The 65,157-nt window shown below is 33.9% G+C and overlaps 3 protein-coding genes and 1 pseudogene across 3 annotated transcripts; 3 read left to right on the top strand and 1 right to left on the bottom strand.

Annotated features, from left to right (window-relative positions):
- The first annotated feature begins 4,967 nt into the window (after positions 1 to 4,967).
- LOC117905905 (laccase-15-like) lies at positions 4,968 to 7,954 on the top strand. Its single transcript, XM_034818774.1, has 6 exons — positions 4,968 to 5,129; positions 5,395 to 5,546; positions 5,806 to 6,050; positions 6,143 to 6,271; positions 6,530 to 7,483; positions 7,622 to 7,954. The coding sequence occupies exons 1-6, from the start codon at positions 5,028 to 5,030 to the stop codon at positions 7,750 to 7,752; spliced, it is 1,713 nt and encodes a 570-aa protein (XP_034674665.1). The 5' UTR covers positions 4,968 to 5,027; the 3' UTR covers positions 7,753 to 7,954.
- A 16,535-nt stretch (positions 7,955 to 24,489) lies between these two features.
- LOC117905907 (disease resistance protein RUN1-like) lies at positions 24,490 to 25,441 on the top strand. Its single transcript, XM_034818776.1, has one exon. The coding sequence runs from the start codon at positions 24,609 to 24,611 to the stop codon at positions 25,101 to 25,103; it is 495 nt and encodes a 164-aa protein (XP_034674667.1). The 5' UTR covers positions 24,490 to 24,608; the 3' UTR covers positions 25,104 to 25,441.
- A 7,907-nt stretch (positions 25,442 to 33,348) lies between these two features.
- LOC117905602 lies at positions 33,349 to 34,274 on the bottom strand (annotated as a pseudogene).
- A 6,457-nt stretch (positions 34,275 to 40,731) lies between these two features.
- LOC117905906 (laccase-14-like) lies at positions 40,732 to 43,723 on the top strand. Its single transcript, XM_034818775.1, has 6 exons — positions 40,732 to 40,883; positions 41,117 to 41,268; positions 41,528 to 41,772; positions 41,865 to 41,993; positions 42,295 to 43,245; positions 43,380 to 43,723. The coding sequence occupies exons 1-6, from the start codon at positions 40,782 to 40,784 to the stop codon at positions 43,508 to 43,510; spliced, it is 1,710 nt and encodes a 569-aa protein (XP_034674666.1). The 5' UTR covers positions 40,732 to 40,781; the 3' UTR covers positions 43,511 to 43,723.
- Positions 43,724 to 65,157: the final 21,434 nt, after the last annotated feature.

Raw genomic sequence — 65,157 nt, 5'->3', positions numbered from 1 at the left:
TCATAATTAATTATTTAGGAGTTTTAAATTAAAATTGAATTTAGTATTGATTTCTAAAACTCTTTAAAGTATTTGGGATGATAATTGAAATTTATTATTGTTTAGATATTTTAAATTAGTTTTGGATTAGAAATTTATATTTTTTTTCATTTATGCTCTAATCATTGTTATGAATCAATTTGAGGGAATTGTCAACTAATTACTTATTGCATTTGTTAGTTAAGGTCATTGATGTGTTGGGCTCTTAGGTTTGACAAGTGAAACAATCATAGTGTCTTTGATTTTTGAGCCTCACAATTAATATATTTGAAAAACTATGTTCTAAAATAAGGCGAAAATAATTATCATTTTCAAGAAAAGTTTTTTGTTAAGGTAAAAATATAAGCTTAAAATAATTCAACCAAATATTTCATAAATATGTATCATATAGAGAAAAAAATTATATTAAAGCTCCACAAATAGTAGGGAATTTATTCCAAAAGTTTAAAAGGAAATATGAGAAAAAAATGAAAAAATAAAAAATTTTAAATTAACTTCATCAAATTTTTAGGCTATTATGGACCCCGCATTTTGCTCAATGCATTCTCACTCGATAGCGAGCTCGATTTTTATTTTGTTTGATGAAAATTTGATTTTTAGAAAAAGACTTGGAATCGTCACTTATTTTTGTTTTATTTTTAAAAGGAAAAAACAAAATAAGAAAGAAAAACCCTAAGTGTGACTCATGAAGAAAAAAAACGGGTCTGTGAAAAACCGAGTCTGAGTCCGAGGGTCAGGTAACTCATTGGGAAGGTACGTTGATGAGTCGTAGCACCCCTCTAAGCCCGTATACGTACGACCTCTACTAAACGAATTGAAGAAATTGTGAATAATCAATATATAAGTCATGGTGAAAATTAATATGTACAAAAACAATAATGAAATCTAATTACAAAAATACATTAAATAAATAATAAGAGGATTATGTAAAATGATTTATTGAATTAAATAAATAAAAGATATTAAAAAAAAGTTTTAAAGAAATTTCAAAGGATTTTATTAAAAATGATTTTGAATTAATGATTTCCAATTATTTACTTATAAAAAAGAATCAATTTATTTTCTCAATTTCAGTTGTATTCAATTTCAAAAAAACTATTTACACTTATTGTATAAAAAATTTATTACAAAATTTCAATTTGAAGACAGAAATTATTTTTACTTGCTTTTACTAAAAATTAATTAATTTTACAATTTTATTTACAAAAGCATTTAGATTCATTTTCATTTAAAATACTAATTTTTATAAATTATTTAAAATGACATAAATTTATTTGAAAAAGAAATTTTAATTAAAAAGAAAAACAAAGATTTAAATTGTCTATTTCTGAAAAATACTTTTAATCCCATTTTAATTAAGAAAAAAAAAATTCATTTAAAAAAATATTTTTAGATAATTTTACTAAAAATTAATTTTTGGAACAACTTTATTTACAAAACAATTTTTGGACAATTTTTATTAAACAAAGAAATTTTTTAACAATGTCATTAAAAACAATTTTAGAATTCTATTAAAAACATTTTTTTTAATTTTTCTAAATGCATTTTTCTGAATTTTTATAAATAATAAAAAACTTTATTTTATTAAAAATAATATTTTAAAATTGTTGTTTTATTAAAATACATTTACTGACTTCGTCCTCTCATTTAAAAAAAAAAATTCTAGTTTGTTCGATGTTCAATTTTGTGCACACTCAATAAATATATACGAACAAATATTTACAAGAACTAATAAAAATAAAACAAAATAAAAATAGGAAATAAAATATGTACCCAAATAAACTTACAATAAGTTTCACGTGTCATCAATTCATACTCAGCCAACAAGATTGCAGAGTGAGTCCATGCAAAAACAAGAATAGCACAGATGTAAATATCTAGAGATGTATAAAATCCCAAACAAATATTCAAACTCAAATTCCAATTTCAAATTAGTCCCATAAATTTCGTCAATTAAAATGAGCCCAAATTATTATAGGTCTTAACCCAGAACATCCAAATTAATAACAAAAAATACAAACAAAATCAACCAAACCTAAAATTAGATAAATTAAAATAAATTCTACTATACCTAAATTTAATATTTCATAATCTAAGCCTAGTTTAATATACACCACAATTGTCCTATGTCCAAATTAAACAATTCAAATTGGTCAAGCCCATATCAAATATTTAAATAACCCAACAAATCTCACCCACATTATGGGCCCCAAAATTCACATCAATTAACAAGCCCACATAAAAAAAAAATACATGGTCAAGAGAAATAATATTTCAAGTCCAATCCAATAAGCCCAAACAAATAACAACTTAACAATAGACCAAGTCTAAATAAACAATATGCAATTGATATAATCAAAATATCCTAAATTAATCCCACAAACCCAAATTAACAAATTTCAAATTTATTCACCAACAATAAATTAATCCAAATTTCATATTAATTAACAATAAAAAATTAACCCAAATTTTAACAATAATTACTATTAAAATCAAATACAAAATTACATATAATAATAATAATAATAATAATAATAATAATAATAATAATAATAATAATAATCGACTGTCCCAAAAATGGATGGAAGGGGAGGGGATCCCCGACTACCGGAAATGATGCTGACTGCGGCAGCTCGCCAACGACGACTAACCGAATGTGGATATGGAGATGGGTTTCACGGGGAATAAAAAGAAACCAAAAAGAAAAAAAAGAAAAAGAAATGGAGGGACGGAAAAATGAGGGGGCATGTGGTAGTGGGGTGTTCTGGAGGAGAAAATAAACCAAAAAAGAAAAAAAAAATGAGGAAAGAAAATTCTAGGGAGTTCCCCGGCCGGTCTATGTGGGAGTTGGGGAAGGAAAAAAGGAGAAAGAAAAGAAAGAAAAAAAATGGAGATGAAATGAAAGGGAAGAGAGAAGATGGTGGGTGTGTGACCGGTGTGCCGTTCGTAGAGAGAATGATGGTCTTGGGCGGAAGCTCAAAAAATTGGGTGGGTGAGGCCGGGAAAGAATGAGTGGAGGGGGGAAAAAACTAAAAAAAAATATTGGGGGGCGCCTGTTGAGAATGGGAGTGGAGTTGCAGAGAGCTGAGTGGAGGGGGAAAGTCTTGGGGCAAAAGATGGGGGGAAAAGAAAAAAAAAAAAAAAAAAAGGGAGGGGGGGCAAAGGGAGTTTTGGGGGAAAAAACCAAAAAAATAAAATTGGGGGCGCCTGTTGAGAATGGGAGTGGAGTTGTAGAGAGAGCTGAGTGGAGGGGGAAAGTCTTGGGAGAAAAGAAAAAAAAAAAAGGAGGGGGGGGAGGGGAAACGAGTTTTGGGGAAGAGAGAGAAGAGTGGGAAGGAATAAAAATGAGGGAAAAATGAAAAGTGGCCGGGGGTATGGGAGGAGAGAGAAGAAGTGGGTGGGTGAGGGTAGGTGGAGGAGAGAAATAAATAAATAAATAAAATAAAAATATAAAAATATAATATAATAGTATAATAATAATAATAATAACAAATAAAATTAATAAGTAAAAAAAAAATTTACAAAATAATGAAAACTAAAATTAAATGGTGAGTGGACCTAAAATAACGCATGTAATTGAGATTTAAAATTGGACTCAAAATTAATGTAAAAATAAAATTGGGACAAATTTCGGTGTTTGGTTTTTGGAAAATTTGAGGGAAAATGTAAAGGAAAAAAATAGAGAGGAAAAGTAAAAGGAAAGAAAAAGTGAAGAAAAATAAAAAATAGAATTAAAGATGATAAATTATTTTTATTTGCTACTTCAAACTCATTTTATTTATTTTAACTCATCAATATAAAAATTAAATATTTTTAAAATGCATAAGTTTCTAACTAATTTTAATTATATTTAATTTTTTTTGGAATATTTTATAGGACAACCAAACATGAGAAAATCATTTTTCTTAACATTTTTTTATTTCTTTTATACTTTTTGGTAACCAAACGTAACATTAGGGTCTTAAAATTTATTCATCATTTTTTTCTGTTTATAAATAATTTAAAAATATATATATGGTACAATAAACCAAACATGGAAGTTAGGATTATTTCTTATTATTATTTTTTTTAGATAATAGTTTTTGTAAGCCAACTAAAACCATTTTAATCAAGATATACATATCATCCGAACAAATAAATTATAGATTGCATTTGTTTTAAAAAATGTTTTTTTAAATCTATAATTATTTATTATTATTAAATTGCTTTTTGTTGAGAAAAAAGATACTATGAATCCCAATAGATGTTTTAAGTGATTCGCAACATACATGGGGTTGTTGGTATCCTATTTTCAACTTTTTATAAAATATATTTTTGTATTTTTTATAAAAAATTCTGAAACACCAAATTAGTTTATCACCTTGTCTTTTATAATATCAATTCTCAAGTTTCAAAAAAATTGGGAAACAACTTTGTCCCATTTAGACGAAAACAATGATCATGACTAATTGTATTAAATAACAAGACGAAAACAACTTTGCCCTCAACCACCAAAATCATCGGTTCTCCAGTATTAATCTTCTTAAGTAATACGAAAACAAGTACGACTAATAATAAGGGTTTGATAAATAATATTCTTAAAAAATAATTCTTAAAACTAGTTGTATAAGAAAAACAGTTTTCATGTATAACTATATGCTGAGGTCAAAACTTTCATATCTTACCTAACATTTCTTGAAATAATCAATAAAAGACTTGTGAAAGAATTAATATTTTAAATTTAGACTAAAATAACGTGTAAGTAACTTGTAAGAAATTTTCACAATTGTTAGCTCTCTTCAGGCATTTGCATTATTTTAATTTGGTGAGTGATCAAATATCATTATTATATTGACACGTGGAGAGGAAATATTGTATCCCGCGAGAATTATCATGACTATATAATGAATCATATATGAAAGAAGTACAGCAAAAGTCGTGCCATTAGAAATAGCAAGAAAATTGGAGTTGTGTTTAGGACAAGGGAAGAGGCTTTTATTCCAAAGAAGATGCGGCTGATCATGAAGGTTTTCCTCTTGCAAATTTTAGCGTTTCTAGTTTTTGGTGGTGGCATTCATTGCCAAGCTTCAACCCGTGGGCTTACTTTTGTGGTAAATACTATATATGATTTTGGCCTTAATATCACCTTCTAATCATGATATTTAGGGAGTAGTATGACTCTCAATTTCAATCGTGTGACCCTTACCCTGTTGTTGTTGAGTCATTCATGCATGCTATGGGTGTTGTTGAGTTGTTCATGCATGCTATCAATTTCTAATTGGTTATACACTTGTGTGAATGGATTGATGCAACTATTCATGCATGTAATATTTCTTTTGGGATGAGGTTGCATGGTTAACTTTTAATTGGTTGCAGGTGAGGGAAGCTTCATATACAAGGCTTTGTAGCACCAAGAACATCTTAACAGTAAATGGACAATTTCCAGGACCAACTATATATGCTATGAAAGGAGAGACGATCATTGTCGATGTTTATAACAGGGGAAAAGAAAACATCACCATTCACTGGTAGGTCCTGTGTGTGTCTCAGAGAAAGAGCGGCGGAAGCATGCTTGCATGGCATACATTCTTTTATTTCTAAGACGGGGCTACAATATATTGCTTTGCAAATAGAGCCAAATTTAAAACAATACTTTAGGGTTTTTTGTTTTAGTTCCATTGAAATACAGTTGATGCCACTTGTTACTACGCTAATATGTTGTTGTATGCCATCTTTTGTTAGTCTGAAAATTAGTACTAGTCTTAACGTACAATTATGGTTTTGCAGGCATGGGGTGACCATGCCTAAATATCCATGGACAGATGGTCCTGAGTATATCACACAATGCCCAATTCAGCCAGGGTCAAAGTTTAGACAGAAGATCATCCTTTCCTTTGAGGAAGGCACTCTATGGTGGCATGCTCATAGTGATTGGACTCGAGCCACCGTTCATGGAGCTATAATTGTCTATCCCAAGAATGGAACAAAGTATCCTTTTTACAAACCTAACGCAGAAGTTCTCATCATATTAGGTATAAATGTTATTACTTTTAAATGTTAATTTACATATCATGAATTAACCAGCAATGCAAAATCTAAAATTATTGAAGTTGTTGAAATGCAGGAGAATGGTGGAAGAGAGATGTGAATGAGGTTCGAGATGAAGGGCTTGCAACTGGAGCTGACGCCAATGCCTCTGATTCTTTATTGATAAATGGACAACCCGGTGATCTACTTCCATGCTCAAAATTAGGTACAAATTAAGTTTAACTTGCCATTTTAAAATTGTACACGATTTCATTTTCTTCTATGTTGACCATATTACTTTTTTCTTATTAACATCAACATATTTAAAGCTTAGTGCTAAGAAAGAGGAATATATCTATGAGGATGGTAGAGCCATGATTTAACACATAGAAAAGGCTAGTCCAAATATAATTTTGAACTATGGAAACTTTTTATTTTTCTTTTAGCTAGTCATAAGTATACAACTTTCCCTTTCTAATTGCAGACACATTCAAGCTAACAGTGGATCATGGAAAGACCTATCTACTTCGCATAATCAATGCTGCCTTGCACGAGGCTCTCTTTTTCTCCATTGCCAAGCATAAAATGACAGTGGTTGGAACAGATGGTAGCTACACGAAACCATTGACACGAGATTATATCACAATATTTCCTGGTCAAACCTTCGATGTCTTACTAGAAGCTAACCGACGCCCGGATCACTATTACATGGCGGCTAAAACTTATTCCGAAGTCCCGATAGCTGGTAATAGATATTATGATAACATAACCACGACAGCTATTGTACGGTACAGGGGATACTACACTCCATCTTCACCTCCCTCCTTGCCTTATCTTCCTGCATACAATGACACAAATGCATCGGTTCAGGTCATGGCTGACCTTCGAAGCTTAGCAAATCCCAAACATCCTTGCAATGTCCCATTGAGCACGAGTACTAAACTGATTTACACTATTTCTGTAAACTCGTACCCATGCGTCAATAATTCATGTGAAGGGGCCAATGGGACGCGGCCCGCCGCAAGTATAAACAACATAACCTTCCATACCCCAACAGTTGACATACTGGAAGCTTACTATTATAACATCAGTGGTGTATATGGAGATAAATTTCCTAGCGTTCCACCACTGGTGTTCGATTTTACAGCTGATTATCTTCCATTACTTTATCAGTTGCCGAGCACCGGAACAGAAGTAAGGGTGCTCGAGTATAACTCCACAGTGGAGATTGTTTTTCAAGGGACAAACTTGGTTTCAGGGACATTTCACCCCATACATCTCCATGGACATAGTTTCTATGTTGTTGGATGGGGATTTGGGAATTTTGATGAAAATAGGGACCCTTTGAGCTATAATTTGGTGGATCCTCCCCTTCAGAATACCGTCTCTGTTCCTACGAATGGTTGGGCTGCAATTAGATTCGAGGCATCCAACCCTGGTATGTTACAAGCACTCATGTCCTTTATTAAAAAAAAAAAAAAAACCCTTAAAACTACCAACCTGTATACCAAGGAAATAATTTTTCTTAATATTACAATTAAGTTAGGTGTAATGTTGTATATTTTCTCTGTTGTAGGAGTGTGGTTCCTGCACTGCCATGTAGAACGCCATCTGACTTGGGGCATGGAAACAGCGTTCATAGTGAAAAATGGTAAACACCCAGAAGCTCGAATGCTGCCTCCTCCATCTGACATGCCACCATGTTGAAGTTGCAAATAAATAACATGCCAAAGATTTCATTGAATATTCGTATTATTCAGCTTTCATGATTTATTTTCTGCTCAATTAAGATAAAAAGAATAATGTAAAGTTGCAGAATATTGTGTCTGGGATTATTAATGTCAATTTCTTGGATTGAATAATCTTTGAGATATGCTATGGTGGAATTTGCCATGGCAGTCTTTGATTATGGAAAGAGAATTTGATGTTGTGTTCCTATTTCAACCTTAATAATTTCAATATGAACAACTCATTAAACAGACGAGTGCAATGCTAAGCCTCCCAATGCCATGTCCACAATAGATATATCTTGATTTGATAACTTTTGGCCATTCTAATTTCTTTGGACATGATAAAATGTCATGTTCTATTAGAAAAGTTTGAAATGGGATAGTTTAAAATTATCTTGATTTGACATTTTTTGACTGATCCATATTTTATTCCAATTCTGTAGAAGGTTAGGTATCATATAAATAATTAAAAAAATTATAAATGATATAAGTTAGAGTAATTGACTTATTCTAATATTTTAAAATTAGACCATGATCTAAATGGATACTTGTGAAAAAGATCATGAAATGGTTTGTTTTAATTTTTACTTTTACATCTGAAAATATTTAATTGCAAATAAGATATTTTTTATGAAGTCTTATACCATTAAGATAAAATACATTATTTTTTGATTTATTTATTTTAAATTAAAATAAGTGCATTTTCCTAAAATTAAGATAATTGGTATATAATTTATATTTTTACCTTCTATTTTAATAACAATATCACAAGATTTACACCAAGATAAAGGAAAAGGAAAAAATAAAATAATTTTTTTTACACATTTCCATTGCATGGGCACAAATTGAGTTTAACCCCAAACCGAAAAAACTCCAAATCAGTGATTTGATTACTTTTCAACTCCCATTTTTTATTTTTTATTTTATTTTTTAATTTTTAATTTTACATTAAAGTAAACCCTTTTCTACTTCCTTAAATTAAAATAACTAGTAAAACAAATCACTGGTTTTTGTAAATTAAAACGTAGGGCTTGATCATTTGACTTTATGGTTTAGAGAAAAGATACTTAACAATTAACTAAGCTGTTGCAATTGACCAATGCTATGTATTAAGTTGTAGAGTCATGAGTGGTGTGCTAAAAAAGATTAAATAATTAAACTTTCGTTTTATGGACTTGAAATATTCCAGCTGACATTCCAATGCTATTGAATTAAGAAATAAACTAAATTAATAAATTATTCATTGACCATTGTCTCTTTTTCTTCTATCATCAATCATCAGTAGTTGTGGCTGGAGTTGACGAAGCAGTGCATGACAATGTTAGAAGCGAAAAAAGGTGGAGAGAGGCCAAAATTTCACGCTACCTATACTTAATAGATAGAGTCAAAGGAATAAATTTGGGCATGACCTAATTATACTCTATAAACACTAAAAAATAATTGTAAAGAATTAAATCCCAAAAAACAAATAACAATAAATGAAATTTCATGAATTAAAAAATAAATTAATTGTGATTAAAATGTTTTTTATTTGTAATGTTTTTATCCATAAAAAAAATATTATTTAAACGTAAAATTTTAAAAATGTTCAGAAATTATTTTTAAGTGATTTTTTTTGGATTTTTAAAAGTGATTTTCAAATATATTTAAATTTTATTTAGATTGACTCTCAAGAGTTAAAAAAAAAAAAAGATCAAGTTGAATAAAAGTTGTTATATTTATTTAATTATTATTATTATTTTTTAAACTTATAACTTTTAAAAAAGGTTTCATATATAAGTCATAAAAATGTTATTTCTTATGAGAATTTTATAATTTGATTTTTGTTTAGATAAGAAGTTCTTTCATGTTTAATAAAAATTTTATAACATCAACATTACCCCTTAAAAATTATTACTTTAATTTTGATTTTAATTTTCGGTTATAGCAAAAAATATGAAGCTATTTCAAATTTGACTTTACCATCCACTTAATTAATTTTTATAAGAAAGTATTTTTTTTTTAATATTTAGAAGGGCTTTTATTTATTTATTTTTAAATCACTCCCAAATGAAATTTATAAGAAAGAAAGAAAAAGTTTGCTCCCATATTAGAAAGAAATACAATTTTTAAACGTGGATTGAAGTGATTATAGAACTTTGTTACATGTTTAAAATTAGGATCTCCTAATTTCTCTCTTAATTTCTTACAACTCTAATCTTCAATATTTGTTCATTATCTAAAATCTAACATAAGGAATGGTTGTCCACTTATAATAGAGGACATGAAATATAATTTTATTGTAGGTAACATTCAAATTCAATGCATTAGAATCAAAGAGCAAGTGAGGATCTAGATTTCTCCCTGTGCATGGTATTTGACAGTGGTCCACATGAAATTTGTTTCTAGTCAAAACATTTCTATTATCCAAAATTTTAGATGGTGTTTATTTTTTGGTTGAATAAAAAAAAGGTAAAATATTTGATTTTTTTCTATTTAGTTAAAAATAACTTGTTGATATTAACTAACGTTATTAAACTGAATTTATTGATAACAAGTTCACTTTAGTTAATATCAACAACATAGATAGAATTAAAAAAATAAAGAACTTATATATATATATATAATATGTTGATATTAACCAACATTATTAAACCGAATTTATTGATAACAAGTTCACTTTAGTTAATATCAACAACATAGATAGAATTAAAAAAAGAAAAACTTATATATATAAACTCCTCTAGCAAACCCAATGATTAAACCTAAATAATAATATTTTTAATATTTAAACTATATTCATATTTACTATTTGGTTTTAATTTTACCTTTTTACTTTATTTTATTATTAAGTCCCTATTTTTAAGTTTAATATGTTTTTTTTAAAAAAAAAAAATATTTTTCTCTTAATTTTTACATATTTATATCAAATGTTGGAAGATGTCTTTCTATATAATAGGATACGATTTTTATTTTTTTGTATAATTACCATATATTCCCCACCCTATGATGATTGCCCTATGGTTGACACATCATCTAATAAGAGAGCTTAACATGTTCTAGTCATTTTCATGCTAAAGAGGGGTCCACACGTTGCTGCCCACGCCTAAAAAGTCAAGCAAAAGTTGACTTCTAGCCTTGATTAGCTACCACCAGGTGTCCAACCTTGCCCCAAGGTTCATTCATCTTTCTTATCTTATGAATTGGTGTGAAAATAACCCTATATAAAGGGAGGAATGTTGATTGAAGAAGAGAGTAAAAATATGATGTAAAATAGAGTAGTGGATTTAGAAATGTAGGAATAAGGAGGAAGAATATACCGTCTTACTGTAATTCTTAATTTTTATTTATAAAGGACGTGTTTAGTTTTTAGAAAATGCAAGGGAAAGGGAAAAAAAATATTGTAGAAAGTTATTTTCCTTAGTTTGGGTGACATGAAAAATATGATGGAAAAAAGTATAAAGGAAAATACTAAAGAAAATATCGTAGTATTTTCCATACTACTTTCCTTAAAAATTAGTGAGGAAAACAAGATAGAGAAAAGGAAAAGTTGGAGGAAATTTTATCAAGCTCGCATTATCTTCTTCATCAAGTCTCCAATTCACCTAACTTCCTCTTTTATGGCTTCCCACCACCATCGACCCTTTCAATAGCCACCACCATTACTCCAACCACCTTCCAGTGCCTCCAAAAACCAACCCTCTTCTGATACACAAGTTCCTATGGATGAATTGCATTCTTCAAATATAGTCAATGTGTTCGAATCCATGTCTCTGTATTAGGTATGGATTGAATTCCTCTATCTTAACCTTACACCTTGATGTTTTGTAGATGTAGGCCTTCTCTTAATGAACCTTTTTTTCTTTTTCATTTTTGGAAATATAAGCACTTGACTTTTGTGGATATGGAAAATTTGATGCTACTATTTGTAATTGGATTTAAGTGTTTCTCTTGTGTTTGCATTTTTTAATTCTTGTGCTTCCATTTGATTTTAAATACAAGAATTTTAATTTTTCGTTTCATACTGCAAGACTTAAAAGCAACAATGAGGACAACATGTTTGAGGAATTACCTATAAGAGAATTAACAGACCAATGAAGCTATAGCTATAACCAAAGAAAAATTAACCTAGAAAGCCAAAAAAAAAAAAAAAAAAAAAAAAAGCCATGTAGAACAACTATAATAATAGTGTTGTGGATTGGGTATGAGAAAATTACAAAAAATGGAGCATTCTTGATGTGGTAGATTTGCAATTGAATGTGATTTTCAACCAAGAGCAAGATGTCCATTTTGTGTAGCCTTTTTTCTTATTTTAATGGGATTTGTCTTGTTATATCTTTTGATGTTAGCTTGGGCAGTGAAAAATTCACAAACTAAAACTATCAACTTGTCCTCTACCACTAGATAGTTTCTTTCTTAATAGAAATGTAGTAAGTATTATTAGAAAATACAATTTGGTTTTGGTGGTACAGTTTTTCCTCAATACTTTATTATCATGATAGAACTTGGTAAACGTCTCTTAGATCAATTCTGTGATGTTTACAAATTCCCTCTTAAAAATTCTAAACAACTTATCCAACTTTAGAAGTCTTCTTACTGAATTAATGCACAATCGATTACATATGTTTAGAGACTATTCTATTTTGTAGTAGCTCTCTATATTATTCTTACGAAATTTCCTTTCTTTTGGATGTCTTTTGTGCATGCATGTAGTTAATCCACTTGAAGCATTGTACTGAGAAAGTGCTTGAGATAAGCCTCTATATTGAGCTAATAAGTAATTCCATCAACTTCAAACTTGGTTACTTTCATTTGGCCCCCAAATCTTCAATTTGCATTGTTTAACAACCTAACTAGCCTGGGATAATAGTTCATAGGCAACCCCACTAGCAATTGTCTCAAATTATACTAGAAAAGGGTCTCCACAAACTATTTGTAAAGCTTCTCGACAACAAAACTTGTCATGCATGCGCCATTGGTTCTTTCTACTTGAATTACTCTATTTTTGTAGTGCAGTGAAACTAGAGATCAAACTAGTTTAAGTATTTGGCTTATGGAAGCTTCAACCTAGATCACTTACCAAAAGTGGACTGGCAAACAATCCCAAATAGTAGAGGAGTAGGACAAATATAATTGCTTGTGTAAGACCTCAGGCGCTACCAACTCTCCTAAAAGCAATTGCTTTTAGGAAAGACGCATACCCTAACCTTATAGTGCATTCACCCAAGCGCCCACAGCGAACACAAGGGGAATTGATGGACGCGGCCAACCCTTTGATCTGCCAACAATCTCCTCCCTCCCTCCCTTCCTCCCCCCCCCCCCCCCCCCAACTACACCCCTGGGGTTCGAACCCGTGACCTCGGCTCTGATACCACTTGTAGGTACTCAGGCGCTACCAACTCTCCTAAAAGAAATTGCTTTTAGGAAAGGCGCATACCCTAGCCTTATAGTGCATTCACCCAAGCACCCACGATGAACACAAGGGGAGTTGATGGACGCGGGCAACCCCCCGATCTGCCAACAGCTTGGATTTTGGAGTGTTGTGGAGAATCTTGGGACTTTGTGAGTCAAACAATGCTCATCCAAAGACAATTTAGCTAGGCTACAATTTGGTGTTGGAGGCTTAGAGCCTAACTCCTATGGCTTCATTACAAATTAAAAGTTGCTTATAGCATAAGCATAATCTAAAATTTAAAATCCTTGTACTTTGGGACTTAATAATAATGATAATATAATTTCAAGTCACAAGCACTTAATATGTTAATAATACTACTCATTGACTTACTCCTAACAAGCAAATAACTCATAGGTCTGCTCCTACACATTATTTTTTTTTCTTTTGAAAACTATTTGTTCCATTGTACTTTGAATCTTTTATGATCAAAGATTTAAAAACTTACAACATTCGTTAATTTAGCGATCGTATTATATTTTAAGTCTAAGAAATACAATTGTGAACCCGCATTTTTCATGTACATCCCTACTTGGCGATGAGATTTGTTTTTATTGTAAAAAAATGATTTTTTTTTTATTTTTAAGTTGGAGTCATCACTTATTTTTGTTTATTTTTAAAAGAAAAGAAAATAAGAAATAAAACCCTTGTGTAACTCCATTTTTAAAGGAAAGACATGTCGGCAAAAATCGAGTTTGAATCTAGAAGTTAGTTATCTATTGGGAGGTACCATAGTAGCACATTTTTAAGCCTTAAAAAGGTTTTTACTAAGCACATAAAAGGGAATTATGACAATTAATTAATTAATCATGGATACTGAAAAAAAGAATAATACAAGTACATGGAATAATGCAAAAACAAATTAATGAGTGAGGATCCTCTCTTGCTCTTCTTCAGGAACGCACTTCCTTATTATCTGATCTGCACAATACTTGAATAGAAACGACTCTTCCCAATAGTAGGAGTGAATTTTTGTAAAGAAGTGCTTCTTATCTTGTGCTTTCCACTCACTTGGAACTTTTCCTGTGACTAAGTAGTTCGCAATGTGAGCATACCAAGGAGCAACTTCCACCTACATGAGGAACTCCTCTGGAAAATCATCATTAATGGGCAAACCATGGGAATTATGTGCGATAGCTAGCCTTGAAAGGTGGTCTGCTACCATATTCTCCACTCATTTCTTGTCTTTGATCTGAAGATTGAACTCTTGAAGTAAGAGAATCCATCTAATCATCTTTGCTTTAGCATCTTGCTTAGTGAACAAATACTTCAAAGCAGAGTGATCAGTGAAAACCACAATGAAAGACCCCACCAAGTAAGCATGAAACTTATCCAAGGCAAAAACTATAGCTAACAATTCTTTCTCGGTAGTTGTGTAGTTTCTTTGAGCCTCATTCAATGTCTTGCTCGCATAGTAGATCACATAGGGTTTTCCATCTTCTCTTTGCCCAAGAATAGCTCCTATAGGAAAGTCACTGGCATCACACATTACCTCAAAGGGCAGTTGCCAGTTGGAAGCTCTCACTATTGGTGCGGCTGTTAGAAATAGCTTCAATTCTTCAAAACTCCTTTGGCATCTATCATCCTATATGAATTTAGCATCCTTCACCAATAGTTCACAAAGAGGCATTGCAAGCTTAGAGAAATCCTTGATAAACCTCCTATAGAACCCGACATGGCCAAGGAATTGTCTTACTTCTTTGACATTTGTTGGGGATGGCAACTTAACAATGAGTTCGACCTTTGCTTTGTCAACTTCAATGCCTTGCTTGGAGATGATGTGCCCAAGGACAATCCCTTGGTGTACCATGAAATGGCACTTTTCCCAGTTAAGCACTAAGTCTTTCTCAATGCATCGGTTCAGAACAACTTCTAGGTTGACCAAGCATTCATCAAATGCACTTCCATATATGGTGATATCATCCATAAAGACTTCCATAATATGCACCAGCATATCACTGAAAATGCTTAACATGCATCTTTGGAAAGTTATGGGTGCATTGCATAAGCAGAAAGGCATTCTCCTGTATGCATAGGTTCCAAATGGGCACGTGAAAGTGGTCTTCTCCTGGTCTTCAACATCAATTTCTATCTGAAAGTACCCAGAGTAGTCATCCAAGAAACAATAAAAATGATGCCCAGAAACCCTCTCAAGCACTTGATCAATAAAGGGTAATGGGAAATGGTCCTTCCTTGTCACCGCATTCAACCTCCTATAATCGATACACACCCTCCAACCTGTAGTGAGACGTGTAGAGACATTTTCTCTCTTATCATTTTGCACCATCGTGATCCTAGACTTCTTTGGCACAACTTGAGTAGGGCTCACCCATGGGCTATCTGATATGGGGTAAATAATACCGGCCTGAAGTAGCTTCAGAACTTCAACTCACACCACCTCTTGCATGTGAGGGTTGAACCTTCTCTAAGGTTGACGAACTAGCTTAGCTTCATCCTCCATGTAAATATGATGGGTGCAGACTAAAGAGCTGATCCATTTCAAATCAGAAATTTTCCACCCTATTGTCTTCTTACATCTTCTAAGGACTTCAAGTAAACAATCCTCCTGATGAATGGTAAGAGCTGAAGATATAACAATAGGGCACTTCTTGTCTTCTTCCAAGTATGCATACTTCAACTTTGTGGGTAGTGGCTTAAGAATAAGCTTTGGGGGCTCCTCCCTAGCAGCTCTTTGTGTCTCCTCCTCATTAAATAAGGGTAGAATTTCTTCTCTCCTCCTCCATGGGGGTAGGATAGCAAGCAAATATGAGGGTTTAGGTAACCCTTCATCAAGATCCCCAAAACTCTCAATCAAATCCTCTTGCATTCTCTAATCACAATGCTCCTCCACTAAAGTGTCAATCATGCACACTTCCTCCGGACCTTCTTCTTCTTCCGGATGGATATGCTTCTTGTACAAATGGAAGATGTTGAACTCTAATGTCATGCTACCAAACATGAGTTGCATGACTCCATTCCTACAATTGATGATTGCATTTGATGTAGCTAGGAATGGTCTTCCAAGTATGATAGGAACATAATTAGTTCCTTTGACAACCGGATCCGTATCAAGAACAACAAAATCCACTGGATAGTAGAATTTGTCAACTTGAACCAAGACATCTTCGATCATCTCTCTTGGAATCTTCACTGATCTATTTGCCAAAGATAGAGTGATGGATGTTGGCTTTAACTTTCCAAGTCCCAACTGCTTGTAGACAGAGTAGGGTAGCAAATTCACACTTGCTCCCAAGTCTAACAAAGCTTTCTCTACACAAGTCCCTCCAATACTCATTGAGATGGTAGGGCAGCCCGGATTTTTGTACTTCCCTGGCGACTTATACTGTATGATGGCACTCACTTGCTCAGTCAAGAAGACTTTCTTGTTCACATTCAACTCTCTTTATAGTGCACAAGTCCTTCAAGAATTTTGCATATATCGGCACTTGTTTGATCATGTCTAGGAAAGGGATATTGATCTTCACTTGCCTCAATACTTCAAAATTTTCTGATGCATTATTGGTTCCCTTTTTTCCATGCAAAGCTTAGGGGAAAGGTGGAGGCATGTGTTTCTTCATCATATCTTCCTTGATGACTATCCTCTTGGGTTCTTCATCCACACTAGAATCATGGTCATCTTTCTTTGTACTTTTCCCTTTTCTCTTTCCTTTCATTTCCTCACTCTTTTCTTTTTCTTCTACACTCTTTTCATCATGCTTTCGCTTGGATGTGGGCTGATCAACTTCTTTACCACTCCTCAAGGTGATAACTGCTTTGACTTCCCTTACCTTTGAAGATTCTCCCTCTTGAGCCTCCACTTCATGGATACCCTTGGGATTTTGATGAGGTTGAGAAGGAAACTTTCCTTTCTCTTGCACTGTGTTGAGGTTGGTAAGCCTTGAGATTGCTTATTGGACATTGTCTATTTTCTGAGATAGATCATTTTGCATTCCATCCATCATTTTGTTCAATGTACTCTCCACACTGTCAATTCTCTTATTCAATTGAGCATTGATGGACTTCTAATCTCCCACAAAGTCTCCCACAACCTTGCTAAGGTTCACAATTGCTTGTTTAAGATTCGAGGCTTGCTGAGGTGCTTGAGCAGGTTGCGTGTACTGAGGTGGCTTTGGTTTCCAAGAGAAATTTGGATGGTTCCTCCAATTTGAATTGTAGGTGTTGCCATATGAAGCATTGTTATTGGGCTTGAATTGACCAATAACATTTGCTTGATCACCAAACATCTCTCACTGCTGGAATGGTAGGACATTCCTCTACCAAGTTGCTCATAAGATTGACAAATGGAATAAGGCATAGCCTGTACTGATGTCTTAGAAATGGCTTGCACTTCTTGTACCTTCTTCATTTCTAGCTTTTCCAATCTCCTTGCCATAGCTGCAACCTTTGCCTTCATGTCAATTTCTTCATTCAAAACATACATCCCACCATCATAAAAATAGCTCACTAAGAGCCATGTGTCAAAGCCATGGTGAGGACAAGCATTAATAGCTTCCATGTACCTCTCCCAACACTCATAAAATTTCTTATTCTCTTTAGCTGAGAAGTTCGAAATTTGTCTTTTCAAACCATTGGTCTTATGAGTAGGGAAGAACTTCTTAAGAAAATCGGCTTGCAAATCAGTCCAAGTTCGGATACTCCTTGGCCTTAGAGAATTAAGCCAAATCTTGGCCTTATCCTTCAAGGTGAAAGGAAATAGCTTGAGCCTCATCAAGTCAATTGAAGCTCCTCCTTCTTGGAATGTATTACAAACCTCCTCGAATTCCTTAATATGCGAGTAGGGATTCTCACTTTCCATGCCATGGAAAGTAGGTAGGAGTGGCACAATGTGAGGTCAGATTATTAGTTGCTCAATGGGAGGCACTATGCATGACGGTGCACTCATACGAGGTGGATACATGCGGTCCCTCATGGATCGGTATGCATTGAAATTATTCTCTTGACCATGTTAGCTATTCTAATCTTCAGATGGAACATCCATGATGTTCAAGAATACTTCCAACTCAGCTTCTTGAGAAGTTTCAATCTTCACAAGTCTTCCCTCAATATCTCTTATCCAATAGGGCATGCACAACTAGATATCACTGAAACAAAAACAAAGAAAACAGAAGAAATACAATTCTAAGAAAAAGTTAAGGTTAGCTAAAAACTAAATAAAAGATAAGCTAGAATATAGACAAAGAAAGAGAATTAGTAAAAGAAAAAAAATCACCAACCTTGTGATGAAGATCACAAGTGTTCACCAAAAGTCATGTCAATGTACTTTGGCACCATCCCCGACAGCGGCGCCATTTGATTTGTCCCCATTGCAGTTGTGCCATTTGATTCTGGCCCAGACGGGTGTTATCAACAAAATTTATAAAACCTAAATCACCTTACACTAGGGTAGCGTAGCTAACATAGTATAACGGCTTTAGGATTGTCCATAGGGATGGGTTTTCATCGTACAATTGACTTTAGTGAAGGAAATAAAATGGTGCTTTTCCTTATGAAAATTAGCTTTTAAAGAAAATGGAATTGTGGTTGCAAAGATTGCTTTTAAGTTAACCAAAAATAATAACTGAAGTTAACTATAAAGAAAAGGTCTCTTGGAGCTTTAGGTCACTAGGATCGGGTTTCTTAGGCAAAGGGGGAGATTTTGGATCTTCTCCTCGTGTTGGGGACTATAACATAAAGGATGGTTATCTACCGAACCGGTTTAGTATTTAGAAATTAAGATTTGATCCAAAGGGTTCATGAAAAATGATAGTTGCTTCCCATTAATGGCTTCAAACACTAAAGACCCTCACCTTGAACCACCTTCCAATGGCTCGTAAATGATAACTAATAGACATCCATGGATCTAGCAATAAGCATCCATAGAATCCGAAAAGCTTACCAAGTATTGGCCATTCAAGGTGCTTTTAAGGGATTTAAAGCTAAACCTTGAAATAAAAACCATTAATGGTCAACAACTACTTTCATTTAAAGCAAGGACAACTCCCACCTTTACATTCAGGTCCTTCACCTAGCTTCCATCACTCCAAGAAACGTAAAACCTAGCCACTCATCCCCTGAGAAATCATCATCAGAGGTTGTTTGGATAGAAAGAAAAGTGAAAACAAAATGAGAAGAGAAGGCAGAGCAAAAACTCTATATATTTCTTCTTACTACGAGAATTTTTACAAGTGTTCAAATGAAAAAAACCATCTCTCTTCTCCCTCTGTCTTCTCCTCTATATATGATGTTACCTAAAAGATATATAAAAAGATATAAAAGAAAATATCTAGGTTGGTTACAAGGAGAAACTAGGAAATTACACAAAATATCTGAAGATAAAAATCTAACGGAGTCGGTGCACAGGAAGATTTCGCATACCATGCGAAATTTCGCATGGTGTGCTAAATTTCTTTGGTTGGCTCTTGTGGTTTCCCATGGTGTGCAAAATTTGCACAGCCATGCGAAATTGTCTTTCACTCAGTCTTGCTCTCAGTCCTACAACTACTCCTCCTCTTGATTTCGCATGCTATGCAAAATTTTCGCATAGCCATGCAAAAATGCTAACTGTTGGATTTTTTCCTCTGGTTTTCTTCCTTGCATCCCTGATTAGCTTGGCAAAGGGCTATGTAGTGCTCCAAAGCTCAGATTCTTCATGTATTTGAGCTTCAACTTGCATTGCCATGGATTTCACAAAATTCTCCCTCATTCTTAGCTTGTTTCAATGATCAAATAGTTACCAAAAACATCAAAACTTGTCAAAAACTAATTAGTAACCTTTGCTAGGTTCCTTAATGTGTCAATTGAGTTAAAAGGTATTAACTACTACTTAAAGTGTTTAAAACAGTTAGTTTCAAGCTATAAAAGAGTACTTTTTGAGTAGTAATCAGCATGCCACACCACTATACAAAGGGCAATGTCATCATTTCAACAAAAAAGGTCATATGATGGTAGCAAACCTTGTATAGTGGCATTTGTAGTTTGATTGGTGATAGACTAGGAGACTATTGATGCTTTTTGAAGCTTTCCATTACAATTTTCAGATTGACAAGAAGGAGAAATTTCTTTGAAAGGCAAAAAAGTTGGACATCTTAATTAATGAAATTCAAGAACAGAGATATGTACATGGTTCCAAATACACCTCGTGATGTGGGGAGTGTTGAACTTGATGCTAATAAAGGAAGTTAACATATTCTCTTTCAATCACTATTTTGTTTTCTTTTGTAGATAATTTGTTTTCTTTTATAGATAATTTTTTTCCTTTTATAAATAACGTATTGACTGTAAATTAGTTTTATTCTAGGTTATCATTTTAGGTAATTAGGAAAATTTCCAAATTTATATTCTTTGTACATGTATATATATATTCTTCATAATCAAAGGAAAAAAAAAACGCAATAATTTAGCTATCTCATTCTTTAATATGGCATCAGAGCATTCAAGCTTCTTGACCTGAAAACCCTCACCACCAGTTGTTTTTCCTTACCTCTTTTTCTTTGCCAAAGCTATCTAATGCTCCTCCCCATCATCATAGCCTCATGGCCACCTAAGATGCCACCACTTCTACAACTTCTACTCTCAATATTCACAACACCCACGAATCACACCAAATACTCATCTCAATAAATGTTTTTGCTCAAGCCCCACTTAAACTAACCACTACCAACTACATATCATAAAGGTTTCAATTCCAAACACTGTTTATTGGCTTTGACCTCCTTAGCTATATTGATAGAACCAAACCTTGTCCACCCACCACTCTCATTGCCAATGACACCGTAATACCCAACTCAACCTATTCTTCATGGCTTCGTCAAGATCAATTGATCCTAAATGAACTTATTGGCTTTGTTTCACCCACCATACTTCCATTCATTGCTTGTGCCACAACCTCTTGTGAAGCATAGATCATCTTCACCAATACCTATGTCAAACTATCACATGTCTACATTAAACAAGTCAACAACCACCTTAAGAATCACACCAGGGGTTTGCAAAGCATGACTGCCTTCCTACATACCATTAAAGCCCGTGCCGATGAACTTGCTCTCCTTGGTGCCCTAATGGATGAAGAGGATGCCATGGAGAAAATCTTTTATGGCCTTGTTGATGAATACAAAGAACTAGTTTATGTCGTTCAAGCACATGACACCCCAATTACATTTGATGAGCTCCATAAAAAGCTCTTAAATTTTAAAGCATCCTTTCATACTAAGCAACCCACATTAGATCACTTTCTTGCCCTTAAAATTGTAAGGTATAAGCCAAAATTTTCATTATATGCATATATTTATTACTCAATTATGAAGATGACATTCTGAATTGTTTTATTTAATCTAATATTAATTAATTAGTTTTTTTATAATCGTTACATATATTTTTTGAGTTTTAAATTATTAAACTTATTAATAAATTCAATACAAAGTTCACTTGATTTGAAATGTATTTTCTCAAATGAAAAAAAAATGGAATGACAATTCTGTATTTTACTTTATTTTTAAAAATTGTTTCTAAAGAATAATAACTAGGTATAATTTTTAATTTTTTTTTTAAATCATACACCGAAATAGATTGTTACTATTAAGCAGAAAAAACTCTCAAAATAAAAAAAAAAAAAAAAAATTTAAACCCTATGTATGAATATTATTGATAATAATTTTTTTTTTTCCATTTTCATTCCCATTTTTATAACATTAAAATGGAAACAAATTGTTATTCCAACTTTACATTCCTATATGCATCCAAACACAAGAATTGGAATCACCAAATTCATTCCTATTCAAGAGGAAATAAAAATGGAAACAAAATATTCATTATCATTCATCATTCTTATATACCAAACACACCCTAAGATGCATATGAAACCCATTTTTTATATATATATATATATATATATTTATCAATCTATACAATTTATTGTAGTTGGAAATAAAATTCAATTTTCTCATTTTGAGGAACTAGAGATGGTAATAATAGTTTTTTATATTTAAGATTCCTCTAAAGCTTTACCATTATATAATATGCAATTTAACTATTAGAAAATAATAATATATTTTCCTTTTTTCTTTTTCAAAAGTTGAAAAACATATTATTATTATTATTATTATTATTATCAATATTTTTTTCATTTGAGGTTTCTTAAAAGTTTGGATAAATTAAAAATCTAACCAGGACCAAGCCGGACTGTCGACCGAAGCCTGGTCTAGTTTGGCCTTTGAGTTGGAGTACACAATGAATTAGCCTTGAATCGGATAGACTAACAGTTGGACTAGTGAGTCAATGAACCAGTCTGTTGCATGGTTCAAAGTATCGACGAGTTGTATCCGCCTCAACCCCTTCCACGCCAAATCAGATACTCCATGCCATTTTAAGTAAAGACTCGGCCAAGAATCGATTAAACTCAGTTGATTTAGTTGAGATACTGAGTTAACTTGCGCAAATCATTCGAGTTACTAAATTTTTTTTGAGTTAAACTCAATACAAACACATGTCCTTCTAAATCATAGCAAAACAACACCCAAAATTGAGAAAAAAAAAAACACCAAAACAACAACCATAACTGATAAATTTTTTAAAAATAATGACTCTTCAAAGGAAAAAATTTTCATGAGAATCACGACCCATGATGAAGAAGATGACCCCAATGAAGTCATTGAAAAGTTTTTTAGTCCAAGCCGTGATTGTCTTTGAGGTGTATGAGAAGAGGAGGTGGAGGGCATTTCTTTGCTAGCCTCACCACAGGGTGGACTGCAACACCTTCGTGGACCCCTCCTCCTCCATTAGCGACGATCTTGGGTGTTGATCTCTTATCTCTCTACTTCATCTCCATAGTGTCGCCGACGTCGGCGTGGGAGTGGGTGTGGGTTGCAGAGGAAGCTCTCTTCTCTCTCTCTATTCATGGGTGGGTTGGCGGTGTTTGAGAATTGAAGATTTGAATGCAGGTCTCATGCACTATTTTATTGTTTTAAATGCCATTATCAACAATATATTTGTTGTTTTAAATGCTAGTATCAATAATATATATTATTTTATTGTTTCAATTTTTAAATGCTAATGTGTGGTAAAAATCATCACATTTTATTTTATTTTTTAATTTGAGTTTGGTAATTAAAGAGTTTTTGTTTTCAATTTCAATATTAAAAATTTATTGAACAATTTTAATTTTCATAATATTTTATTTTATTAATTTTTAAGTTTATTTTATTATAATAATTTGTTTTTAATATTTATAATTTTTATTTATCTTATTTTACATATCATCTGATATCAAGCTGAGATGTCAAGACTGATGTGTCTCAGGACCCTCCAAGTTAGTGACCACGACCATAACTTTGAACCATAGCCTGTCAGTTCTAGGTTAGCCTTCTTTTTTCATCAACTAAAAAGTTGGTTCATGGTGGAAGGTTAGTCCTTCACATACCAAGCCTAGCCCACCTAATGAGACCAAGAAAACAATTAGGAACCGAGGGTTTAAACCATGGACCTTTACATCATGTTTAGGCTATAACCACTTTGTTATTAATGATTATAATTTAAAAAATGCAAACTAAACTAAAATTAACATAATTATTTTAAATTTTTTAATATAACTAAATAATATAATATAAGTAAAATAAATTATGAATAAAAGAATGTTATTCTATTTAAATATATTTCTTTACATATGAATGCTATACAAATTTTATTTATAAAATTTAAAATATTAATACATTTACATTTATATTTATTCATGATTTAAGTTTGGTAATATCAAAGATGAAAAATAAGTTTTATAATTTTATAATTTATTTTTAATATATAATTTATATATTTATGATACCAATTTGACTGTGGGTTCAAACATTGGTTCGACTACATGAATCAAACCTTTTTTTATTTAATAGCTAGTTGGGTTCTAAAAACAGTGTTTCTAATTGATCTCTAAGCTTTTCTTAAGCAAAGCCCCTTTAACTATTTTTGAAATACCAAATGGACTCCTATTAATATAAATGAAGAGGTCCATGTGATAAACATGTAGACACTACAAGAAATTATCAAATGGATCCCTAGCTAGCATAGATGGAGAAGCTCATGTGATAAGCACGTAGACATGCACTACAAGAAATTATTAAAAAGTTGGACGTGAAGAACTTTCCCAACGATAAAGCTAAGCGGTCCAAACAAACTTATTTTGTAAATTATAAAAAGCTGGCCTTTTGATTCCGAAGTAGTCTGACCACTTTACTGAAAGTAGATCGAAACTTCAATGGCAGCACACAAGAAAATCACAAGAAACTTCTGGGCACATAGTGATTTGCTATTTGCATGTCAAGCCATACATAATTTTCTTCAGTTCAGTTTAGTCTTTATTCATTCTCTGACTCACTTATAATTCTGTCCCACAATTAAGCTATCAATTTTCCAATTTAATGGCTTCTTTATCTTCATCTTCATCTTCTACACATCAATGGAAGTACGACGTGTTCCTGAGTTTCAGAGGGGAAGACACCGGCAAAAGCTTCACTGACCATCTTCATAGAGCTCTGTGTCAAAGAGGAGTCAAGACTTTCATGGATGACAAGCTCAGTAGAGGGCAAGAGATCTCTCCAGCACTTGTAAAAGCAATCGAAGAGTCCAGATTCTCCGTCATCGTTTTCTCTGAAAATTATGCTTCTTCAACATGGTGTCTGGAGGAACTTGTCAAGATTATTGACTGCACCAAAGTGATGGGACATGCAGCTTTACCAGTTTTCTACAATGTGGATCCCTCTCATGTGAGGAAACAGACAGGGAGTTTTGCACAAGCATTTGCTAAGCATGAAGAGGTTTATAAGGAGCAGATGGAGAAAGTGATCAAGTGGAGAGTGGCTTTGACTGAAGCTGCCAATATTTCTGGATGGGATTCTCGAGATGGGTATTTTTAACTGCAATTTTTTTTTCCTTTGCCTTCTAGGTGTATGATGTAATGATGCTGAAACTTTAAAGCTTGCATAGCCATATAAAATTGGAAATCATAGGATGATCAATAGAGAGATTGATCCAAGATGATTGACTTAAACCCATGTATGGATTAAGTTGTATTTTGCTGCCTGTGACTGAATGATGTTTAGATGAACATGATCTCACATATGCAAGGAAATCTCTCCATGGCTGTGATCAAAATTATGAAGATGGAATAACTTGGATCCAATGCACCAACATATCGAGCTTTTCTCGACCCTCATCAAATTGTGATTTCAACCCACTTGACCATAATATCAATGACCCTTTCCCTCCTTTCTGCAGAAGGTGTTCGAAGCTACACATCGGTCGGTCCTTATCACATTGAGCAAGAATGTTATGACTACACTGTAAAACCTTTTACCTTATCTTGAGCATATTTGCCCTTAGTGTGCTTTATTCCATTGGTAAGTTGACCTTGGATTAGTGCTTTTTCATACTTTCCAATGACCCCTTGGCATGCTCTCTTTCATGCCTAAGTAGTGTGCCCCAACCCCACTGGATAGTCATGCTTTTAAAACCTTTTGGATGGTAATCCCTAATTTTTTCAACCATTTGGAAGAGAATTTTTGCCTGCCAATATGCTTAACTTGGAATTAGTAATCCTACTGTCAATCAATGCTATTGCAGTCTTAAACATGCGTCCACTGGCTTTCCTAGTATTTCCATCCTGACCACTTCTGAGAAGTTCCTCACGCAGACTACTAGGAAGTGCGGCTGATGCTTGCTATTATAATCTAGTTTGATTGTCTGTCTGTCTAGATAGCAATACAGTTCTCTCTCTCTCTCTCTCACACACACACTTACACTAGAAAAAATCTGAGATATAAGCTTGCCATATGACTTTTAAGTTGCCAAAAACAAGACTAAATCACTGATGATTTATCTAATTTTTCTTTTGTTTTTTTAATGGATCCTTGAATTCATTAAATGATTGGTTTTTTTTTTCCTCAAAATTTGCAAGCATGAATCTATACTTACTGACGAACTTGTCACAGATATATCTAATAAATTGATTGGTACATCCTTGAGCTATGCTGAAGGGCTGGTTGGAATGGATTCCCACATAAAGGCAATGGATTCACCCTTGTGTATTGGGTTGGATAATGTTCGAAGTGTAGGAAGTTGGGGCATGGGTGGCATAGGTAAGATAACTATTGCTAGAGCTATTTATGAGCAAATTTACACTCAATTTGAAGGTTGTTGTTTTCTTGCAAATGTTAGAGAAGGATCACAAAAACGTGGTCTGGATAATTTACAAGTGGAACTTCTCTCAAATACATTGAAGGATGGAAATCTAAATGTAGGAATTTCCAATACAAGAATCAATTTTGTAAAGGATAGACTCCACTCTAAGAAGGTTCTTATTGTTCTTGATGATGTGGATAACTTGGAACAGTTAGAATATTTAGCAGGCAACCATGATTGGTTTGGTTTAGAAAGTAGAATTATTATAACTAGCAGAGAAAAACATTTGCTTGTTACACATAGAGTCAACGCAATTTATAAAGTTAGGGGATTAGAGGATAGTGAAGCTTTTCAACTCTTTCATTAGTATGCCTTTAAACATAACCACCCTGGAGAAGATTATATGCAGCTATGCTATGATGTAATACATTATAGTAAGGGTCTTCCCTTAGCTCTTAAAGTCTTGGGTGCTTTTTTGTATAGCAAGAGCATACTTGAATGGAAAAGTGAATTGGACAAACTAAAAAGAATTCCCAACATGGAAACTTAGAATGTGCTTAAAATGGGTTTTGATGGATTAGAGGACAAAGAGAGATATATTTCTCGATATTACATGCTTTTGTAAATTGGAGGACAAAGATTTTATCACAGAAATACTAGAGAGTTGTGGTTTCTTTCCGGATAATGGAATAAGGGTTCTCATTGATAAGTCACTCATAATTGTTTCAGATAATAAGTTGTGCATGCATGATTTGTTACAAGAAATGGTTTGGAAAATTGTTTGGCAAGAATCTCTTAAATATCCCAGAATACACAGCAGACTGTGGATTCATGAAGATGTCAGTGATGCATTAACTAGAAACACAGTAAGACCTAAATACATGAACTTTGTGTGAGTGTGTGTGTTCCCTTTTTGTATATGATTTGTTCCCAATTGGTGTCTCAGCTGATTCATGTCCTCTCAATAGTCCCTGATAGTGGTGCCATTTGATTCGTGTCCAGCTGGTGTCCCTTGATTGTGGTCCTCAGAAGGGAGTAATCAATAAAATTTATAACCTATTACACCATGTACTAGGATAGCCTTAGCTAGCATAGCATAGTGGCTCTAGGGTCGTTCACTGGGATGAGTTTTCACTCCATAATTGATATTAATCCAAAGATGAATTGGTGTCTTTTCATTTCAAGGTTAGCTTTAAAAGAAAACATAAAGATGTTTAAATGAAAAAGGTTTGGTTTTAAACTAACCAAAAATAGTAACTGATTTTACTTACAAAGAAAAGTGTTTCTTGGAGTTTAGATCACTAGGCTCAGATTCCTTGTACAAAAAGGAGAGTTCCGGTCACTTGTTTCTTTTCCTCGCATTAGAGAATTAACATATAGTTAATTCTCTAACCGGTGTGGTACAGATGCTTCCCTTTAATGGGTTCAAACACTAAATCCCTCTCACTGATGCACCTTGCAATGGCTCATGCCTCTCACCTAGCATTTGCCATTCAAGGTGATCTTTAACCTTGGATTACCCGTCAAAAGCTCGCAAGAGATAACTAATGGATGTCTCCGTGGAGTCCAAAAGCTTACCAAGTGTTGGCTATTCTAGAAAATCCTACCTTCAAACCACCTCCCAAAGGCTCGCAAGAGATAAACAAGTGCATCTCAATGGATGAAGATCACTTGCCTTACCAAATGTTGGCCCAGGTGATTTAAAGGCGTTTTAAATTAACTAAAAAGATAAAAACCATTAACGGGTTACACTTTCTCTTCATTAAACACTAAAACAACAAAACTTCCAATTTATGCATATGGAAACTTACCCGGCTTTCTTCCCTCCAAGAGACGAAGAGCCTAGCCTCTCATCCTCTGAGGAAAAATCCTCAGAGTTTGATTGGCTAGAAAGAAAACTAATGAGAAAACAAATATATATATGAAAAGCAAAGCAAGTGCTCTGTATTTTACTTCCTTCCAAAACTGTACAAAGGATTCGTCTCAAGAACAAGCTCTCTCGAGATATATATATAAGAGGTTATTCACCCCTTTGTTCTTACTTAAAGACTAAGGAATCCTATGATAGGTGGGTTACAAGGAGACTTTGGGGATTTACACAACAAATATCTAAAGCAAAATATCCCAAAATATCTCAAAATGTCGGTCGGAAATATCTCAAGATGTCGGTCAAAAATATCAGGAAGCTTCAGGATAACATCGCGGCACTGTATACTGAGAGAAAAACTCTCCGGGTAAGCGCTGTCAGAGGATCCGGATGTAAAATGTCGGTGCACAGAATTCCGGATGTGAAATGTCGGCGCACGGAATGTCCTCCTCTCCCATCCAGCTGTGGGATATCCGGATGAGGTGGAATGCCAACCGGATAGAATTCTTCCCCGTGTGCAAGGTGTAGGGACCCTTCTCCTGGATGACACGGAGAGCGCAAGGTTATCCGGATCAACTCCATCCGGATTCCCCAAGAGGACATGTGGCGTGCTCCCCTATCCGGACTCCCTCTGGGAGAAGCACACGACACTCGTGATCATCACATCCGGACGATAGCATATCCTATCCGGATATGTTTGTCTAGATCATTATTCCGCTGCCATCCTGTCCGGACATCTTTTACTCCTTGCATTTCGGATTTGCTTATGGCAAAGGACTTCAAAGCTTCGGCTCTACATGTTTCTGAGCTTTCCATTGCTTTGCCATGGATTCCAAAGAACTCTCCTCAATCTCTGATTGCTTTGGTGATCAAAAAGCTATCAAAACACCAAAACTTAACACAATTTGATTAGAATTGATTACAAGGGTCCTTGACATGTTAATTGGGTTAAAAGGTGATAACTACTACTCAAAAGTGTTTAAAAGAGTTAATTACAAGCTATGAAATAACACTTTTTGAGTAGTAATCAATATATATAAGCTCTAGGTGAAGATGAAGTTTGGATAATTTCAACTCATTTGAGAAACTCACATATATGTACAATTTTAATAAGGTATTGCATATTTATGCAAAGACAGATATAAAGTTGGGGGAATTATTTGATTTGAATCCTTTGCTAACTTTTCCCTGAGTTTCTGCCTTAGTAGATGCATTTTCTTCTATCTTCATACTTGCTTCCTTGAACATTGCCTAAAAAAAAAGAAAACAAGTCATTAGTTTGATGCTTTCTATGCTTTTCCTTTTAGAATTTTGTGATTTTTATTTCCAATTCATACTCTGTTCCTGGTTAATTGCAGGGGATTGAAGTAGTTGAAGGCATAGTCCTTGACTTGTCCGCATCAAAGGAACTACACTTCAGTTTTGATGCCTTCACGAAGTGAACAAATTAAGATTACTCAATCTATAACGTGCGGCTATGTGGAAGCTTTGAATATTTTTCTTGGAAAGAGTTATGTGTTGATTCTGATGCTTGCACGAGGATGAATAAACTCAATCAATTCAAAGACTGTAAATTACTTCTTTCTAGAGACTTCAAATTTCTATCGAACAACTTAAGATGTCTATATTGGCATGGATAGCCTCTGAAATCCCTCCCATTAAATTTTCATCCTAAGCAGCTTGTCGAGATAAATATGAGTTACAGTCAAGTTGAACAACTTTGGAAAGGATTCAAGGTATATGATTATAATCTTTGCAAGTTTCATCTTTCACTTTAAATGAATTATAATCATTTTTTCTGTTTTGTTTTTGACAGATGTATCAACAATTGAAATTCGTTAAACTTAGCTACTCCCAACACCTAATTGAAACCCCAAACTTCTCCAGGGCCCCAAACCTTAGGAGACTAATTCTTGAAGGTTGCACAAGTTTGTCCTAGGTTCACCAATCCATTGGAGATCTAAACAAGCTTGTTTTCCTTAATTTAGAAGGTTGCAAGAATCTTAAGAGTTTTCTAAGAAGCATTTGTATGGAATCTCTTGAAATTCTTATACTCTTCGGGTGCTCGAAACTCAAGAAGTTTCCAGAGGTCCAAGGGTGCATGAAACATTCATCAGAGCTTTCCTTGAAGGGCACTACAATAAAAGGTTACCCTTGTCGATTGAATATCTGGCTGGACTTGTTCTATTAAATATGAGGAACTGTTAAAACCTTGAGTCATTACCAAGTTGTATTTATAAGTTGAGATCCCTTGAAATTCTTATTCTCTCAGATTGCTTAAAACTTAAAGAGCTTCAAGAAGTCTTGGAAAATAGGGGGAGTTTGTTTAAACTTTTCTTAGATGGAACTGCTATAAAAGAGCTACCTTCATCAATCCAACATTTAAGTGGACTTGTTCTGTTGAATCTAAGAGAATGCAAAGCCTTGCAATTCTTCCAGATAGAATTTGTAAGTTGAAATCTCTTCAAACTCTTATTCTATTTGGTTGCTCAAAACTAGACAATTTGCCAGAGGGTTTGGGGAGTGTACAAGGTTTAGAGAAGCTCGAAGCAGTAAGAACTACTATAAAAGAGTTGCCACCCTCTATTTCTCTTTTGGAAAACCTTGAAGTATTATCATTCAAGGGATGTAAAGGACTAGAATCCAAGCTAAGGAATTCACTCATCTCTTTCCAGTTGTTGCCCACAGAAATTCCTTGCTTTGGGGGTTTGCAACTGTGTGGACCCGTATTTTTCACTTGCGTTCCCACTCAATTGGCAAGACTCATTTTTATTGATGACAAATTAGTTTTGGAAAAGTTGGAGTCGCCACTTATTTTATTTTATTTTAAAAGAAAAAAAAACAAGAAACAAAACCCTAAAGAAGTGACTTCATAGTTTTGGAAAAGCAAGTTTTGAAAAACTCGAGTCTTGATCTGGGGATCAGGTTACCTATTGGAAAGGTACCTCTAAGAGGTAGCACCCCTCTAAGCCCTAAAGAGGTCTCTATTGACTAAGTCGAGGGAAAAGTGGAAATTAATCAATTGATTGAAGGTACCTAGGTAGGCTAAGGTGATTTTAGAACTAGCATGCCAAAAAGAAATCAAATCACAATCGCAAAGGAAGGTTAGGATGTGTACTTGGATTGCTTCTCAAGCGCTATCATAAGACATTAAAGTTAGGATAGAAATATAGCATACGACATGTATTTAATAAGAGCAAATTGAATAGACATCTAGGGAACCAAGGATGGAATCAAACATAAATAAAGCTCACAGCAACATGCATGTTCATAAAATTCTGAAAAGTAAGTGATAGAGAGCATAATTGGACAGTATACATAATTTATAAGATTCCTCCAAAAATGTTAGAGTGGTTAGGACAAGTATAAATTATATAACATATTCATTACGTCTAATATACAGTACCAAATCCAAAATTGAGGTAAGTCAAATGACCCCAAAAATAAATAACAAATTCAGACAACGTACAAGATCATCAACATGCAATTAGTAAAGGGAGAATCACAAAACAATTTCTAAAAAATGTCTTAGAGTGGAATTTAATCACAAAAAATTTCAGGAAACAACACCTACACATCTAGAACAACATACCAAAAACCGAACACTCATTCAAAGGACAGATTGCAGTAAGGACACCCTAAAAGTTCTACAAAGTCTAGATTAGGTAAAAAAAAAAAAAAGTGAAACTAATAAGATAAAATCATACAAAAAAAATCACACACATCGTTTAAAGTATCTATATCACAGGAAAAATAAATCCAAGGTCGGATAATACTCAAAAATATTTTTAAAACACTTCAACTAATCAGATGTCCAAATTCCATCACGTACAGTAGGTATGACTTTGAAAAATCATATCTCCCTCTAAAATGCATATTTTTTAATATTTTATATGTCTAAGATCAATTTCAAGAAGTTTAAAATTAAGAAAAAATATTGAATCAAATTTAAAAAGTCATCTGTTATTTTATTTTTACAAAAATATTTTTGGTGTTTAGAACTGGGTGAAAATAGAACCCCCCTAAAGACTCATTTGTATCTTCTATTCTAGAATTACTTTCTAACTCAAACGAAATTTTAAATTCAAGTTCAAGAAGTGAGGAAAATCATAAAAGTTTCAGAATTTTTTTAAAAATATTATGAAGTTGTTAAAACGAATTTTAAAGCTAAAGGGTTAGTGGTTGAGTGAAAACGAGCAACAAGGAAGAGTTTTGAAAGATTTTCTTATGTAGGGGTTCCATCAAGTCCCCATTCAATTTTCATAAGTTTTACCTGTATATCCCCATTATTTTCGGAGCACAAGTCCAAAACTATGTGAATAAAAATCATTAAAAAAAAAAAAACCAACAAAGGAGAAATGCAACTTAAATGAAATGAGTTGCATAATTTTAATAGAAACTGTGTTCTTTGCCTAAAGCTAGAATGAATGTTTTCTAAAACCTTTTATTGGTGATTTAAATGCTTTTGGCAATGACTTTTAGGGAAGTGAAAAAAAAAGAACCCAATGATTTGTTAAATCCTAATCAATAGACACAAAATAGAGATTTGATTTCTAACTTAAGAGGATTTTGAAAATAAGAGAAAAGCTAAATTGCAAGTATGTATCAAAGATATATTTTACTCAACTCAAAATGTCAATTTAATAAAAAAAAAACATTTTCTAAAAGAAAATTCAAACTCAAGAATTCCCTAAGGTGCCTACAAAATAAGTATCAAAGATAAAGAGAACTAACTATTCAATCAAATATAACAACCCATATAACACTCAAATATAACACAATTCTAACTTATCGAAATAAAATAAAGAATCCAAACAAAAATTAAACAAATATCAAGCTTTATACAACTATCATGATGAACCAAAACCAAAACAAAGTTTCAAGCTTCTCCAATCTAAATCAAAGAATCAAACTAAAACAAAAGCAAAAAGAACAATAAAAGAAAAGAAAATAAACGTTTTCGAACTAATATGAGAATCAAAACTAAATCAAAACAAAGATCATAACTTTTTTTTTTTGTCTAAAACGATGAATCGAAGCTTAATTAACAAAATTCCAATTTTTCAATTTGTAAAACCAAAACTCAAAACCTTTACTTACCTCCTCTCCTTGAATCAAACAGCCGCGGCGTCCCTGGCCTTCCTTTGCATTGCAGGCTGTGTGTACAGCTGTGGAGGGCGAGGAGGTCGTTTCTCCTTCTCTAAGTTAGAGGCTTGGGACTGTTGCTCCGACTGGAACATAGAAGATCGACTTTGAAGTGCATCCTTGTTTAAAAGTATGCTTCTGATTATCCTTCCACTACCTTCACGTCTCTGATTCTGCTTGGGAGCATTTGCACCAAGTATATTCTTTACTGGAGATGTTACATTCTGCTGCCGTAAATGATGAGAAATTTCTCTCTCTTTTCCTTTCAGGAGGAGGACTTTCTTCTTCCCAGCATCAACAGCTCCAGAAACTCCACTTTCCTCTTCCAATGCTTCAGCTCCACCTCCAGCAGCTAGATTAACAGACTTATCAGACAGCAGCTGGTCATCTCGCTTTGGAACCAGAATGAACGTTGACTTGTCTTTTGCACTTGTGTTCTTTGCAGTATCCCGTAAAACATACCCCGTTTTGATGAGCCCAGAATTGGATTTCCAGATGATGACCCACTGGCTCTTCTGCTTAGTTTTCCATTAGATAATGATCTCCGGGATACACCCTTGGCAGCTCTTTTCTGACGGACAAAATCCATTAGAGGCATAACTATAGGAGTGTCCTTCACAGCACCAGCTCGTTCTGCTTCTCTTCTCTCCAATTGTATTTCTGCACTGGGAAGATTCTCAAAAGGCTTCGCAAGAAGTTCAAGGAACTCCAGCTCTAGAATAGGACTGTCGCTGCTGGCTGTTTTTCCCGGGACGAAACTTGACCAAGGTGTAGCGCCCCTTGAAGACGGTATCGATTTGTTCCAAAAACGCGGCCTCCGAAATCATCGGCCGCAAGTGCCGGACCATGACCTTGGTTCGATCCAACGGACCCTTCATGTGCGAAATTCCCAACCCAGAACCCCTATCAGAATTGACCAAAACCAGGCGACACTTCGCAGATTCGATGCCCCAAACGGTAGAAAGAACTCCTAGAAATCACATCTTTTTAGCCATCGATCAAGGTGGGTTCGGTGCCCCACCTTCGAATTCGATCCACAATCGACATGCATGCGGAAGCTAGACAGAGAAAATCAAACCAACGTAGAGAGAGAACAAAAGGGCCTTTGTGTTTCACTTATACGGTGGTGTGGTGTGGTGTTGAGACTTGGAGAGTTGAGAGAGCCTCTTTCTCTCTCCATTCTTATGCCGGTTGTCTACCCTTTTCCCTATTCTTATGTCTTTATTTATGTGGCAGCCCACTCCTTCTATGGCTGCATGAGGATCCCCAAAATTCCACTTAGTACAGCCAGCCTGTAGAGATCCTTTTATGGGAAGTGGGGATCTTCTATGGCAGCCTCTCCCTCATTCAATATTCTGCTTCCATTTTGAATGCATGTGGATATGGGAAGTGCATTACTTGGAGATTCCTCAAGGATGCAGCCCGTGTCTTGTTTGTTAAGTGATCAAATCCTAATGCGAAAGTAAAAAAAAAAAAAATAAGGGGCGTAGAAATCATGCAATAGTAATTAAAAAATAAAATTAGGAATAAAATTGGAAATTGCACAATCACATGCATATATAGGAGAATCAAAATATTAATTCATGCAAATTTAAATAAATAAACAAAAATATGAATACAAGTACCAAACGCATGCAATCAAAAGAAATGAAATGCCAATCTAATGCAATTGATAATAATGAAAATCGAAACATCAAACTCACATGATTAAGTATCAAAAGACCATTTCATGCAATCAAAAGTAAAAAATAGGCCAATACTCACCGAAACCTAAAGAACCAAGCAATCAAGAAATCAAACCTAAACAAGTGTCCAAGTGACCTATTATGAAAAAAGTGTCCAAGTGACCTAGGGTGAATGTGTGCAAGTTGGAAGGTGTTTATGATGTTTAGGACAATGTCTAAATGACCTAAAGTGATCAGAATATTGTCTAAGTGACCTAAACATGCCTAAATGTGCTATCCTAAAAGTGCACCTAAAAGCTATTCTAAAAAGGAAGGAAAAACCTAAGTCTAAATTAGGGCTGATAAGAGTCACAATGAGGTTAGATAAATCTCTCAACCAAAGTCTCAAAGGTGACTTAGAAAAGATAAGCTACATGAGTAGTAATGGGCCACCAGAGAATTGTTGTAAAGTACTGAACAAACACCTAATAATACATGTGCTAGGAGGACAAAATAGAGGGTACATCTACAAACTGCATTCTTTCTTTGGTTTAAGATCCCTAAGAAAGTTAAATCTAAGTGATTGCAACATATTGGAAGGAGCAATTCCCAATTACTTTAGTTCTTTGTGCTCATTGGAATATTTAGATCTGAGCAGAACAGTTTTGTTACTCTACCTGCAAGCCTCAATCAACTTTCACAGCTCAAAGGCTTTAGGTTGGGTTATTGCAAGAGGCTTCAATTATTACCAGAGCTTCCATCAAGTATAGAAGAAATAGATGCCCATGATTGCACAGTTATGGAAAACATTTTGTGTCCATCAAGTGTCTACAGATCCAAGGGATGTGGGGGCCTCCGATTCACATTTTCTAATTGCTTCGGACTGTCTGAGAATGAAAGCAGCAACTTTGTGGCAGCTACATTAAGGGAAATGCAAAGTCTGGCAAATAAATTACCAAGATTTCAATTCCCAATTCAGTTTTCTCTCCTCTCTCTCTTGATCATATTGTAAAAGTAAATCAATTAAATCCTATGGAATAATTCTTACACTCCTTTGAGCACTACTCCTACATTATTTCCATATAACTTGACATTGATTTTCGTGACCCAGATGGTACCATATACTCCACATATTGAATCCAGTACTTTTGTTCCTGGAAGTTGAATTCCTGAGTGGTTCAGCCAACAGAGTATAGCTTCCACAGTAATATGGTACATCTGCCTCCAAATTGGTGTAATACTAGGTTGATGGGATTGGCTGTGTGCGCTATTTTTGTAGTTAAGGGTGCTGTCCATGATTGCCCTGGTAATATATTTTGTCATTTGAATTTGACTCAAGGTAAAACTGGTCACCTTTTTGCTCCCATCAATCCAGAACACCAGAATTCTTCGGATGAAGGGCACAGATTCATTAAATCAGATAACATGTGGCTTGGGTATCAACCAATTTCTCGAATTGGGATTGGCCATGCCAATTGGCTAAATAAACTGAGTCTTCATTCCAAGTCTATGGCCCATCTTATGGGGTGAAGAAGTGTGGGGTTCATCTACTATATCAACAAGATAAGAAAGAAGACAATCAACCAGAATTTTAGTTTACACCTCTTCTTTTTACACTACCGATGAGAATTCAAGTTTCTTCACTATTAAAGATTACGGTGAGCTTACACCTCTTCTTTTTACAATACTGATGTCATGAAGCAAGCCACTTCTACATTGAGAGGATGCATCAGCACAAGATGCTCAAACTTGAAAGGTAGAGAGGATGAAACTATCATATTGTTATTGTCTTACTGGTTTCTCTTTTACAGGGTTTTCTTCTGCATTTGATGCTTTTGGGGGTTAGAACTCGTAAGAATCTAGCTGAGAATTTAGTCACATATTGCGTAGCAGTTGATTCCCAAATCGAACCATTTTATTTTAGCCTATATTTTCTTTTTATGCTTTTTGTTCTTCATATGTTTTATAGGTTTTTCCTTTTAATAGTAGTCATGACTGCTCGAGCAATATTCTGTTCAAGGTTGTTAGCTAGCTTGGTAGAGCTAAGGAGAGCGTCCTGAAGGTTCTCTTCTATCTGTGCTTAGCCTTCACTTAATTTTGTCCATGGATGTGACTAATGTTTTAAGATTTGATTAACTAAAAATGATATGCAGGTTGGCAATTCTGTGAAAATGTCTTCTGAGTAGTTATAATATTTATCATTTTTAGTTCATACAAGTGCTCCATCCAATCCAATCCCAGTTGTTAAAGACCCTTTCAACAACTCATGGAGAAGATTAAGATCAAAGCCTCTCCAAGGAACCCTTAGGGTGAGCCAATGCTCTTATTTTTCTTAAGAAATGCTTTGAGAGGTTTTCATGATCTTTAAATTGGAGGTCTCCGTGGATGAAAGGCTAGTTGGTTGATTTGAAATGATATTTACTCTTCAATTTGTCTAAGGTGGTGTTTGTTTTTTTACTTAATTCTAAATAGAACCTTAATGCTTAATAGTGTTAAATATTAGGTTGTTTGTTTTTGTAGTATTTTATTTCTATTAAGTATTAAAAAGTAAAGAAAAACCAATATATTATTTTTTTTCGATTTAGAAAAAGCTACATATTTTGACTTTTTCTATTTAGTAAAAAGTTTATAATAAGTCATGAAAAAGTAGAAAAACAAACACCTAAATTCTGAAAATAAATTGCTTTTAGTTCAAAACCAAAAAAATAAACACCACCTAAGCCTAGCTGCGTTGGCAGAAAGTGCAAATTCTGTAATTTGAGTTTTCCTCATTAAAAGTTAGCTGATCTAGTCTAGGTAACATCTAGAGAGGGTGAATAGGTGTTTGAACCTCTTAGGCTCAAAAAATAATTATTTTTGAAGCCGTAGTAGAAAAAAAAAAGAAAAAAAAAAAGAAAAACAGAAAGCACCAAAATCTTATTATTTTTTAATACGAAATACAACAGGATTTATAGGTTGACTCCAAGATTAAAAAATCCTTAAAACTGAGGAAACTAGAATCCTTATTCCAACAACTTGGTGGATATTCAATCCTTATTTCAATAAATAACTCCTAACCTGATAAGATTTTAAAACAAATAAATTAACTTCTAATCTCTGACTTATTCAAATCAACAAATATTTGAATAATTCAAATTTCAAACTTCAAACTTTTCAACAATTTTAAATTAATCCATTTGACTTAGGAAAGCTTAAAAATATTCAATACAAGAACGCAAGATTTTTTACATGGAAAACCAGCCACACAACATGCGGATGTAAAATCCATGGGGTTAGAGACATCCAATTATAGATATCCAATTACAAATCTATTGTTCGAAAGTATAGTACACAGTTTTATCTAGTGGAAACTATCCCTAAGTCTTACTCCCTATCACCTCTACTATACTTCACATTTGTAGTACAACACCACTTTTGCTTCTCGTGAATCTTACTTTAGTGTTTGTGGAGATGCAAATCTCTTTCTCAACCTAGTAAAAGCGAAGACAATCATCTTTCAGAGTTTTGGGAACAAGATGGCAAATTAGGTTTTTTGAAACATCAACATCAAAAAGAGAAAATCCTCTTTAGGCAAGGTATTTATTAGGCCAAGATCCTGGTGGATCAGATTTAGAATTTTCCCAAAATATTGCTTTTAAAATTTGGAAAATCAAAGCTTTGAAATTCTAGAGAATTCTATCACACTTGAGTGCTCTAAGGAGTGCTTAAGCGCTCTCTGCAGCATTAGAGCACTCAAGGAGTTCTTTAAAACTGTTTTAAAAAACATTTAACTCAGTTTAAGAACTTGACGTTTGTGCCAACCTTAATTAACTCTAATTTGTCTTTCCAGACCTCTCGATACTTACCTTTGTTATTCTAGTTGATCACACGACAACTTCGAGTTTTCAAAAGAGAGCGAGACATAATCTAAAAAAGCCCTAAGTCAAAATGAATGAAACAAAATTATCAATCTTAAACTATATAACTTAATGTACCAACACTCACAAATAAGAAACCTTAGGGTTCATTTAGGAAGAGGATTTCTATCAAGCATGTTGGGTTTGCTTCAAAAATGACTTATTATGAGATAAGAACCTTACCAAAATGCTTCAAAGTATAACAAATACTATGGTGCCAATCACAATATGATGGAATAAGAAAATATATGACTAGTGAAGTGATTATTTATTTAAGAAAATTTTAAGGTTAGGTTGTTAGGATATCCTAACATTATAAATTAACTATGCCCACCTTGTTATAGTTGAAATATTAAAAAAAATGTCCTTTTTAAAATTTTTTGATTTATTATATAAAAATATAAAAGAAAAATATAATTAAAATTAGTTAAAAAGTTATATATATATATATATATATATATATATATATATATATATATATATATATATATATATATATATTGAATTTTTATATAGAATAGAAAAAAAAATGAAATGAATTAAAAAAAACATAAAAAAAATTTTCATTTTTTTCTTGACCTCATAGATTCTTTTGCCATTCTTAGACATAGATGCATCTTTGATGATGGAAGTACATAAACAATTTATTTCATGCATGAACCATAATGTAGAGATAACTTCCCCAACTTTTTAGGTGAGATTATAACTATAGAGGTCCTTATTCATTTTACAACACATAATTAAATCCACTGGATAAAGAAGAATAACATAAATAAAATGAAGATAGTGAAATTAATGATCATCTTATATAATATTTGTTGAGATGTTTATTTGAAATACTCATAAAAAAACGTATGTTTAAAGGCATTATTATACAAATATTATTTGATCTAGTTAAAATTTATTCATCATTTTTTCTGTTTATAAATAATTTAAAAATATATAAATCTTTCCATAATTTATTTCTTTAATCAAGATATGCATATCATTCGAACAAATAAATTATAGATTGCATTTGTTTTGAAAAATAAGCTTTTTTAAAATAAAAAATCTATAATTATTTATTATTATTACTATTAAATTGATTTTTGTTGAGAAAAAAAAATACTACAAGGGCTTGTTAGTATCCTATTTTCAACTTTTTACAAAATATATTTTTGTGTTTTTTATGGAAAATTCTGAAATGCCAGATTAGTTTATCATCTTGTCTTTTATAATCTCAATTCTCAAGTTTAAAACAAAAATGGAAACAAATTTGTCCCATTAAGATGAAAACAATGATCATGACTAATTGTATTAAGTAACAATACAAAAACAACTTTGCCGCCAACCACCAAAGTCATCAGTTTTAAAATAATTCTTAAAAGCATTTGTCAATGAAAAACAGCTTTCATGACTAATCTTGATAAGGGTACTCATACGGGAGGTCAAAGTTTTAAAAGTATTCTACATATATTTAATTAATTAACATTTGTTGAAATAATCAATAAAAGACTTGTGAAAGAATATTTTAAATTTATTCTGAAATGACGTTTAGGTAACGTGTAAGAAATATCATAATTAATTATTTTGAAGTGGTCCTGCTCATGTAAGAAATATCATAATTAATTATTTTGAAGTGGTCCTGCTCATTGAAGTCGTCCTGAAAGAACATTGAAAACCAATACACATTCAAATCACTTCCTCTTATATTGACACGTGGAGAGGAAGTATTGTATCCCGAGAGAATTACCATGCCTATATAATGAATCGCATGTGAAAGAAATACATCAAAAGTAGTAAGAGAATTGAAGGAGTTGTGTTTAGGACAAGAGAAGAGAAGAGGCTTTTATTCCTAGGAAAATGTGGCTGATCATGAAGGTTTTCCTCCTGCAAATTTTAGCGTTTCTAGTTTTTGGTGGTGGCATCCATTGCCAAGCTTCAACCTGTCGGCTTACTTTTGTGGTAAATACTATATATGATTCTGGCCTTAACGCCACCTTCTAATCACGATATTTATGTAGTATGGCTCTCATTTCATACCGTATGATCTATTACCTTGGTGTCATTGAGTCGTTCATGCATGCTATCAATTTCTAATTGGTTATACACTTACGTGATTGGATCGATGCAACTATTCATGCATGTAATATTTCTTTTGGGATGAGGTTACATGGTTAACTTTTAATTGGTTGCAGGTGAGGGAAGCTTCATATACAAGGCTTTGTAGCGCTAAGAACATCTTAACAGTAAATGGAAAATTTCCGGGACCAACCATATATGCTACGAAAGGAGAGACGATCATTGTCGACGTTTATAACAAGGGAAACGAAAACATCACCATTCACTGGTAGGTCCTATGCGTGTCTCAGAGAAAGAGTAATGGCAGCATGCCCGCATGGCATACATTCTTTTATTTCTAAGAGGGGGCTCCAATATATTACTTTGAAAATAAAGTCAAATTTAAAATAATACTTTAGGGTTATTTGCTTCAGTTTCATTGAAATACAATTGATGCCTCTTGTTACTATGATAATATGTTGTTGCATGCCATTTTTTGTTACTTTGAAAATTAGTACTAGTTTTAACGTATAGTTATGGTTTCGCAGGCATGGGGTGACCATGCCTAGATATCCATGGACAGATGGTCCCGAGTATATCACACAATGCCCAATTCAGCCAGGGTCAAAGTTTACCCAGAAGATCATCCTTTCCACTGAGGAAGGCACTTTATGGTGGCATGCTCATAGTGATTGGACCCGAGCCACTGTTCATGGAGCTATAATCATCTATCCCAAGAATGGAACCAAGTATCCTTTTCACAAACCTTACGCAGAAGTCCCCATCATATTAGGTATAAGTGTTGTTATTTTTAAAGGTTAATTTACATATTATGAATTAACCAACAAAGCAAAATCTAAAATTACTGGAGTTGTTGACATGCAGGAGAATGGTGGAAGAGTGATGTGAATACGGTTCGAGATGAAGGGCTTGCAACCGGAGGCGACCCCGACCCCTCTGATGCTTTATTGATAAATGGACAACCCGGTGATTTATATCCATGCTCAAAATCAAGTACAAAGATTAACTTTCCATTTTAAAATTGTACATGATTTCATTTTCTTATATGTTAACCATATTACTTTTTCTTATTAACATCAACATATTTAAAGCTTAATGCTAAGAAAGAGGAATATAGCTATGAGGATGATAGAGCCATGATTTAACACATCTAGTCCAAATATAATTTTGAACTATGGAGCCAAATTTATACCCTTAATCAATCCATCACTTCATAATTGGTGGATCCTCATGGAAACTTTTTCTTTTTCTTTTGGCTAGTCATAAGTATACAACTTTCCCTTTCTAATTGCAGGCACATTCAAGCTAACGGTGGATCATGGAAAGACATATCTACTTCGCATAATCAATGCTGCCTTGCACGAGGCTCTTTTCTTCGCCATTGACAAGCATAAAATGACAGTGGTTGGAACAGATGGTAGCTACACAAAACCATTGACACGAGATTATATCACAATATTTCCTGGCCAAACCTACGATGTCTTACTAGAAGCTAACCAACGCCCAGATCAATATTACATGGCGGCTATAACTTATTCTGTTGCCCCTAAATATCAAAACTTTTATGATAACACAACCACCACAGCTATTGTACAGTACAAGGGATACTACACTCCATCTTCACCTCCCTCCTTGCCTTATCTTCCTGCATACAATGACACAAATGCATCGGTTCAGGTCATGGCCGGTCTCCGAAGCTTAGCAGATGCGGAACATCCTTGCAATGTCCCATTGAGCACGAGCACTAACCTGTTTTACACTCTTTCTATGAACTCGTACCCATGCGTCAATGATTCATGTGCAGGGCCCAATGGGACGCGGTTCTCCTCAAGTATAAACAACATAACCTTCGATTTGCCTACAATTGACATATTGGAAGCTTACTATTTTAACATCAGTGGTGTATATGGAAATAACTTTCCTAGCTTTCCACCACTAGTGTTCGATTTTACATATGATTATCTTCCATTAACCTATCAGTTGCCGAGTAGCGGAACAGAAGTAAGGGTGCTCGAGTATAACTCCACAGTGGAGATTATTTTTCAAGGGACAGCCGTGCTTGCAGAGACACACCACCCCATGCATCTCCATGGATATAGTTTCTATGTTGTTGGATGGGGATTTGGGAATTTCGATGGAAATAGGGACCCTTTACGCTATAATCTGGTGGATCCTCCTCTTCAGAATACCATCTCTGTTCCTGCAAAAGGTTGGGTTGCAATCAGATTCGAGGCATCCAATCCTGGTATGTTGCAAGCATTCATGTCCTCTATTAAAGAAAAAAACTCTTGAAACTGCCAACCTACATACCAATGAAATAATTTTTCTTAATATTACAATTAAGTTAGGTGTAATGTTGGTATATTTTCTCTCTTGCAGGAGTATGGTTCATGCACTGCCATGTAGAACGCCATCTGACTTGGGGCATGGAAACTGCGTTCATAGTGAAAAATGGTAAACACCCAAAAGCTCAAATGCTGCCTCCTCCATCCGACATGCCACCCTGTTAAAGCTGCAAAGAAATAACATGCCAAAGATTTCACTGAATATTTGTATTATTCAACTTTCGTGATTTATTTTCTATTTGACTAAGTTAGTATTCCTCTTCAATTAAGATAAAAAGAATAATGTTAAGTAGCAGAGTATTGTGTTTGGGATTATTAATGTCAATTTCTTGGATTGTTAAAGTCTATAAAGATGTTGTGTTCTTGTTTCAACCTTAATTAATTTCAATATGAACAACTCATTAAATAGACTAATACAATGTTAAGAAGCCTCCGAATGCCATGTCCACAATAGATATATCTTTATCTATTGTGTTGACAATTTTTGGCTAAACCCATTTCATTCAACATTATAAAATATCATGTTGTATTAGAAAAGTTTGAAATTGGATAGTTGACATTTTTTAATTATCCATATTTTATTCCAATTCCTTGGAAGGTTAGGTATCATATTAATAATAAAAAAAAAAATATAAATGATATAGTTTAGAGTAATTGATTTATTCTAATATTTTAAAATTAGTGTATGATCTAAATGGATACTTATGAAAAAGATCATCAAATGGTTTGTTTAATTTTTACTTTTACATCTGAAAATATTTTGCAAATAAGATAATTTTTATGAATTCTTATACAATTGAGATAAAGTCAGTTCTTTTTTTATTTACTTATTTTAAATTAGAATAAGTGTTTTTTCCTAAAGTTAAAATAATTGGCATATAGTTTATATTTTTATAAAATATTACAAGATCTACACCAAGATAAAGGAAAAGGAAAAAAAAAATTGTCCATTTCCATTGCATGAGTACAAATTGAGTCTAACCCCACACCGAAAGAACTCCAAATCTGTTTTTTTAGTGATTTCATTACTTTTCAACTCTCATTTTTTATTTTTTTATTTTATATTAAAGTAAACCCTTTCCTCCTTTCTTAAATTCAAATAACTAGTAAAAACAAATCACTGGCTTTTGTAAATTAAAACGTAGGAGTTGATCATTTGAATTTATGGTTTAGAGAAAAGACACTTACAATTAACTAAGCTGCTGCAATTGACCGAACCCTCCAAGTCCAAGTCAATATGTTAAGTTGGCAGTGATGTGCCAAAAAAGATTAAATAATTAAACTTTCATTTTGTTCCAGCTGACATTTCAATGCTATTAAATTAAGAAATAAATTAATAAATTATTCATTGACCATTGTCTCATTTTCTTCGATCCTTAGCCGTTGTGTTTGGAGTTCACGAAGCAGTGCATGACAATGTCAGAAGCGAAAAAATGTGGAGACAGGCCAAAATTTCACGCTACTTATATCTGATGGATAGAGTTAAAGGAATAAATTTGGGCATAACCCAATTATACTTTATAAACACTAATAAAGAATTGTAAAGAATTAAATCCCAAAAAATAAATAACAATAAATGAAATTTCACACTACTACAAAAATTGAAATTAATGACTCTTTATTTTATGACGGTTTCTAAAAGCGTCATTATTAAGGGTATACAATGACGCTTATAAGAAGTGTCATAGTTGTATTATTTATCTTGATACTTATTATAAGTGTCATTATTTAATGTCATCTTTTTCCTTATAACTGTGTATATAATGACGCTTATAAGAAGCATCATAGTTTTATTATTTACCTTGATACTTATTATAAGCATCATTATTTGATGGGTATGTAATGACGCTCCTAATAAGTGTCATAGTTGTATTGACTTTTAAAATTTTTGTTTTTAAGTTAACTTATACAAATTTTGATATTAGAATTTTATTCTATAAATTAATTATGGTAAATTGACATTAATATTAATGACATAAAGTTGCTACATTAAGGTTTTTTTAAAAAAAATTGGATATAAATAAAATAAAATCCTAATAAATTATTTTTTTATTATTTTATATTAATTTTTTTATAGTTTGTATCAATACAATCTATTAAGCTCATTCTATTAAATTAGTTTTTTTTTTAAAATATCAATATTCAAATTAAACCAACATCAAACTAAAATATCAAATAATTAAACAATATAAATTCATTATGAGTTCAATATATAAAAATTATTATTGAAAGATGAAATAAAGAATACTATTTTTAATTTATTGAAAAAGGACATGCATGGTATTTTAGAATTTGTTATAAAGTCTCCATTGAAAACACTAACTTTTGGAAGACAAGAAAGAAGGGAGAGAGCCACCGTTTTTAGTGAGAAAGAAGAGAAGAGAGAAAAACGCAAGTTTTTCTCATCCAGATTTCATCAAAGGTCCGATCCCATTTCGTCTGTGGTCCGATTGAGCTGAAATTTGGAGGAGAGTTTCTTGACTCATTTATCTTCAATCTGAACGGTGAAGATCGGATTTGGAGTTTCAGAAAGTCATTATAAAGAAAGAGGAGAAGAGAGAAAAACGCAGATTTTTCTCATCATGCCCAGATTTCATCAAATGTCCGATCCCGCTTCGTCCGTGGTCCGATCGAGTTGAAATTTGAAGGAGAGGTTCGTGACTCATGTATCTTCAATATTAACGGTGGAGATCAGATTTGGAGTTTTGGACAGTCATTAGAGAGAAAGAGGAGAAGAGAGAAAAACAGCGGTTTTTTACATCATGCCCAGATTTCATCAAAGGTCCGATGCCGCTTTGTTCATGGTCTGATTGAGCTGAAATTTGGAGGAGAGGTTCATAAGTCATTAATCTTAAATTTGAACGGTGAAGATCGGATTTAGAGTTTTGTAAAGTCATCTTTCAACCAAAAACAGAACCTTTATTTTGGTGGGCTTTTTTCAGCCAAAGATGGCGCTTCCTGAAAGTGTCATTGTTGCCTAAGACATACAATGACAGAGGCGGAAAGGACGCTTTAGAGAAGCGTCATCTGTTACCTTTCTTGACTCTTAAAAAACGTCATTGTTTCCCATTTTTCTTGTAGTGTCATGAATTAAAAATAAATTAATTGTGATTAAAATGTTTTTTATTTGTAATATTTTTATCCATAAAAAATATTTTGACATTATAAATGATTTTTAAAAGAATCATTTAGTATTTAAATGTAAATAAAAAAAAAGTTCAGAAATTATTTTTAAGTGATTTTTGCATTTTTAAAAATGATTTTCAAATATATTTAAATTTTATTTGGATTGACTTTTAAGAGTTAAAAAAAGTTTCACATAGAAGTCATAAAAATGTTATTTCTTATAAGAATTCTATAATTCTATTTTTGTTTGCAATTGAAGTTCTTTTATGTTTAATAAAACTTTTACAACATCATAAAAATTATTACTTTAATTTTGATTTTAATTTTCACTTAAAGCAAAAAAATATGAAGCTATCCCGAATTTGACCTTACCATCCACCTAATTAATTTTTATAAGACTGTCTTTTTTTAATATTTAGCAGGGCTTTTATTTATTTATTTATTTTTAAATCATTCCCAAATGAAATTTACAAAAAAAGAAATAAAAAGTTTGCTCCCATATTAGAAAGAAATACTATTTTTAAACGTGAATTGAAGTGATTATAGAATTTTGTTACATATTTAAAATTAGGATCTCCTAATTTCTCTCCTAATTTCTTACAACTCCAATCTTCAATATTCGTTCTTTATCTAAAATCTAACATAAGGAATGGTTGTCCACTTATAATAGAGGACATGAAATATAATTTTGTTTTAGGTAACATCAAATTCAATGCATTAATATCATCAACATATATAGGATTAAATAAAAAGAAGAAGAAGAAACTAATAATATATATATATATATATATATATATATATATAAACCCAATGATTAAACCTAAATAATAATATTTTTCATATTTAATATTTGGTTTTAATTTTACCTTTTTACTTGATTTTACTATTAAGTCCCTATTTTTAGGTTTAATATGTTTTTTTTTTTAATATTTTTCTCTTAATTTATATATATTCATATCAAATGATGGAAGATGTCTTTCTATATAATTGGATGCCAATTTTTCTTTTTCTTTTTTCTTTTTTTTTTGTGCATAATTGCCTTATATTCCCCACCCTATGATTGCCCTATAGTTGACACATCATCTAATAAGAGAGCTTAACATGTTCTAGCCATTTTCATGCTAAAGAGGGGTCCACATGTTGCTGCCCATGCCAAAAAGTCGAGCAAAAGTTGACTTCTAGCCTTGACAAGCTGCCACCAATTGTCCAACCTTGCCCCAAGGTTCATTCATCTTTCTAATCGAATGAATTGGTGTGAAGATAACTATATATAAAGGGAAGAATGCTGATTGAAGAAGGGAGTAAAAATATGATGTAAAATAGAGTAATGGATGTAGAAATGCAAGAAGAAAGAGGAAGAATATACAATCTTACTGTAATTCTTCATTTTTATTTATAAAAGTTGTGTTTAGTTTTCAGAAAATGCTAGGGAAAGGAAAAAAAAAATTGTGGAAAGTTATTTTCCTTAGTTTGTGTGAAATGAAAAACGTGATGGAAAAAAATATATAAAGGAAAATACTAAAGAAAATATTGTAATATTTTCCCTACTACTTTCCTTAAAAATTAGTGAGGAAAATAAGAGAGAAGGAAGAGATGGAGGAAATTTTATCAAGCTCGCATTATCTTCTTCACCGAGTCTCCAATTCACCTAACTTCCTCTTCACTAGCGGCTATGGCTTCCCACCACCATCGACCCTTTCAATGGCCACCACCATTACTCCGACCACCTTCCATTGCCTCCAAAAACCAACCCTCTTATGGTACACAAGTTCCCATAGATGAATTGCATTCTTCAAATCTAGTCAATGTGTTCGACTCCATGTGTCCATATCAGGTATGGATTGAATTCTTCTCTCTTAACCTTACACCTTGATGTTTTGTAGATGTATGTCTTCTCTCAATGAACCTTATTATTATTATTATTTTCATTTTTGGAAATCTAAACACTTGAATTTTGTAGATATGGAAACTTTGATGCTACTCTTTGTAATTGGATTTGAGTGTTTCTCTTGTGTTTGCATTTTTTAATTATTGTGCTTCCATTTGATTTTAAATACAAGAATTTTAATTTTTCGTTTCATACTACAAGACTTAATAGCAACAATGAGGACAACATATTTGAGGAATTACCTATAAGAGAATTTAACACACCAATGAAGTTATTACTATAACCAAAGAAAAATTAACTTAGAAAGCCACAAAAAAAAAAAAAAAAAAAAAACATGTAGAACAACTATAATAATAGTGTTGTGGACTGGGTATGAGAAAATTATAGAAGAGGGAGCATTCTTGATGTAGTAGATTTGCAATTGAATGAAATTTTCAACAAGGAGCAAGATGTCCCTTCTATGTAGCCTTTTATCTTAACTTATTGGGATTTGTCTTGTTATAGCTTTTGATGTTAGCTTGGGTAGTGAAAACTTTACAAAGTAAAACTATCAACTTGTCTTCTACCACTAGATAGTTTCTTTCTTAATAGAAATGTAGTAAGTATTATTAACAAATACAACTTGGTTTTGGTGGTACAGTTTTTCCTTAATACTTTATTATCATGATAGAACTTGGTAAATGTCTCTAAAATCAATTCTATGACGTTTACAAATTCCCTCTTAAAAATTCTAAACAACTTATCCAACTTTAGAAGTTTTCTTACTTAAGTAATGCATAATTGATTACATATGTTCAAAAGACTATTCTCATTTGTAGTAGCCCTCTAGACTATTCTCTTTAGAAGTCTTCTTACTTGAATTACTCTATTTTGGTAGTACAGTGAAACTATAGATCCAACTACTTTATGCATTTGGCTTATGGAAGATTCAACCTAGATCACTTACCAAAAGTGGACTAGCAAACAAACCCAAGTAGTAGAGGAGTAGGATAAATATAATTGCTTAGATTTTGGAGTGTTGTGGAGAATCTTGGGACTTTGTGAGTCAAACTATGCTCATCCAAAGCCAACTTAGCTGGGCTATAGTTTGGCGTTGGAGGCTTGGAGCCTAACTTGTATGGCTTTATTACAAATTAAAAGTTGCTTATGGCATAAGCATGATCTAAAACTTAAAATCCTTGTACTTTGAGACTTAATAATGATGATAATATAATTTCAAGTCACAAGCACCCAATATGTCAATAATACTACTCATTGACTTACTCCCAACAAGCAAATAACCTACAGGTATGCTCCTACACATTATTTTTAAAATTTTTAACTGTATTATTTGTAAAAAAAAATATTTTTATCTAAAATAATTTGATCATTTTGGTTGTATGATCAATGTGGAAAAAAAAACATATAGACTTAATAGTTTTGTCTAAATTGAGTTAACTAAAGTGAATCGAACTAATATTAAGTTGGATTAGTTTGAGTAAATAAATAAATTTGTTGTACTTTAGTTAAAACCAATGAACTCTTATTTGATTCTCAGATTGGTTAAAAACCAACCTAGCTAAATGTATCTATCCCTAACTTTGTGTTCTTGTCCTATAACAATAAATCCTTTAGATTGCCCCCATATACTCTTAATTTATATAACCATTCAAAGAAAGATAATCTTAACATCCATTTGATAGATTTCTAAACTCAGTATGAAAACTAATAATATCAAATTTCTATTTGATGTTATCTAACTAAAGCATAAATATCAAATTACTTAAATCACTTTTATCTACTTAATCCATTAATGTATGCAATATTTCTTTCAAACTTTTTTCTACTAAATAAACTATAAATTCATGAATAAAAGATTTTTCTATTTAACTCCTACCATATCACCTTGTTTCATTGTCTTTATTGTTAGATTTTCCATTTTAAACATTTTTTTTCCTTTTGAAAACTATTTGTTTCATTGTGCTTTGAATCTTTTATGATCAAAGATTTAAAAACTTACAACATTCGTTGATTTAGTAATTGTATTATATTTTAAGTATAAATACAATTGTGAACTTGCATTTGTCATGTGCGTTTCTACTTGATGGTGAAACTTGTTTTTATTGTAAAAAATTGATTTTTTTTTTTTTTTTAAGTTTGACTCGTTACTTATTTTTGTTTGTTTTTAGAAGAGAACAAAATAAAAAATAAAGCCCTAGTGTAACTCCATTTTTAAAGAAAAGATGTGTAGACCCTCCATTTTGTTCTCCTAACACATGTCCTATTAGGTATTTGTTCGATACTTTACAGCAATTTCCTAGTGGCCCATTGCTACTCGTGTAGCGTATTTTTTCTAAGCCACCTTGGAGACTTTAGTTGAGGGATTTACCTAACCCCATTGTGACTCTTGGCAGGACTATTTAGACTTAGGCTCACTTAGGCACCTTAGGTTCACTTAGTACACTTTAGGCCCACATAGACACACCTGGCCCATTAGGCACCACTCCTGGCCCATTAGGCACCACCCTAGGCCCACTTAGTACACCCTCATCCCATTAGACACACCTGGCCCATTAGGCACCACTTTAAGTCCACTTAGGCATCCTAGGCCCACTTAGACACACCTGGCCCATTAGGCACCACCCTAGGCCCACTTAGTATACCCTAGGCCCATTAGACACACCTGGCCTATTAGGCACCACTTTAAGCCCACTTAGGCATCCTAGGCCCACTTAGGCACCACCCTAGGCCCATTTAAGCACCTTAGATTCACTTAGTACACCCTAGGCCCATTAGACACACCTGGCCCATTAGGCACCACCCTAGGCCCACTTAGGCACCTTAGGCCCACTTAGGCACCACTTAGAATCCCTTGGGTAGTTCTTTAAGCTTAGTACACTAAGGTTTGTCTTTTGGAATTCTATTTGTTTGATTTTTGTTTTAAGTGGGTTTTAGTTTATTTGTTTATTTATTTATTTATTTGTTCTTTTATTTATTTATTATTTATTTTTAGGAGATTATATGATACTAACGTTACGTTTCTTTATCATGAAATAATATTTTGGTTATCTTGTACATGTATATGATTAATCATCTTTATTATTATTATTATTATTATTATTTGTTTATTTATTTATTTATTATTATTATTATTATTATTATTATTATTTTTAATTGGATGATTTTGTTTTTATTATTTTTATTGCATGGTTCTATGGAAGGGAGATTCAGCCGTGATTTGAAAGAGCATTCAACCCAAGATGGATATGAAAAAGGGAAGAAAGAGAGAGATGGGAAGGTTTAGAAACATACCAAAGCTGATTTTGGTAGGTGAAAAGAATATGTTTGGTGTGTACAGGGATGAAATGAAGGCTAGGTTCAAAAGGAGAGGGTTCTAATCATGTTGGACTGACGCGGAAGATTACGAGTTTTCTCCAAAATGGTAAGGGGTTTTTTCCATGTTGGTAGAGTCAACGGGACTGATGGGAGGAACCATGGATTGACTGAGAGTGAGGAGTCTGACAGAGTTTAGAGAAAAAAATGAGATGAGGACAACGTGGGAGGGAGGATATTTGAAGTGATCGGTAATAAGAGAGTTTGGGAGGAAGGGTGTCATTTTAAAAGGAACGGGAAGGAGTTTTTCAGAGTGGAGGAGGCTGCCATAAAGAAAAAGAAAAAAGAAAAGGAAGAGCGGACTGTTGCTACTATGATTTTTTATCATCACCGGGCTGCTACTGATTTTTTATTTTTTTTTATCAACGGGTTGTTGTTGATTTTTTTTTATCATCACTAGGCTGTCGTTTTGGGATAAGAGAGGGAGGGTTTTACAGAGATAGAAGGGTTATTAGAGGGTATCAAAAAGAATATTTTTTTTATAACATGAGAGGGGTTATTTGAAGGGATCGAAAGAAAGAGTTTTTGAGAGCGTGAGAAATACGGCTGTTTGAAGGGATCAGTAGAAAGTTTTCAAAGCGAAGGGAGACGACATTTAAACACACCGATGGGACCATCTGGACAACAACCCATCCATCCGCGCATCCTTGAAAATGTATTGGTTGATGAATAAAAAAAAAAAAATCGATCATTTCCCATCAACCAACACGCCATTGTTCCCGAGCACCGTTGGAGAAGTGAAAACAGCTACACACCACCAGGTTGTTTGGTAAGCCAGCTAGGTGAGTTATTTGTTTTTTTCTATGTATGGGTTTCTAGTAGCAGTGCAAGTCTAGATTACTTTTTTCAAGTGGAATTATTATTATATTGGGTGGTTTGACTTTTACTAGCTCCAACATGTATTGGTTTTGATATAGCTACACGAGTTTAAAGATTAGAATTATTATTATATGGGTTTCAATAACAGTGCAAGTCTAGATTACTTTTTTCGAGTGGAATTATTATTATATTGGGTGGTTCAACTTTTACTAGATGTATTGGTTTTGATATGGCAGCATGAGTTTAAAGATTAGAATTGTTATTATATGGGTTTTCAATAACAATGCACGTCTAGATTATTATTATTATTATTTAGTGGAATTATTAATGTATTGGGTCGTTTGACCAACATTACTAGCTCCAGCGTGAATTGCTTTAAATATGACAGCATGTGTTTAAAGATTAGAACTTATTATATTAAATTTAGAAAACATAATTTTATGTAGCTTTACTTTGAATATATATATATAATTTGTTATTTATTCAATTTAGTCTTGATTCACTTAATTATTGATTATTTGTTTTTTTTTATTTGTTTGCCACCAATTTAATGCTTTGTAATCTATTTATTTATTTATTTCTTAGTAATATTGATCCTATGAGTTAAAAAATTATTTTTTCTTAAAAAAAAATAAAAAAAATCTGTTGTAGGTCATTTGAATTGGTTTTAGGTTCAAGTAAAATTTTAGTTTGTTGAAATGATTGATTTTTATGTGTTAAGTATTATATTTTAAACTTGCCTTAATTAGTGTTAAAAATGTTTGTCAAGCTCAAATTTATTTTAGTAACATAAGTTTATTAAAAATAAAAAATTATTTAATTCCATGAGTTCGTATTTCGTTTCATTCATATTTTGTTTCATTCATATTTATTTGTCTATGTGTTATCAACTTATCCATTTGATTATGAGTTTAATTTTATAGGTTAGCAATTTAGTCTCAGGTAATTTTATAATTTAATTTTTGGTTAAGGTAAAATTTTAGTTTTTTAAAATAATTGATCATGCGTGTTAAGAATTTAAGTTTAGATTGGATTTAATTAGTATTTAATTCATTTTAAGCTTAGATTTCATTTTTATAATGTAAGTATATTTAGAAAATTGATTCCATTAATTCATATTTTGTTTTTTTAATTATATTATTTATTTATGTGTTGTCTATTTATCCATATGTCAATAAGATTAATTCCATAGGTTAGAGATCTCGTTTTAAAATATATTATGGTTAATGTTTTTATTTAACTTTAGGTTTAGGAGCTCTTGTAAAATTTTTGTTTGTTAAAATAATTAATCTTAAGTGTTAAATATTTTATTTTAGACTTGCCTGAATTAGTGTTGAAAATATTTTTTTTTAAGCCTAGATTTCATTTTAATAATGTAAGTTTATTTAGAGAGTAGATTCCCTGAATTCATATTTTGTTTTTAGTTTGCTTTCATTTAAATTGATTCATTTTAATTATTTTAGGTGTGTTTATAATTTTAAGTTATTAATAAAATCAATTCTATATTCAAAAGTGACTGTCCTTAGTTTATTCTGATTTAGCTTCCCTCATCGATTCAGTTTAGGTATTTTCCATAATATTAGTTCGTTAATAAAATTAATTCTTAAATTGAAAATTATTGTTTGCCTTGATTTGATTTGGTCCATTTTAATTGGTCTAAGATATGTTTGTATGTTTAATCGATCATGTGCTAATTTGTTATTAGTACTCTTAATTGATATGTTTTTTGAATATTAGTCATTAATTTAATTGGTTTAATTTTGAATAGTTTATTGCTTAGGTAGTCTCTGGTAAAATTTACTTTTTAGAGACCATCGGAAAATAGTGAAGATTGGTCTCCATTCTCACCACTTCAATTTTTTTTTGGGTTATCGAAAATTCTACTTGGTGATTTTGTTTTCTTTTGTTTTGCCTGATATTTTGTCTCATGCATTTTGTTGTTTTTTTCAAAATAATTTCTTTTTTTTAGAATAAGATACTTTTCTCAAAATGTTCCTCATTAAAATCTATTTTAAAAATTCATTTAGAGTCCTTAGAATTGAAATCTCATTTTCTTAAAATAATATGTAATCATTTTTTTGATCAATTTGCATCCTTCTCAGTTTTCAATGAAAATTTTGGTTCTGAACAAAACACGAATCAAAGCTTGTGGTCCCAAATAAATGGGATGATTCTAGGCTAAATTTGTGTATACCAATTAGGGAATTGATGAAACCCCTACATAAGAAAATGTTTCAAACCTCTTCCTTGCTACCAAGTTTTCGCTCAGCCACTAACCCTTTAGATTTAAAATTCATTTTAGCAACTTTAGAATATTTTTAAAATATTTCCAAAACTTGTATGACTTTCCTCATTTCTCGAACTTGAATTTAAAGTTTTTTTTTTGAGTTAGAAAGCCATTCTGGAATAGAAGATATAAACAAGTCTTTAGGGGGGCTTTGTTTTCACCCAATTCTAGACACCCGAGAGATTTTTGCAAAAATAAAATACCAGATTAAAATTGATTCAATATTTTTTCTCAATTATAGGCTTCTTGAAATTGATATTGGACACATAAAATATTAAAAAATATGCCTTTTTGATGGAGATTTGATTTTTCAAATTCGTACCTACTATGCATGCTGAATTATGGACATTTGATTAGCTTGAGTATTTTAAAAATGTTTTCAAGTACTATCCGATCCTGGATTCATTTTTTATGTGATATAGAAATTTTGAAATATGTGTGTGATTTTTTTTATGATTTTATGTGATCATTTATTATTTTTTAAAAATTCATCTATGCATGTCACTTTTTTTTTTTTTTCTTATCTAATCTAGACTTTGTGGAAATTTTGGGTGTCTTTACTGTAATTTGACATTTGAATGAGTGTTTGGATTTTGGTATCTTGTTCTAGATGTGTAGGAGTTGTTTCCCACAATTTTTTGTGATTAAATTCCACTCCAAGAGATTTTTTTAGAAATTATTTTTGTGATGCTCCATTTATTATATGCGTGCTGATGACTCGGTACTTGCTTGAATTGGAATTATTTGATTTTTCTTAGCTCGATTTTGGCTTTGTCAATGTATATTAGACATAATAAAGATGTTATATGATATATACTTGTCCTAACCACTCTAGTTTTTTTTTTTTTTTTTTTTTTTGAGGAATCTTATAAATTATGCATGCTATCCAGGTACGTTCTCTATCACCTACTTTTCAAAATTTTATGAACATGCATGTTATTATGAATTTAATTTATGCTTGATGTGATTTTTAGGTGCTTAGATGTGTGCTTGATTTGCTATGATTAAATACATGTCGTGTGTTATATTTCTATAGCTGGCCTTGGCCAGAGGATAGACGGGTAGCAGGCCCCGCCATAGGATAGTGCACAGTATGACTCTGTAGCACCACCACCCCCTCCACTCAGTTAGTCGGTTCCACACCCGACACCGTATGTTTTACATAGTCAGATTGATGCTATCCCACTTCCTGTCGTAGCACCCATTCAAGCCTCAGAGGATGCACATGCTCGTATGGATAGACTCAAGCAAAGGATGAGACAGATGAGGGTTTCGGATAGAGCTATCAGTTGGGATGATTTTGATGGAGCACCGGTAGCTAGTTTACCGGCCCAGTTCAGGATGCCAGAGATTGAGAGGTATATGGGCATAGGTTGCCCTAAGATTCATTTGAGGCTATACAGTAGTGTGATGAGGGCCCACGAGTTGGATGAGGCCCACTTGATTATGTTTTTTCCCATGTCCTTGAGTGGTGAAGCATAGTGTTGGTTTGCTTTTTTAGACGCTTCACAACGTAGGACTTGGGATAACTTGGCCCAAGAATTTTTGAGATAGTTCACATTTAATACTATCATTGATGTCTTGAGGAAAGAGTTAAAGGCCTTGAGATAGGGACCAAATGAGTCAGTGACTTCATTTATCTCCTAATGGAGGAAGAAGATCGCCCAGATTGTTGATCGTCCTTCCAGAGTCCTACATGAAAGTTCTCCCAGCTAGGTATGCCTTTGAGTCGAACTTTCCAAATGCTCATGGAGGGTGGTTTATTGACTCATTTGGCACCTAGACCTATATCCCAGCCCGTGCCACCGTGCTTTAGGATGGATTTGCATTGTTCCTACCATCAGGGTCCAGGACATGACACGAATCATTGTGTCACCTTGAGACATGCTATACAGGACTTGATAGATCAGGGTTTGGTTAACTTGATGATTTTCCACCAAATGGTTCAGACCATACCCTCTATATATTACAGTTGGTTGTTCCGGCCACAGAGTTTCATCCGTCCTATTGGACAATGGCTTGGCCTTGAACGTCTGCCCATTGGCTACTACTATTGCCCTTGGTTATGCACCTTCAAACTCCGATCCCTCTACATAGACAGTCAGAGCATATGATAGTACTAAGATGGAGGTCATGGGTACTTTGATGATAGAGTTGTTGATTGGTCTGGCTACATTCCACATCCTATTCCCCACGTCATTTAACCTGCTTCTGGGCCGACCATGGATTCATAAGGCCGGGGCTATTCCATCTTCCCTTCATTAAAAGGTGAAGTTTATACATAACGGGCAGGTCATCATAGTACAGTCTCCTAGATATATGTTTGCCTCATCCGATCCGGTGCTTCAGATAAGTCGTAGTGAGGATGACCTATTTTTTATCAGGTTTACATTTGATGAGGTGTATATTCTTGAGGTTACGGACTTTTACAAAGATCTCGTAGCTATGTCATTTGATTAGCATAGCAGTATGGTGGTACTCGACATGATGAGGGGTATGTCTTTTATGCCTGGTTTGGGGTTGGGACGACGCCAACATGGACCCATGGAGTTTGTGGCTACTGTCGATCATGATACACCATTTGGGCTTGGGTTTGTTCCTACAGAGGCTGATTATAGGTATATGGCATGTTTGCACCGGGAGAGAGTGAGAGCCTGTCTAACTTGCACACCATTAGATTATCATGTTCGTCCTTATAGGATGAGCTTGGCAAATTACTTCGCCACAGGACCAGAGGTTCATCCTCATATGGGGGATTCTAGCGATGTGACTAATTTAGAGAGAATGGATGAGCTTCATCATCAGTTTCACCATTTGCAGTTTGGAGATGAGACTTCTAGTGCACCAGTTTTAGTGATGATTGCTTCTTCGTCACTAGATCAAGCTAGTTTCTTATCATAGTGCTTTCCAGATAAGACTACTGATTATGGAGTAGACTTTGAGCCTACTGGGGTGACTGATGGAGTTGTTCCTCTTGACGGGTATTGAGATGAGATGGATATGAGTATGAGTCAGATTGTCGAGATGGTTCAGCCTGAGTCTGCTTCACCGTTCGATTTGTTCGGGTGTCTGCTATCGAGGTTGCCAAGCAGACCGAGACAGTTCTTGCTCCAAAGCTTATGAAGGATGTTATAGTTGGTGATGTTGAGTTTGAGGACACTTTTGGCTTTATTGAGGGAGCATCTGATTTTTTGGACCCACCTCTTTCATTTGACATTTTGTCATGATTCATTTCCCGTTCTGACAATGTTTATGATTCTGTATCTATGGATTTGAGTATTTTCGAGTATTTTCCTATCTCTTGTGATAGTATTTATATATCTGCACCCTACTCACTCACTCCACATATACTTGCTATAGATGATGAGATCATGTAGCCTGATTCAGATAGAGACTCTTCTGATCATGACTCATATCCCATAGATAAGAGAGTTTCACCTGCTATAGGGGATGTTGAGACTATTGATTTTGTCATAGAGGATCAGCCTAAAGAGTTGAAGATTGGTTCACCCTTGTCTACAGACGAGAAGGATAGACTTATTCATTTACTTAGGTCATACTTGGATGTTTTTGCCTGGTCTTATGAGGACATGCCGGGTCTAGATCCCTTTATAGTCCAACACCATCTGCCTATCTTGCCATATGTCAGACCAGTTAAGCAGAAATTGAGATGATTACACCCACGTTGGAGTCTACAGGTGAAAGAGGAGATTAAAAAACAGCTTAGTGTTTGGTTTATATCAGTGGTTGAGTATCCAGAATGGTTAGCTAATGTCGTCCTAGTTCCTAAAAAGGATGACAAGGTTAGAGTTTGTGTCAATTTTAGAGACCTTAATAAAGTCAGCCCTAAGGATGATTTTCCTCTCCCACACATTGATCTGTTAGTTGATAATACTGTAGGCCATTTGATGTTGTCCTTCATGGATGAATTTTTGGGATATAATCAGATTTTGATGGCTCCAGATGATATGGAGAAGACAACCTTCATTACTGAGTAGGGTACCTACTGTAATAGAGTTATGCCATTTGGGTTGAAAAATGCAGGAGTTACTTATCAGAAAGCCGCTACCACTTTATTTCATGACATGATGCATAGGGATGTGGAAGTTTATGTGGATGATATGATTATGAAATCCTGAAGCAGAGCAGATCACCTAGCGGCTCTAGAGAGATTCTTTTAGAGGATTCGGAAATTCAGATCGAGGTTGAATCCCAAGAAGTGCACATTTGGAGTGACTTCTAGGAAATTGTTGGGGCATATGGTCAGTGAGCGGGGTATAGAGGTTGACCCAGATAAGATCAAAGCCATACTTGACATGCCTGTGCCGAGGACTGAGAAAGAGATCAGGGGTTTTTTGGACAGGTTACAATATATCAGTCGTTTCATAGCCAGATTGACATACATATGTGATTACTACTCAAAAAGTGTTATTTTATAGTTGGTAATTAACTCTTGTAAACACTTTTGAGTAGTAGTTATTACCTTTTAACTCAATTGACATGTTAAGGACCCTTGCAATTGTTTCTAATCAAATTGTGTTAAATTTTGGTGTTTTTGATAGCTTTTTTATCACCAAAGCAATCCAAGAATGAGGTAGATCTTTGTATAGTCCATGGAAAAGCAAATGGAAGCCATTTACATGAAGAATCCAAGCTTTAGAGATTTGTAGTCCTTTGCCAAAGACAAATCAAGAATGCAAGGAGGAAAAACAGAGAGAGGAATCTAACATGAAGAAATTCAAGAGGAGAGCAGCTTCAGGACAAATTTTGAGCATTTTATGGAGTCCATTTTATACATACTATATATCGTTTCGAATATCGAGAAGTCAGGAGTCCAACGCTTCAAACGGTGTGCAAATTGGAGCTGAAACGAAGAAGTTATGGCCATTTGAAGATAATCGCACCAAGCTGAGTGAAAATTTCGCAACTGCGAAATCAACTTGCGAAGCCACCTGCAGGCACACGTGTGCCACTTCGCAAGTTCAAATTCCATTTTTGCAGCTGTGAATCAAGTTGCAAAATCATCTCCAAGCTGAGAATCAAGTTGCGAAATCATCTCCAAGTTGCGAAATCACCTCCAAGTTGCGAAATCACAAATTCAACTTGTGAAATTTTCACAAGTTGCATTTGAACTTGCGAAATCCACCTGTGTAATCTCATATATTTGTGACCGACTCAGTTAGATTTTTTCTCAAGATATTTTGTGTAAATTTCTATTTTCTCCTTGGAGTCAACTAAAGATATTATTGGGGTATTTAGGATATCTAAAGGGAGGTTAAAAATATCTCTCTGGATATTTCTTAGAAAATATCTTCTATATGTATCTCTAAACCAATGTAAATATGTAATCCATGAGAGGAGGATAATAATAAGAAATATATTTTACAAAGCACTTGCTCTGCTTTCCCTTCACATTTTTGTTTTCATTTTCTTCCTAGCCAAACATCCGTTGAGGCCACAGAGGATGAGTGGCTAGGCTTTTTGTCTCTTGGAGTGAAGAAAGCCGGGTAAGGTTCCGAATGCAAAAATTAGAAGTTTTGTTGTTTCAGTTTTTAATGAAGAGAAAGAGTAACCCGTTAATGGTTTCTATGTTTTTAATTAACTTAAAACGCCTTAAAATCACCTGGGCCAACACTTAGTAAGGCAAGTGGTCTCCGTCCATTGAGATACACTAGTTTATCTCTTGCGAGCCTTTGGGAGGTGGTTTAAAGGTAGGATTTTCTAGAATAACTAACACTTGGTAAGCTTTTGGACTCCAAGGAGACATCCATTAGTTATCTCTTGCAAGCTTTTGACGGGTAATCCAAGTTTAAGGATCACCTTGAATGGCCAATACTAGGTGAGAGGTATGAACCATTGCAAGATGCATCAGTGAGAGAAATTTAGTGTTTGAACCCATTAAGGGAAAGCATTTGTACCACACCGGTTCGAGAAATAACTATATGTTAAATCCCCAATGCGAAGAAAAGATTCAAGTGACCAGAACTCTCTTTTTGTAATAGGAACCTAAGCCTAGTGATCCAAAAACTCCAAGAAACACTTTTCTTTGTAAGTAATTTCCGTTACTCTATTGGTTTCACTTTAAAATCGACCTTTTCAAACATCTCTATGTTTTCTTTTAAAGTTAACCTTGAAATGAAAAAGCACTAATTCAGCTTTGAATTAATATCAATTGTAATTTGAAAACCCATCCCAGTGAACGATCCTAGAGCCACTATGCTATGCTAGTTGAGGCTATCCTAGTACATGGTGAAATAGTGATTACTACTCACTAAGTGCTATTTGATAACTTGTAATTAACTCTTTTAAACACTTTTGAGTAGTAGTTATCACCTTTTAACCCAATTAACATATTAAGGACCCTTGCAATCAATTCTAATCAAATTGTGTTAAGTTTTGGTGTTTTGATAACTTTTTGATCACCAAAGCAATCCGAGATTGAGGAGAGTTCTTTGGAATCCATGGCAAAGATGTCCAGACAGAGCGTCCGGACACACCATCAGAGGGCGGCAGAACATGGGCTGTGGCAGGCTTTCGGAATGAAGTAGCAAGGCTTGCTCATTTTAGTTAATGATCTGGACAACATATCCGGATAGGGTATGCTATCGTCCGGGGTGTGATGTTCACAAGTGTCGTGTGCTTCTCTCTTGGGAAATCCGGATGGAGTTGCTCCGGATAGCAATGCGCGCTCCGTGTCATCAGGGAGAAGGGTCCCTACACCTTGAACACGCAGACGGTCCCCCTTGCGACGCACGACATAGCTCATTCCACCCGGGGAAGAATTCTGTCCAGCCAACATTCCACCTTCTCCGAATATCTCACATCCGGAATTCTGTCCGGTCAAACATGTCCGGATCCTCTGATCAGATATTTCACATCCGGTACCTGAAGTCTGATGGGAGAGGAGAGCGTTTCAACTTCCCCGGTCAGACATATCCGGATCCTCTGATAGCGCTTACCCGGAGAGCATCCGCGACCGACAATTCAGTTTCCCTGGACAGCTTGGCTCGTCAGACATTCGCGATTCGCCGGATCCATTTTCGCCCACAATCAAAAAGCAAACTCTGATAATACCGACGACCAAGTCTCCATTTTGTACAGTGCAACAGAATTTCTCCTGAAGCTTCCTGATATTTCCGACCGACTTTTTGAGATATTTTGTTTTAGATATTTTATGTCTAAATCCCCAAACTCTCCTTGTAATCCACCTATCATAGGATTCCTTAGTCTTTAAGTAAGAACAAAGGGTGAATAACCTCTTACATATAGTTTTTAATTTCCTTTACGAAGAAAAAATAATCAGAGTGTGGAGCTTGTTCTGAAACGCATCATTTGTACAATTTTGCAAGAAATATATTTCGTAGAGCACTTGCTCTGTTTTTCCTATATATTTTTGTTTTCTCATTCTTTTTCTTACTAGCCAAACAAGCTCTGAGGAAGTTTCCTCAGAGAATGAGTGGCTAGACTTTTAGTTCCTTGGAGCTAAGGTTGCCAGGAAAGGTTCCAAGTGCAAGAATTTATAACTTTGTGGTTTTAGCCATTAATGAAGAGAAAGTGTGATCCTTTAATGATTTCTATGTTTTTAGTTAACTTAAAACACCTTCAATTCACTTGAGTGAACACTTGGTAAGGCAAGTGATCTCTGTCCATGGAGATTCACTAGTTTACCTCTTGCGAGCTTTTGGGAAGTGATTTGAAGGTAGGATTTTTTAAAATTGCCAACACTTGGTAAGCTTTTGGACTCCAAGGAGACATCCATTAGTTATCTCTTGCGAGCTTGAGAAGGGAAGTCCAAAGTTAAAGATCACCTTGAATGGCAAATGCTAGGTGAGAGGCACGAGCCATTGCAAGTTGCATCAGTGAGAGGGAATTAGAGCTGAAATCCATTTAAAGGTTACATCTGTACAACACCGGTTAGAGAATTGACTATATGTTAATTCTCTAATGCGAGGAAATGAACCAAATGACCGGAGCTCTGTTTTTACATAAGGAACGTCCCCTGTGAACCAAACCTCCAAGGAATGTTTTTCTTCATAAGTAATTTCCATTACTTTCTTTTTAGTTAGCTTGAAACAAAACCTTTTTCAACCAAAGTTTGTGTTTTATTTCTTAAGCTAACCTTGAAATGAAAAAGCACCAATTTAACTTTGAATTGGTATCAGTTGTGAGTTGAAAACCCTTCCCAGAGAACAATCCTAGAGCCACTATGCTATATTAGCTAAAGCTATCCTAATGCATGGTGATATAGGTTATAAATTTTGTTGATTACTCCCTCAATCAAAGAGCACTAGCTGGACATGAATCAGCTGAGACACCAATTGGGAATGAATCAAATAGGTTATAAATTTTGTTGATTACTCTCATCTGAGGACCGAAATCAAGGTACACCAGTTGATTGAGCACCAATCAACAGGACATACACCAGTTGGGCACGAAATCAATATGTGAGCCCATCTTTCGTCTTTTGAGGAAGAATCAGCCAACAGTTTGGAATGATGACTGCCAGATTGCATTCGAGAAGATCAAGGAGTATTTGTTTTCTCCTCCTGTTTTAGTGCCTCCTATGCCAGGACATCCATTTCTTCTGTATTTGTCACTTTCAGACATGGACTTGGGATGCATGCTAGCTTAGCTCGATGACTCCGGGAAGGAGCGAGCTATTTACTATTTGAGTAAGAGGATGTTGGAGTATGAGATGAGATATGTTATGATTGAGCGCCTCTGCTTAGCGTTAGTTTGGGCCACCAGGAGATTGAGGCATTACATGACTGAGTATTCAGTGTGTTTGATTTCTCGGCTAGATCCGTTGAGGTATCTGTTTGACAGACCCGCATTGACTGGTGGATTGATGAGATGTCTCGTACTTCTGATAGAGTTTGATATTCAGTATATTTCTCAGAATTTTATTAAGTGAAGTATTGTCGTCGATCACTTGGCCTCATTACCGATATCTAAGGATAGACCAGTTGACGATAATTTTCCAGATGAAGAGTTCATTGCTATGACTAACTTATCAGGTTCGCACATGTACTTTGATGGTGCAGCCAACCACTCAAGGTTTGGGATAGGTGTTTTGTTGATATCCCCCCAGGGTGATCATATTCTGAGGTCAGTTCGCTTAGCGTTTTCAGACCAACATCCCGCCGTGAACAACGTAGTTGAGTATGAGGCTTGTATCCTTGGTTTAGAGACTGCACTGGAGCTTGAAATTAGATAGATGGAGGTATTTGGTGACTCCAATCTGGTACTTAGACAGATTTAGGAAGATTGGAAGACTAGGGATGTAAAGCTTAGGCCATATCATGCTTATTTAGAGTTACTAATTGGGAGATTTGATGACTTGAGATATACTCGTCTACCTTGAGTGCAAAACCAGTTTGTCGATGTCTTAGCTACTTTAGCTTCTTCTGTAGACATTCCGACTGATGTGGTTATACGTCCATTGTTGATTGAGTCAAGGTTTGCACCCGCTTACTGTTGTCTGATTGGCGAGATAAAGGCCCGGGATGATCTACCTTAGTATCATGACATTTATCAACTTCTTAGATCTAGCACATACCCAGAGGCTGTCACGGCTAAGGATCGGAGGGCAATGAGGCAGTTGGTCACTAGATTTGTGATTTGCGGAAAGACTCTATATAGGCGATCAGCTAATGGTATGCTTTTATTATGTTTAGATTGAGCCTCTACAAATCGAGTGATGAGAGAGGTTCATGCAGGAGTTTGTGGTCCACATATGGGAGGATACATGTTGGCCCATAAGATTATGAGGACAAATTACTTCTGGTTGACTATAAAGATATATTGCTATCAGTTTGTTCAAAGATGTCCCAAGTGCCAGATTCATGGTGATCTCATTCATGCACCACCATCAGAGTTACATGCTTTGACCTCGCCATGGCCGTTTTCAGTATTGGGTATTGATATTATTAGTAAGATTTCACCAAAATCTTCCAATGGTCATGAGTTTATCCTAGTTGCCATAGATTATTTCACCAAGTGGGTGGAAACTACATCATATGCAAGGTTGACATTTGCTAGAGTCGCCAGTTTCATTAGATCACACATCATCTGTTGTTATAGGGTGCCACATGAGTTTATTTCAGATAGAGGGGTACACTTTCGTGCTGAGGTTGACACTTTGCTGAAGAAATATGGCATCCGACATCATAGATCTTTTGCATATAGGCCACAGACTAATGGAGCAGTAGAGGTCGCAAATAAGAACATAAAGAAGATTTTGAGAAAGGTGGTTGAGACTTCTCGAGATTGGTTAGAGAAACTCTCTTTTTCATTATGGGCATACTGTACCTCTTTTTG

This window comes from Vitis riparia, chromosome 18 (genome assembly GCF_004353265.1).
Source record: "Vitis riparia cultivar Riparia Gloire de Montpellier isolate 1030 chromosome 18, EGFV_Vit.rip_1.0, whole genome shotgun sequence".
NCBI classification, from domain to species: Eukaryota; Viridiplantae; Streptophyta; class Magnoliopsida; order Vitales; family Vitaceae; genus Vitis; species Vitis riparia.
The sequence above is the reverse complement of the archived record's forward strand: the minus strand, read 5'-3'. Positions and strand labels throughout refer to the sequence as shown.

Bases quoted from the DNA above. Each gene is read 5' to 3' on its own strand.
- LOC117905906 (XM_034818775.1), top strand. From the start codon at position 40,782: ATGTGGCTGATCATGAAGGTTTTCCTCCTGCAAATTTTAGCGTTTCTA. The intron at 40,884-41,116 runs GTAAATACTATA...AATTGGTTGCAG, and splicing joins CCTGTCGGCTTACTTTTGTG to GTGAGGGAAGCTTCATATAC. The intron at 41,994-42,294 runs GTACAAAGATTA...TTCTAATTGCAG, and splicing joins ATATCCATGCTCAAAATCAA to GCACATTCAAGCTAACGGTG.
- LOC117905905 (XM_034818774.1), top strand. From the start codon at position 5,028: ATGCGGCTGATCATGAAGGTTTTCCTCTTGCAAATTTTAGCGTTTCTA. The intron at 5,547-5,805 runs GTAGGTCCTGTG...ATGGTTTTGCAG, and splicing joins GAAAACATCACCATTCACTG to GCATGGGGTGACCATGCCTA. The intron at 7,484-7,621 runs GTATGTTACAAG...TCTCTGTTGTAG, and splicing joins ATTCGAGGCATCCAACCCTG to GAGTGTGGTTCCTGCACTGC.
- LOC117905907 (XM_034818776.1), top strand. From the start codon at position 24,609: ATGGCTTCTTTATCTTCATCTTCATCTTCTACACATCAATGGAAGTAC.